Below are 65000 nucleotides of genomic sequence, written 5' to 3'. Positions count from 1 at the left end.
CTCTGTAACGTTTACAACGCTTCTAAAAGATTAAAATCACTGGCTACACCCCCACTTGCACTCACTACACAGCCTCTGTAACGTTTACGATGCTTCCAGAAGGCTAAAATCACTGGCTATACACCACAGCATACACTCGCTACACAACCTCTGTAACGTTTACAACGCTTCCACAGGGCTTTAGATCACTGGCTACACCACCACTTACAATCGCTACACAGCCTCTATAACGTTTAAAACGCTTCCAGAAGGCTAAAATCTGGCTACACCACCACTTGCACTCGCTACACAGCCTCTGTAACGTTTACGATGCTTCCAGAAGGCTAAAATCACTGGGTACACCACCACTTGCACTTAATACACAGCCTCTGTAAAGTTTACAACGCTTCCAGAAGGCTAAAATCACTGGGTACACTACCACTTGCACTCACTACATAGCCTCTATAACGTTTACAACGCTTCCAGAAGGCTAAAATCACTGGCTATACACCACAGCATACACTTGCTACACAACCTCTGTAACGTTTACAACGCTTCCACAGGGCTTTAGATCACTGGCTACACCACCACTTACAATCGCTACACAGCCTCTATAACGTTTAAAACGCTTCCAGAAGGCTAAAATCTGGCTACACCACCACTTGCACTCGCTACACAGCCTCTATAACGTTTAAAACGCTTCCAGAAGGCTAAAATCTGGCTACACCACCACTTGCACTCGCTACACAGCCTCTATAACGTTTACAACGCTTCCAGAAGGATAAAATCATTGGTTTACACAGGATCATCACCACTTGCATATGGCCTTAGATATATAGTATTTCAGCGGCTTATATGTAGGTTCCAGAGCTTTCATATATGCTGCCCGAAGGCTGTTTGATGTAACTCTCCAGAAACGGGTGCTCAGTTGATGTAACTCTCCAGAAACGGGTGCTCAGTTGATGTAACTCTCCAGAAACGGGTGCTCAGTTGATGAAACTTTCCAGAAACGGGTGCTCAGTTGATATATAACTCCCCAGAAACGGGCGACATTCATAACTTTACTTTAATAAATATTTCATTTAAGAGCATTAACATGAACATATTCAAACATAATGACAGAGATAATAATATTTTCATAGAAATCGTATTCATTTTCGTATTCAAAACAGACTTTCAAGATGATTGTTGATTCATTCATAAACGAATGATGACTTGATGAATACAAAGTGAATATGTCCCGAACTACAAATTGTATTTACTCTTAGTTTCCGAGGATAAAGATTTCTTTCCTGAAAGGTTAATTATATATTATCTTTTTTTTTTTCAATTTGAACAGGCTCACACGCTGTTTAAATGAAATAGCAGTCTATAAGCTCATCATTTGTTGGAAATTACAATAAACATGTCAATAACTACAAATACTAATAATAGTTATTATAAATTAGTATCTGTTTATAAGTTTGGTATATAATATCATTTTCAAATGGTAAATTTTTAAACCACTCCCCATCAAAGAAATAAGAAAACAACGATTTGTCTGTGGTACTCACATTTTCATTTCATAATTATAGCATTTTTAATACTTCACACTGTAAAAACTTATCTAAGTCTATAATTGTATTAAAAAAAACTTCAGATTATTAACTTGATATCTTTTTTCAACCTCCAGTTTACGTGGAGAATATTTCCTTAACACCAATGCCAAGTCTCCCTTCGCACGAGGTGACCATCAGTAGACAACACTAAGGTCTATGTTATTCTATAGACCTTGGGCAGCGCCTTCAGTAACAGCTTCAGTAAAACAAGTAGCAATTCATAGTCATCGTAAGAAGAAGAAAAAGAAGCTGATTGGTTTATGATATTTATCAAATTATATTAATATATATATACACAGTATATATATATATATATATATATATATATATATATATATATATATATATATATATATATATATATATATATATATATATATATATATATATATATACATATATATATATATATATATATATATACATATATATATATATATATATATATATATATATATAATCTGATCAGATTACATATATATGTATATATATATATATATACGTATATATATGTATATATATAAAGTAAAACAAACAACAAATTACTAACCATCGCAAGCTGATTGGTTTATCATAATTGTATGGATATATTAAAACTTATATTCACTGAATAAATGTTTTCCTTTATCAGTTTATGATAAACTTAAAATGAAATAAATTATGCTTTCGTCCCTGGCGTCTTCTTTCTATCCTTTCAAGTATAACGTTAGTATTTGCATTTTATTTTCATTGATCTATTTAGTTGCTGTGTCTTCTTCTGCTGCTGCTGCTTTCCAGTTGCTATAGCAATAAATTGCTGTGTCTTCTTCTGCTACTGCTTTCCAGTTGCTATAGCAATAAATTGCTGTGTCTTCTCCTTCTGCTACTGCTTTCCAGTTGCTATAGCAATAAATTGCTGTGTCTTCTTCTTCTGCTACTGCTTTCCAGTTGCTATGGCAATAAATTGCTGAGTCTTCTTCTTCTGCTACTGCTTTCCAGTTGCTATGGCAATAAATTGCTGAGTCTTCTTCTTCTGCTACTGCTTTCCAGTTGCTATAGCAATAGATAAAACATAAATGATTATGCCAATGAGATTATGGTAGCCTATTGGAAACGTTCCAGCCTGGCGATATGCTAAACTTGGGTTCGAGTCTGGCACAAGATCGATGGTCTCTTGTAGTGGCTGCAACCTCACTATCCTTGTGAGCTAAGGATGGGGCGTTTGGGGGAGAGCTTATAGGTCTACATGCTGAGTCACCAGTAGCCATTGCCTATCCCTCCCTGGTCCTAGCTTGGGTGGAGAAGGGCTTGGGCGCTGATCATATGGATACATGGCCAGTGTCTAGGGCATTGCCACTGTCCCTTACCTCTGCCATTCATGGACGACCTGTAAACCTATCTGTAGCTGAATGAATTGCGCTAATAGGTTTGAAGTAAGGTTGTTATCATAGCATGGTGTATTTACAAGTAATTGCGCTTCCATTTACTTGTAGTTCTTTGTTTTAATGAATAGCAGCCTAAATTTAGATAATAAATGTGTTATATGACAGCTTAAGTACGCCTATTCTAAATGTTATCACAATAAGTTCAAGTAACATGTATTCTTATAAACATTTATAACTTGAATACAGCACCATGCCATGTCTGTTGATCTTGGGTATTAAAATCCTCAATTATATGCGTTATATATCTAAAAATATCAAGATCTTTCGCACTTTTTTTTTCAGCTGAAGAGGAACTTTGAAAAAAGTGCGAAAGCTCCAGCTATTTTTAAATATACAACGCATATAATTGTGGATTTTGATACACAAAATAAACCTTTATATTAGCCTATAGCCTACAACTTAAATCATTATGCAAATAATGTTCAGTCTGATCTTTATGAAAAGAATGGAAACTCGTTTCCTGTTATACCAAAGGAATATATAGTAATTATTACTATGTTCACTATCATAATGTTCCTTCGAAACATTAAACTTGAAATACAACAAAATACGGTTACAGTCAAGAATTTCCCTCACTAGCTAAGCTCGATATAATAACAGTATTTGTTTGAATATAGACTTTAGTCAGGTGTTATCCAATACCTCACTCAAACCAGCAAACAGAATTAATCAGTCATTCAGGCAAACAGTAATGTTCATCCTACTCCCAATGACGTCCCAAAGACGTATTATCTAATAACAATGATGATTTGATAATCAGAATGTATTCATCTGATAGAATATTTTATATAAAAAAAAACTCTTAGAAGGGGCCGTCTCTATATATTTTAAAAATATATATATAACTCTAATTCTCTAAAAAACAAAAAATCTTCAGGTCTATCCTAGAACTTATGAATGGAATTTTATCGAACTCGGGCTAGTTTTTCGAATAGCATCACATAAATCCTCGGAACTCCCTCATGGCCATGTATTCCAGTCCTACGATTGGCTATAATTTCCTCAGTTGTGATTGGCTGTTGCCTGTGCATGCTATAGTTTTACACACAAGCACACACACGCACGCACATCGTAACCAAAACAGTCAATTATTACTTCGAATAATTTACATTATATTTGAACTGTAGCAAAATATGATTTACAGTCATGTATTGTAGTTCCTTCACTAAATAAGCTTGTTAAATTAACAGTATTTATTTGAATATCGAACATTAGCCACGGGTTACTTCGATACCTCACTCAAACCAGCAAACAGAATCAATCAGTCATTTAGAGAAGCTTTTAAAGTTCATCCTACTCTTTGTGACGTCACAAAGACGTATTTTTTTTTTTCTTAATAAGGATATTATTTGGTAATTAGGGTGTATCCCTTCAATAATTTTTTTTTCATTACAACGTCTTATAAGAGACTGCCTCTATCTATATATTTTATAAAAAAAGATATATCTCTAATTCTTCTTATAAGAATTTCCATGTCCGTCCCCCATAACTAAAGCATTTGAAGCAAATATTAAGAAAAATTGGCATGTTTTCTTGAACAGCAACTCATAAATCCCCGGAACTCTCTCCAAGTGGGATATTCTAGTCCTCTGATTGGCTGTATCTTCTCAGCTGTGATTGGCTGTTGCTTTTGTTTACAAATTCAAGCATACGCATCTAACATCGTAGCCATAACCTAGTTAATTATTTCTTAGAAAATGGCGCATTTATTTAGCTTACGTATCTGAAAAAGATTCACTATTTGTTTTATTACTAAATTAATAATATTTCAAGCTTGTATATAGATGAATTTTAATTTTTAACCTCAATTTATTTACAATAAGTATAGGTATTTTACCTCACCCCAGTTGAATTCATTCATAAAATACAAGGTTGAATGACGTCACATATAACCACCAATCACAGCAAAGGACAAATCGGCCAATGAGACGCCAGATATTTCCCGCTTAGGAAACATAAGGCGAGAGGGTTCCTCTGACTTATGGGCTGCTGTTGACAAACGAATCAAATCCACACGAGATATTTCGCTCAAACGCCCCCTATGTATTCCTTTCTATAATACATACAACAATGATATTTACGATCAGTTTTGAGTTTGTTTCCATTAGATTTGCAGTTTTTAAGTCATCGTTTATTTATTATTTATGACGACATATATTTCCTATACGATTTAGTAAATATTTGTTCAATTACACTTTACTTTAAATGTAACAAAATACGAATCAAAGTTACGTACGTAGGTAGTTAGTCAACTTTGCTTTATAAAATCTTTAAATGTCTACCGTCTCCTGTAGCTAAAATTTGGACAGGTTTTTCCAACAGCAACTCATAAGTCCCTGGAACTCTCGTTTGGCGGGAAATTCCTGTCCTCTGATTGGCTACAACATCCTCAACTGTGATTGGTAGTTATCTTGGCTTACGATAGCCTAACAGACGCACACACGCACATCTATCATCGTAGCCAGAACTAAGTCAAGTATTCCTTCAATTATGACCTATTTATTGAACCTATACGCTTCAACAAGATTTATTATTTATTTATTTTATAATTAATGTTCATTGTAAGCTTATTTCTATGATAGTTGCATTTTTTTAGCAATAATTTATCTGCAATAAGTATAGAGTTTTCACTCCTAAAACCTAAAGACATATGATTGTATGACGTCACAAGCAACCACCAATTGGAGCAGAGGAAGAATTGACCAATGAGAGGCCAGATATTACCCGCTAAAATGCATAAGTCGAGAGGGTTCCTTTAGTTTATGAGTTGCTGTTGGTTAACGAGTAAAATTTACGCGAGGCATTTTTCTAGAACGCTAGCTAAGGTTTTTTTTTTTTTTTATAATAATTAGTTTTAATACTTCTTATAACGATGATATTTAAGTAGCCTTGGCGATTTTCTGACTTCTTATATAATTTAAATATTCAAATTATATCATAAGTCATTATCATTTTGAATATTTTGTGAGATAGTGAAAAATTTTTAAGGTTATATTTATTGATTTTATATAAAAAAAATCTATCTCGTCAGAAGTCGTAAGTAAAATAATACATAGTAAATAGCAATGTATAAGCTATGTATAAGCCTGAATTTCCTATTGGTTTGTTTTATTATTAAAACAAGGCTTAAATACAGAATACAGAAGAAGTGGTCTTAGCAGCAGGAAAAAAAATTACATTCGAAATCTCATCTTCAGAATAAGCTTCTTATTTTCTACTTACTTTCCTTTATAAAATGGAATATACAACTGAACTGTTAAGACATCAAAACAGCATCAGCAAAACTGATTGTTGAATAGGACTACTTGTAAAATTTTAAGGTCTTTAACACTCGATTTCTTAACCTAGCCTAACCTAATGAAGTGCATGTCTCCCTAACGAAAATATTGATTGGGGCATAGGTTGTAAATTAATTTCCTAATATTGAGAAAGTTGCAGGTGGAGATCTACTGTAGACCTACCTGGTGATCAGGGTTGAAAACTTTTCTTGAGAATATTCATCAGACGGTACTGTATTGACATTATCATGCCCCTTTAAATCGGCCACTGCATGCGATCTATTCTGCCCGTATTGCCGTAGTTGCAAGGTAGCGTAGATCGATACCTTTAATGTGCAGTCCACATGGGCAAGCTCTGCTCGGTAAACTTTGTTTCTGTGGGATTAGTCTGTCATTCGTATCTATACAACAGTGCAAATGACATAGGTTGGATAGCTAAGAGACTGGCAGGCAGTAATGACCAACTCAGGATCGAATTGTGGACGACAACATGGATCGTAACACAAGCAGGAATTATAACGCGCTGTACATTGTTGTAGCAAGTAACCATTTGATGATTTCTCTTATTACTTTGTAAAACAAACCAAAATTTAGTTACTCATTGTACAAGTGATATGTTCTAATTAGTAATCTTTTAAGTATAAGTGAACAAACTAGTGACATAGAAAAATCTGGATTGCATATCAATATCATAATATTTTGAAGCAGTTTCCAGCAACATCCAACAGCTCTTCCCGCTTGCTGGTAGAATCACCAACATTCACCGGAGAATCTCAGCGTCCTTGAGCCTTGGGGTGTGTTTTTCCTACTTCATTCTACGGAGATCTTCTCTGATAAGGATCGCAGATCTCTTACAGCTGCGATCCTCACCACAAGTATGTGTTCTGCTCTTCCTGTGACCCCACTGGTCTCTTCGTCTTACATAAAGATAAAGTGACAAGGCATTAAAGGACTTAGCGTAGAAAGTGGGCACAAAGAGCAATACCTAAGAAGTCATGTTGAGACATTCCAATAAATCCTTTCATCAACTATATGAGATTGAACACGAAGGCCTTTTACAAAGTCTAACTGAAAGTGGAACAATATACTGTATTAGGAAAGATGATACTATCATGAGGCAAAGTATTTCTGCTGAAGCTTGACTCCATGTAACAGTAATATTTCTGTCAAAAGAATGTTTTCCTTTTTATATATTTGTGAAAATTTCATAACCATAGTGACTGACGTCTTAGTTTGTTTAGCACACAATTATCCATAAGGGAGAGTCTTGATACTTTGCTAAAAATTAGGGAAGCCCTGTATGACCATTTGCTTGCATTTTCTCCATTTTTGATGTCACACTGAGCAAAGCTCTCTGGTGTGAACGAGGCCTTAGACCTCTTTTAAGTATACTTTAAAAAATGAAATGCAAAAAGTGGATATTATTGAATCCAAGAACCATGCAAATAATAAAGCATATTGAGTAACGTGTAAAACTTTCATAAATATGGATAAAAATAAAACTTGTTCATTACTGTATACCTTTATTTACACTATATACATCAAGTAAAAATAGGGTACAGCATACAAAAACCTCCAACCTTAAAGGAAGATACAGTACTGTACAATCATACAGTTTAAAATTTTACCACTCTGCACACAGACACTTAATACACTCTTAAAGCATTTTCCACAGTAAATCTTTCCCCATTAATATACTGGTTATATATACTGTATATCACACAATTGATTTCAACAAGATCAAAGAAAAATATACCATATGTACTGTATATATATGATATATACTGTATGCACAATTCTCGCTGGTAACTTTTCCGAAAAGAAAAAAAAAAAATAGGCACTTCAGTCATTCCATTCAAGGACTTAAGACTGTATAATGCAAACTGAAGCAGACTCTGAACGTGTTTACAGTATAAGATATAAAAAGAGCAAAAAAAATGTGACCGTAGGTAAGACTGAAGGAGCCTGAATGGTCGTCACGACACGACATACGTATGGGAGAGATTGGATAAGTTGAAAAAGACAAAATATAGAGTACAGAGGATGAGACTGATGTAGACAATGTATACTAAAGGAGCTTCAACGCACCATGAGGGAAAATGAAGCAAACAGAGACTGCCATCATTTAAGACAGAAGAACAATCAGTGCCTAACGAAGGGCAGGATTTAGCAGACTAGATGCGTGACAAAAAAAAAAAATTCAGAGTTACTTTCAGCATACTGAAAGGACCTGAAGTGTTTCTTAAAAGTAAAAATTACCAAATAATTCAAAATTTTGCATTCAAATGTCTGACCCAGTATCTTAGAACTTCGAATAAACCTACTTAACGTAAGCAATCTGTAACTCTTTGATATTTAGATATTTACGTAAATCATATGCTGGAAATGAAGGTGGTACAAAGAAATAATTCATTCAACATTTAAGTGAACAATTAAAATGTCAATATTTAAGATGTTGTTCTACACTATAAAGCATAAAAATGATTAGAACTTCAAGAACAGCAACGAAACAATTATAAAAAAAATAAACTACGACTGAACAATTCTACAAAAGCTGATCAAAAAGCTCAGAACTCTCAAAACTACTTAATCACATTCAATCTTTTTCAGTTGCTGTAGTTATCGGATGAGCACCTGTGCCTAACTGCTACAACAAAAAACAAAAACAAAAATAAGCAATATTAAGACTAGTCCTACATGTATACCCCTTCAAGAATGAAACTGGCGTTATCTAAAAATACAGCTGCTTGAATACTGAACCAGTATTACTGTACTGTACTTTTCTGAGTTTTAAAGGAAGAAAGACTGCAAAATCAATGACTGCGATAGCTCCAATGTGGGTGACCCATTCACAATAAAAAATAAGGGTGAAAATGAAATAAATTTGTAGTGGGAATAATAATAATCAAAGAATAAGGACTGTTGTTGATTAGGGGTAATGGGGTAGATGTACTTTCAGGTGGGATTTTATGCACCCTGAGAAAAACATGAGATTCTAATATGACAAAAGTATTCTGAAGTATATAAAATCCAAAAATATTTAATTTAGCAGGATATCAATTCTACAGGGGGATTAAACCTTAACTTTGGCCTGTTTAAACTCATGAATAATGCCCAATGAATCAATGAATTACGCAAAAGAATACTATTGAATAACTATAAAAGGGCATGTATAAACGCTACGATAAAATTATGAGTGTCAGACCATTCCCAAAAAATATAACGCACTTTTTGTATTCCTTAAGAAATCTACTAATGGCTAAACAAAATATACAGAGTAATAAAAACATAAAAAGACCTTAATATCCTTAAATATCTGCAGAAAAATGGTGTTACAAGAAAATAAAGAATTTAATAAAGAGGTAAATCAACTTATGGGAAAACTGATAATTGAAAAAAATGATTTATCTCCCAAATACTGAATAATATATATGAGAGAGAGAGAGAGAGAGAGAGAGAGAGAGAGAGAGAGAGAGAGAGAGAGAGAGAGAGAGAGATTTTTTTACAATAAAAAAAAATCTGTGTACCTGAAATTTACGTAAAGAGTAAAAAAAAAAAAAAGTTCACAATCAATTATCCTTTAAGGAAAAAATAGCCAACACCATTTACTCCTACAAACCATAATTCTAATAGCATCCAGTAAACATTAATTACAGCTCAGCTGCCACAAGGATGCAATTCTGCGCTGCGAAATACAGGCAGTTGCAAAACAAATAAATTAACTATGCTTGGGGATTACCACAAAAAACATTCATAAACTTTTACGTTATTTGAGCATCAAACTAACAGCTATATTATACAAAACAAAATAAGGGACTTATGCTATACTGTAACAATGGGGCGTTAATCTGCCAAAACATACATTAGTTTAATCTATAAAATGTTGTGAAAAACAATAAAACCTTTATTCCAAATTTCCAAACAGCACCAAAATCTACCAAAGTATAAATTTGTAGGCTTTCATATTCCATTTGTCATCTGGGATAAAAAAAGGCCAAGGAAGACCACAAGGCCAACTCATGTATTATGAACATTTCCTGGCAAGATGGACTTGCAGAAAATGCTTATATCAAAGCACAAAGTTTCAATTTGATTTCAACTTCACTTGTAATCATCCTGAAAATTTTGAGGTACACTAATCAATGACATACAAGACAAACCACAAGTCATATTAACCTTTGATACGAGGGCATAACCTTGTAAACAACAAACTGGTCATTTCTAAAATGCATATCCTAGTGACGAAGAATAGTTAAATTTCGGACAAAAATATCTTAGGTCGTCTATAAATGTTTGTGCCTTATATATTTAAATGTTCATTATCAGATATAAAAATCATCACTAAGACTATTAACCTAAGAAAAAAAAAAAATCTTTGGTTTAATTTGTATATCAAAACTAAATTTTTAAAGAAATTTTTACTATGTAAAACAATGCATGGTCAATTTTTCAGACACCAATCACAAGAGCTTAAGCTTGTACAGTGGTAAGACGCTGGCTGGCCTTGCATTAGCATGAACCGCAGATTGAGTCTCGTCTCTGGCTGTGAGTTTCAACTGTTTGCTGGGGAGGTTACCGCTGTGGTTGGGCACCATGATAGGGGGGTTGGACTTGACTGCCTGACATTTTAAGTCATTAAAATCAGTAAGACCTTCATTAGTTACTTTGTATATACTTTTTTAAATATATCCACTGTAATACCAAGGGTCCCTCCCCAAATATTAAAGAGACCTGCCACCTCTCAGTAAAAATGATAAACCTGTACATACATATATGTCCGCAGATGAAAAGTATATTTAATATCAGCAGCATCAGCTAGTTTTGATTTACCTTGAAACTAAGCAGAAATTTACAATGCTAATTCACATAAAACAACAATCATTGGTAATTATAAGTAAAAGAAAAAGGAGCAGGTTACTTTTACAAAGTCTGCATAATATTTTCAATAAAATAACAATCATCAATGAATGAAAAATTAAAACAACTTATTTCCAAATGCCTTTCAAGAGTACCGTTATGAAGTAATATAATTATATACCATATTAATGAAATGCTAAAAAAACAAAATCCTCCTCTTACAACTTGGACCGTGAGAAGAGTTTCAGATATAAAAATGACAAGGAAGAGTTTCAGATATAAAAATGACAAGGAAACTAACAGAAAAATTTCCTTCCACATGAACTTCTTTACTGGTCACACTTCATTGGCTTCTCAGCATCATGTCAGATTTTCAAAAGATTTTTTAAACAAATCCTATAAAACGAGTGTAAAAAAATTAAGATGACTTTGAAAATGCAATGAAATGGGAGCGTCAATTTCTACAAGTACTGTACTGTACCTTTCAATGAAAGGATAATGGAAAAAAGATCAATGATAGGAAATATACAAAATGTTTTTAAGTAATGAACATTCGGTTGTAAAAGTTATTTCACCAGTTAATAATTATACATCTGAAAACTAAAGTTCTAAAGAGCTAATGTTGGCTGCAAGATGAAAAAAAATAACAACGAAACAAAAGATTTTTTAAAAATTTTTAGTTTCATTAGCCACTAACCACAAACACTATCACTAGTTTGTAATTAGTCTCAATTTCCCTTACAGTTTTAAAAAATGATTTGATATTTCTTTAACATAAATATAGCATTATTACATTCAATTCACTGTATAAAAGCACAAGCATTAGAAAGGGAAGACTAAAAACATATTTAACCACCACAAAAAGCACAACATGAGGAAGAAAGTCATCTTTCCTTTGAATGAATCCACCAATCAACTTACATAGATTTTTTGTTATCAAACCTTGGAATATCCAAAGAACAGTATTTCTAAATTATTAATGCAAGGCAAATAACAGTAAACAGAACTTACAAGACTTACTTTGATCTGTAACATTTCGCCAATGAAAATCCTTACCATTAAATAGATATTGAGAAATTTACTCATATTTTAGGTACTTCATAAGTTACACCTTTATAAGTATGTGGCCCTATTATTACAGCGTAGTTTAACCAGTCCAAAATAAAATTCTTGAATCTATGCCTTGGATTGAAACACAATTCAGAATTTTGACACGTGCCTGGATGACAGACTAGTTCTTTTAAACCCTGCAGCAGGAGAACATAACCCGAATTACTATACCTAAACAAATAGTTAATTTTCGCAAAACTTTACCCTTTAAACATTTGAACTTTGAATGAATTCCAAGATGTTCAACACCAAAAAGAAAAAATCTAACTCTTCATGATGAAAAATCAAATAAAATTATATCCATTCCACTCTCACAGTCATTTCCATGCCACTATCCTTCTTCATTAAATCTTTAAAATAGACATTTCTGGAAGATTTTAAACGCTAGTTCCTTTCTTTTTATGGGTGACAAAAATGCCTTGATATTGAACCAGTTTCCAATTAAACCAATGCTTACATCAATTTTCACAGCCAAATCATGATATTTCGCAGAGAAGTCTAACATTCGACAATAAATAAAATGAAATTCAGCTTGTAATTTCCTCCACTACCTGGATAAGAATAACACTAACTAAAGAGAGAAACTTCTATCGCACATTTATAGACACAACTTACATACTAAGGGGCTTTTCCTTTAGGGAGATTTGAAAGGTTTAGATTACAGATGACATAAAACTTTCAACAAGTACTGTGTACAGAAATGAATGATATCTAGGACTTTTTATGATCGTGACCTTTACGTGGTAATCTTATGAAGACTGACACTTTAATCTTTATCAATTCGGGCGTAGCTTAGCTGTTAATAATAATAATAATAATAATAATAATAATAATAATAATAATAATAATAATAATAATAGTTTTGTTAAACACAATGGCTGTCTCAGTTGCATCAATCTTGTACTCAGTCTTTTCAAGATCAATGCAATTGAGGCAGCCCTTGTTGTAACAAAACTTGACTTAAAGAGGGCCTACTACCTAAATAATAATAATAATAATAATATCAGAACACACCCACTTATGAGATCTTGTATGCTTCAAGAATAATGATAAATTTAACATTGTTTTGCCAGCATTACTGCAAAAAGTAGTTTAACTTTAAAACTCAAGTACTGTAAACTTTTTTGTAAACTAGAAATCTTAAATTTTATGACTACGATGAATTGAAAATCAGTCCCAGATTCTTCATTTATATAAAAATGCATTAATTTAGACAGTACAGGGTATCGGCATTCCAATAGCAAGGAGATTGTGTAAACTAAAAAAACTATTTCTTATGGAAACCCTATCTCACTTTAATTATTTTAAATAAAATAATCAAAATCTTTAAAATAAATTTAGTATGTAGTGGAATCCTGCATTAATAAAATACCTTTTTTTTTTTTTACTAAAACAACTGAATCATATTCTTATATAATGATGGAAGCCAGGATATTTAATAACAGTATCATTAGTAGAATAAAGAAAAGAGGAAAATCTCTAAGTCACTCTTACTATTAAAAGAACAGAGAGGAAAAACCCAATCAGTTTCATAACAATAATAGAAATACTTGGGATTTATTTCACACAGTAAAGAATGACACAAAATTAAAGTAAACTTATTGACACCTTTCAATAGAAGACCGATTAGCTAGTAGAAATGAAGTGTCGTGCTACTATCCACTCCATATTTAGAACTCCTATAACTTACCATCCCCGTAGGGCAGAACAACAACACCGACTATGTATCAATCTGAAAGACCTGTCGTTACCCAAGACAAATCTACCCTAAAAGAAGGTAACCATTATTCATCAAAAACTAATAGAATTATCTCGTATTGTATGATATTCTAGATGAAAGGAAAGTCATTGTTTTAGGAAAATCTAGCAATCACACACTTGCGACATATCTCTGGCCTCCATTCCTATAATTAACTCGAGATCTTTGCATTCCTTTTAGCTTGAGAAACACCTTTACTCCCTAAAAGTTTAGCAAATTCTGCTGTAAGAATTAAGAGCTGAGGAGTATGTACCATCCTAGCCTCACTACTGCAGTTCCCTACATTATAACAATGCGCCTACTGCACCAAATTTCTTACAGATAAACCTTATATCACATTAAGGCAAAATTGAGCAAAATGAGCACACACTTTATACCCGATAGATGAACAACGCCACACCAATGACAGTCGAAGTAAGAGCTGTGCATTCGGTGACGGTGACATTCATCAACAGCCTAACATTCAAAATGGAATTAACTTCCCAAGAAGCAGTCTACTGTTTTCTGCAAGGCAGTAATTGCCAAATGGCTTAAGATTGGGTGTTCTAAAGTATCTTTTACCTAATTCACCACATGAAGACACAGAACAGCTTGGAAACAAGATGCTTATACAATAAAAAATGTAGAAACCCTATCAAATTAATGTCCAATGACAATATAGCACCCTAACAATATATCACCTTTGACATACTTTTTCAAGTTAAAATTTAATAAAAATTTTCAGTTCCTATCTTAGATAACAATGGAACACGGTATGCAAATCTTAAATACCAATCTACTGAAAAATCGTACCCATATCGTCAATCTATCAGAAAGGCAAAACGTTAATTAGTGGTTTCACATTGGAACTGGCCATAGATTTCCTCTATGTAGCACATATATTAATTTGAGGCCACTATCTTTCAATCAAGGAAAAATTGACACCCTGAAGAATAATGTTAATTTTTGGCCACTTTCTAAGTGCTTCCAAAGACAACCTCAGGTTCAAAATAACACAAGACCCTATTTCCCTACAGCATTGACTGTAAAATTTCGAAGCAGAAGTATGAAAAAAACTGTGAGAATGCACTTCCTAATAATATGTTGTAAACATTCATTATATGCATTCACCCTATCATTAAAGCCTGTTGAGCTGTGAAAGTGTAAAAAGATATTGACCCCCCAAAAAAATTCAATTTCGTAACCTTTAAACTGTAGTTTTCAACAACATGTAATCTTTATGCACAACTAGCTCATCCGAGATAATGACACATCTTCGGGAGAGAGGTAATGGAAGATACACTCCGGAGAAAGCTTGTTCTCGGCAACGAGTGTTGCGACAGTTTCTCGCCAAAAATCAAAAGATATACCAGAACTCTGCAAATAGAAAAACACATCTGAGTATTTATTCAAGTCATAAAACATTAAGGAATCAAGCTAAAAAACACCTACTCTCACAGTGCTGGCCAAACAGGTTTTCTATGTATTGAAGGAATGAAAAAATTACTTGTAATTCTAGTAAAATGTTATTTTTATTAGTAAAATAAATTTTTGAATATACTTACCCGATAATCATGTAGCTGTCAACTCCGTTGCCCGACAGAATTCTATGGAGGGATACGCCAGCTATCACAATACTAGAAGGGGGTGTATTTACCAGCGCCACCTGTGGCCAGGTACTCAAGTACTTCTTGTTGACACCTCCTCAATTATTCCTCGGTCCACTGGTTCTCTATGGGGAGGAAGGGAGGGTCGATTAAATCATGATTATCAGGTTAAGTATATTCAAAAATTTATTTTACTAATAAAAATAACATTTTTCAATATTAAACTTACCCGATAATCATGTAGCTGATTCACACCCAGGGGGGTGGGTGAAAAACCAGTGTACAAGACTAAAGGATAGCTAAGTATCCCGTATTTCATATAATCAGTTATCCACAATAACAATGAAATAATAAGTACCTGGTAAGGAAGTCGACTTGAACCGTTACTCTGCCTTTAATAAGATCGTCTTCCTTACTGAGCGCAGCGTTCCTCTTGGGAGGCTGAATCAACTCAAAGGTGCTAAAGTATACAGGGCTGCAACCCATACTAAAGGACCTCATCACAACCTTTAACCTCGGCGCTTCTCAAGAAAGAATTGACCACCCGCCAAATCAACAAGGATGTGGAAGGCTTCTTAGCCGACCGTACAACCCATAAAAAGTATTCAAGAGAAAGGTTAAAAGGTTATGGGATTATGGGAATGTAGTGGCTGAGCCCTCGCCTACTACTGCATTCGTTGCTACGAATGGTCCCAGGGTGTAGCAGTACTCGTAAAGAGACTGGACATCTTTGAGATAGAATGATGCGAACACTGACTTGCTTCTCCAATAGGTTGCATCCATAACACTCTGCAGAGAATGGTTCTGTTTGAAGGCCACTGAAGTAGCCACAGCTCCCACTTCATGTGTCCTTACCTTCAGCAAAGCAAGGTCTTCTTCCTTCAGATGAGAATGTGTTTCTCTAATCAGAAGCCTGAATAGTAAGAAACTGAGTTCTTAGAACTTGGAAAAGAAGGTTTCTTGATAGCACACTATAAGGCTTCTGATTGTCCTTGTAAAGGTTAAGACCTTTTTAGATAGTACCTAAGAGCTCTAACTGGGCAAAGTACTCTCTTCAGATCATTCCCCACCAAGTTGGACAGGCTTGGGATCTCAAACGACTTAGGCCAAGGACGTGAAGGAAGCTCGTTTAGCAAAAACCGAGCTGCAAGGAACATGTAGCCGTTTCAGATGTGAAAACAATGATCCTGCTGAAGGCGTGGATCTCACTTACTCTTTTAGCTGTTGTCAAGCACACGAGGAAAAGAGTTTTTAATGTGAGGTCCTAAAAAGAGGCTGATTGGAGAGGTTCAAATCTTGATGACATAAGGAACCTTAGGACCACGTCTAGATTCCAGCCTGGAGTGGACAACCGACGTTCCTTTCAGGTCTCAAAAGACCTAGGGAGGTCCTGTAGATCTTTGTTGGTGGAAAGATCCAAGCCTCTGTGGCGGAAAACCGCTGCCAACATACTTCTGTAACCCTTGATCGTAGGAGCTGAAAGGGATCTTACTTTCCTTAGATATAACAGGAAGTCAGCAATCTGGGTTACAGTGGTACTGGTTGAGGAAACTGCATTGGTCTTGTACCAGCTACGGAAGACTTCCCCTTGAGACTGATAGATTCTGAGAGTGGATGTTCTCCTTGCTTTGGCAATCGCTCTGGCTGCCTCCTTCGAAAAGCCCCTAGCTCTTGAGAGTCTTTCGAAAGTCTGAAGGCAGTCAGACGAAGAGCGTGGAGGATTGGGTGTACCTTCTTTACGTGAGGTAGACTTAGAAGGTTCACTCCTAGAGGAAGAGTCCTGGGAATGTCGACCAGCCATTGCAGTACCTCTAAGAACCATTCTCTCACGGACCAGAGCGGAGCCAACCAACGTCAGCCGTGTCCCTTTGTGAGAGGAGAACTTCTGAAGTACCCTGTTGACAATCTTGAACGGCGGGAATGCATACAGGTCGAGATGGAACCAATCCAGCAGAAAAGCATCCACGTGAACTGCTGCTGGGTCTGGAATCGGAGAACAATACAACAGGAGTCTCTAGGTTATCGAGGTAGTGAACAGATCTATGGTTGGCTGACCCCACAGGGCCCAAAGTCTGTTGCAAACATTCTTGAGAAGGGTCCACTCTGTGGGGATGACCTGACCCTTCCGTCTGAGGAGATCTGCCATGACATTCATACCGCCCTGAATGAACCTCGTTACCAGTTAGCTTTCGATCTTAAGACCAGATGAGTAGGTCCCTTGCGATCTAGAACAACTTCCACGAAAGAGTCCCTCCCTGCTTGAAGATGTAAGCCAGGGCTGTGGTGTTGTCAGAGTCCACCTCCACCACTTTGTTAAGCTGGAGGGACTTGAAGTTTATCAAGGCCAGAATAACCGCCAACAACTTCTTGCAAATGATGTGAAGTGTCCTTTGCTCCTGATTCCATGTTCCCGAGCATTCTTGTCCGTCCAAAGTCGCACCCCAGCCCGTGTCTGATGCGTCCGAGAGGAGACGGCGGTCGTGTTTCTGAACAGCCAAAGGTAGACTTCCTTGAGAAGAAAGCTGTTCTTACACCACGCGAGAGAAGACCTCCTCTCTTCGGAAACAGGAACTGAGACCGTCTCTAGCGTCATGTCCTTTATCCAGTGAGCAGCTAGATGATACTGAAGGGGGGGGAGGTGGAGTCTCCCTAACACGATGAACAGGGCCAGCGATGAAAGTGTCCCTGTTAGACTCATCCACTACCTGACTGAGCATCGGTTCCTTCTCAGCATGCTCTGGATGCATCCTAGGGCTTGGAAGATCCTTGGGGCCGACGGAAAAGTCCGAAAAGCTCGACTCTGCAGATCCATACCCAAGGAGACAATGGTCTGGGATGGAACGAGCTGAGACTCCTCAAAATTGACCAGGAGGCCCAGTTCCTTGGTCAGATCCATAGTCCATTTGAAAATCTCCAGACAGCGACGACTTGTGGGAGCTCTTAAAAGCCAGTCGTCTGACGGAGCCGGACACAAGATCATGATACTGCTGCACAGTCTGTGAACTGTCAATCATGGGCAAGCGAGGAAGTACAGTGACAACCCGAATCTGTCTAGACTGTCTGGGTCGTACAGACAACTCCTTATCGGGTTGCTGAGGTTGCCGCACTGCGTCACAACAAGTCACTTCTGTTGGTTGTTGAACGTCTTCCCCGTGACACATTGACTCCGTAAACAAAAAATCCTCTAACAAGGACTAAGCTTGGACTGCATGTCATGCAACACAGCTCAAGGTCTATGGGAGCAGGTGTGGTAACAGACGGGATTAGCGACTGAAGTGGAACCATTACCTTCCCTGGAAGCATGTTATGCTTAAATAAAAGTCCATAAGAGGTTATGCAGCTAAAGGCTCCCTCCAAATGACAGAGTCCTCAAGGGAATATCAGAAGGAGGGAGAAAAGAACTTTCTCATCTACAGGGACCATATCCTAGAAAAGCTAAGTTCTCTCAGTGAGGGTTCACTGGTGCAAAAGCAGCAGACTAGAAGGCAACGTTATGAAACTGCTTGACAGTCTAGTGAGTTGGCAACAACCAAAGATGTGTGACTGAGAAGCATGCGGTAAGGTATGCAGAGCATGATGTATGCAGAGTATGCTGTATGCAGAGCATGCTGTATGTAGAGCATGTTGTATGCAGAGCATGCTGAATGCAGAGCATGCTGTATGCAGAGCATGTTGTATGCAGAGCATGCTGAATGCAGAGCATGCTGTATGCAGAGCATGTTGTATGCAGAGCATGCTGTATGCAGAGCATGCTGTATGCAGAGCATGTAGTAAGCAGAGCCTGCTGTAAGCAGAGCCTGCTGTAAGGAAAGCAGAGCGTGTGCATGGCGTTTAACATTTCTCAGAAATTCCATGACCAGTGCTAGAGTGCTTTATGCATGCTTGCATGGGGTTTTAATATCAACATAATATTTACCTTACATTCATAACTCATGATTCATATTTTTGCCATATTTTGCGATCTTGTTAAAAATATATTGCAAGGAATACAAATATATTTTTATAAGTAATACAAATAACCTCCATTATCATATGGTTTGAAAATGGAGGTAAGGTATGCTGAACAGCAGAGTCAGAACGAGCTGGAACAACAATAGTTGTGGTTTCCTCTTCAAGACTCTGTTGAGGGAACACCTGAGGCTCAGTCTGCAAAGGCTGAATAAAAGACAAGCAGAAGGAAGGCGCATGGGTGGAGGAGGCTGACTCCTAGCATGAGTGGTTGAACCCAAGGGTTGCGCTTGCTGAGCGGTTGGCGGAAGCGGAGTAGCAAGATCCAGTTCCTGTGGTGTGAGCGGAGCGCGATGAGGAAGAGGCTGCGCAGAACAAGGTAAATGTCTCGCAAGCTGAGGCTCCTGAGGCGCAAGGCTAAGGTGTTGTGGTGCTTGCCTTGTGGAGGGTTGAGCTCGCTGCAGCGAGAGCTGAGGAGACTGACTCATGGACGGGAGAGGTTGTTGTACCTCAACCGAGTGTTGCATCACTGGTGGAGCAGCAAGTGGAGGCGGAGGAAGAGAGGTATAATCCTCCTGATCCCATTGTAAAGGTTGCCTTAAGGAAGGCGGAGGCTGAACACCACTGGGAACAGCAAACTCAGCACGTGGCTCAACATCGTACGCCTGGCAGGTGGTACTGCGATCAGGCGGAGCGAGCGTAGGCGGAGGGAGTGTAGGCGGAAGCGGAGGCGCAACACTCTCAGCCCGACACCTGTGCTTGCATGGACTGTAGTAGAGTCCACAACATCGTACGCCTGGCAGGTGGTACTGCGATCAGGCGGAGAGAGCGTAGGCGGAGGGAGTGTAGGCGGAGGCGGAGGCGCAACACTCTCAGCCCGACACTCACGCATCAAGACCGAAAGTTGTGACTGCATGGACTGCAATAGAGTCAACTTGGGGTCGGCAGACACTAAGGTCTGCTGAGGTAAAGCCTTAACAGCAGAGATCTGTTGCGGCAGAACCTTACTCCTCTTAGGCGGAGTGCATTCAACTGATGACTGAGGAGAGTCAGAGCTAACCCAATGACTGCATCCGGGTTGAACTTTAACTTCGTACGTCTGGCATAGGTCTGGACTTTACGTTTAAGAGGTCTTGAGACCTGAGACCAGCGTTACTCTGCCTTTATTTTCTCCCCTAAATCTCTTCTGCAGACGAGCAAAATAAGGGCTCAATCGTCTGCGGGTGGGAGTGACGGTCTCGGTAAGACACGCCCACAACCACCGAGGATACTTCTGTGCGCCGATCAAGGCCTGCTGAACCCTTATGCCCTTCGACATTGCTTCTCCCCTGGGCTTGGGAGCTTGCAAGAGGTCCCGGACTGGGAGGACGACTGGCGCGCACAGAAGTACCCTCACGCACAACACTGACATACTTTGCGCTAATCACTTATCACTTTGATTTCTGTTTGCACTTATTTCACTGAACTCGAAACTTTAAGTGGTTTGTACCTGAAACACGCAATTCTATCCTTTCTCAAAAGTTAGTAATTGCGAAAACAGAATTACAATGTAACAGAAAAATCTAATGAAAGATAATTCAGTGGCTGGAAAGAGACTAAACACTAGAACACTCTAGAAACGTTTAGTTTCTTCCCCTAAAGAGACTAGGGAGAAGAGCAAAAACGATAACGACGTTACTCGTACGCCTGGCAGGCTTGAATGAAACGTTTATCCTCCTCTTTCTCCCTCCGTCTCTATCTCTCTCTCTCTCTCTCTCTCTCTCTTGACTTAGCACCTGAGAGAAGAGCCCAATCATATATATCGTTAAAACATATTATTGTTAAAGGAAAAAACTGAAATATTTCCCAAAATGAAAAGTTCCTTTATTAGGATCAAAACCATTAAGTTAAGAAAGAATGAACAAAACGCTAGACACGGTTACTCTTACTGCAACGTGAAACCGTGAACATTCTTTCTCTATCGTAACGATAGAGTGCAAGTTGAACGTTCTGAACGTCAACAACTGCAGAGACAAAACAAAACGTTAGTTCAACTTTGAAAACAGTACGAGACTATCAAAGAAATTCTTTCAAACTCTGTGGCGGAAATAGCATAATATGTTAACAGGTAAAACCGAAATGACGGGCTCAATGTTAATTAACTTCGGTACCAAGAAAAGACCGCCTACTATTAGGAAGGTCGAATATAAACAAATATAAAAATTAATTTTAATAAGTTTATAATAAAAGGAAGTTAATCGAAGAGGCCTATAAGAGGCGGAGAGATATAAAATAAATCAATAACTTTTGTTAAGCAAAATTAAGAAAGAGAGTCTATACTCTCTTAGACACCAACACTTCCGTCTAAGGGAAGGGTCGGCCATTGAAAGGTGAACGAGAGTTCATACTCTCTTCGTCACCATAATTAAACAAATTAATTCCAAAAGCTAACTAAGCTAATATAGAAGTTTCCAGTAAAGCGACAGCCGAAATCAAAGAGAAATACTTCACCAAAGTCGTGAAAATACTCCAAGAACATAAGCGTATCCCAGAACGTCTTGTCGGAAGCACGACAGAGGAATAATTGAGGAGGTGTCAACAAGAAGTACTTGAGTACCTGGCCACAGGTGGCGCTGGTAAATACACCCCCTTCTAGTATTGTGATAGCTGGCGTATCCCTCCATAGAATTCTGTCGGGCAACGGAGTTGACAGCTACATGATTATCGGGTAAGTTTAATATTGAAAATTATAGATTTCTAATACATTTATAAAAGTAGACAATTTTAAAAATTCTGACAAAATTACATTTTAAACATTCCAACAAAATTGAATTGTAAACACACTGGCAAAATTGTAATCTGGTGAAACAAATTTAAGCTTTATGATTACCAAAATCAATTTTTTTTCCATAATAAATCAATCACTAAAAAATATAACCCAAATTTAGGCAGATATGAGTAATGAGTTTGTAGTACATTATGTTGAGAGATTTGCATCCAAATACTTATCATTTACTATTAATTGAAATCTTGTCACTCGCAGAAAATGTTTGATTGGAAACAAAATGCTTCATACTTCATGTTGAAATTCATTGTTCACCCAAGTAACAAATACAACAATACAATCGACACTACGTCGTTTTACCCAACATTACGCGGTTTCTGCGATGTAAAATAATGACAGAGTTCTGTAATTGTACTTTACATGGAAGCTTATCAATGTTAGCATCTGGCTTTTATATAATAATAAGTTAGAAGTACTTTTTCATTTTCAATATGTGGATAGAGAACACACATGACTTTATATGAAGAAAATAGGATTTATGCAGAAAATTGCCTTACGTCAGGTCTCTTGGAACCAATTAACAACGCAGGGTGAGGTAATACTGTAGTAAGTCGTAAAAAAACCTGTATACAAAACAATTCTGAAAAATTTGAGAACAGTTTAACACCGGCATTTCTTCTTTAAAGGTTTTTCAAGGTTGTTCATGAATGGCAGAGGCAAGGGACAGTGACATTGCCCTATCGAGCAGGATAATGCCCTAGAGACTGACCACATATATCAGCGTCCAAGCCCACTCTCCACCCAAGCTAGGATCAAAGGGGGGCCAGGCAATGGCTGCTGATGACTCAGCAGATAGACCTATAGGCACCCCGAACCCCCCATCCTTAGTTAACAAGGATGCTGAGGTTGCAGAGACCAAAGAAACTAATGAGTTTGAGAGGGACTTGAACCCCAGCCTGGGATGTTACCACATCGGCCACCACCACATACCCTGTTCAATTCTTTGATGTTATCCTTTGCAGTTACTTCCTACTGATGCACATGTCTAATCTATTTTGCCTGGAATAAACGGAAAAATAATGAAAAACACTTACTCTCTGCAATGTATTACAGTCCTTGTCCTTATTATGGAGATAATGAGTCTGCCAAAACAGCAGCAATGACCTAAGGTTTGGAAGCAAATGAGGCTCAAGGTGGCTGCGGAGACCATCCAAGTACAGAGGCAACTCGGAGTGTCGATGGGCGAGCATTAGAATAACAAGTGACGTATTAAGGCAGCTTACATTTTCCTGTTGAAACATAATAAAGAGTCAATGCATAATACTATAATGGGGCATGAGAATACACACACTTGGAACAAATTAATGTCATGTAATTATGAATTACGCTAGTTCAATGGTTTTATCTCTGGAAAGTCATTTGTAATCTCGAGAATTAAAATATACAACCACTAAATTAGGCTAATAAAAAATACTGAACGTATACTCACTTGGGTTAATGAATCAACACTTATGGTTTTCGTCAATTGGACCAGGAAATCCAACCGTTGTTTGAATGATGAAACATGCTTAAGTGTTCTTGATTTTGTGGCAAATTCCACGGCCTTGCCTTCACGAGTGAAGAGATCATTGGACAAAACCAGAGATCTAACGAGCATATTGCTGTCAACCAGGTTTTTAGTGACCAATCTAAACAACTTCTTTTCCTGAAATAAATTTTGCTCCAATAAAATCAGATACAGAGAAACAGTAGCATGAATATTTCTTCGAGGGCTCAAAAGTTGAAAATTTTAATTTTGCTTTCAGGATTAGTATAAATTAGTTGAACGACACCAATGATTCACCTTTCAAGATTTATTGGGCTCACGAGGTTAAAATTGGACAGTTAGTCAAGTGGAGAACAACTGGAATAGCTAAAAACTAAAAGGCAGAAAGAAATGAAGCTGGGTCCAACGCAGCTAAGAAGTTTTAATAACATTTCAAGTATGCCAAGCAAGCCACACTGTGATACCTACCTAAGTGGCGACATATACATTGAAACCAAAATGGGAAATCCTTACGAGCAGCTTCCGTAAACTCCCAAGTGATTTTTTCAGAATAAGGAATCTCAATTTGATAGTAAACCTTATCTAGTATTTTCAATCTTCTATGTGAGAACCAAAGCAGCGTTAACAAGAATTTCCTTGCAGGACATTTCCCTTACAATAAACAGAGAATAGTATATACTATAGTCCATTTCTTTTAGCGATGCAGATTTGCACCGACTCGCAGCGGTGCCCTTTTAGCTCGGAAAAGTTTCCTGATCGCTGATTGGTTGGACGAGATAATTCTAACCAATCAGCGATCAGGAAACTTTTCCGAGCTAAAAGGGCACGGCTGCGAGTCGGTGCAAATCTGCCTCGATAAAAGAAATGGACTATAAATCTTTTACTACCATATATAACTACTAAGACCAATTTACTGTTGGTATTTAAGTAAACAAACAATATGGATAAAAAACAATTATAATGAAGATTCCTTTCCAAAAACAAAAAAAAAACCATCTCCCTATATATGCCCACCCATGGAGTGGTTTTTGCTTGAAGCTTGATAGCCAAGTTTAAGTAAAATATGAAAAGCATTTACATGAATTACTCCTTTTCTCCAAGGGTGTCTGAGCAACATGAGGTAACAATTTAACCATTCAAAAAAAAATATCCTGGTACCATCCTCTTTCTTTATTCTATTAAATGCATAAGGTAATCAACAACAATGTTCTTTTAAAAACAGCTTAAACGTTTGCTCAGCTTTTATAAACACTATACTGCTCTTTTTTGTTACATTTATAATTTGATATGGCACTGCATCATGTAAAATGCATATAAAAAAAGGCATACCACAATATGCACTAGATATAAAAGAATTAATACCACTCTCAAAGTGGGGACATGGATATACTATACAGTAACCTTTTACAAAAAAAACTTACATTATGAGACCCAGCCAATTAATGATTGGTGAGTCTATACCTATACGAGTCTATACCTATAATGTAATCTATACCTTTTTACACATGACATATCACTAACAAAACATGATTAATGATAATACTAGAGGTGCTATTTAATTTTGACTAAATATTACATGGAATTGCTTTTAGCCATGGACTCTAATTGAAGGCCTTTCTTGATTACTGTATCCAATTTTGTGGCTTATCAGAAAGCCAGACCTCTAAAGACTTCAAGTTGAATGGGTATTTTATGTCTGGCAGTGCATGCTCCCTTACCCAACTACACTCTAGAGAAAATATACAACAAAAACAAGGAGGACTTTTAATTATAAGCAACACTAGTTCTAAACATAAAACAGGCGAAGATTACAACCACAAAAAAAGGAAAAAAGAATTGGAAAACCAAGTATTATATAGGCCTCTAAAAAGTAATCGAGCCTTAAAATAAAAAACTAACTGAAAAACAGAATATTTCTAGTCTAAATAGCACTAGATCTCTTTCAGACTCTCTCTTGGTTTAATATTCACTATTCATATAAGAATAATTCCCCCTGACATCCCCCTTTAGGCTGGTATAAAGCTTCAAAATAATAAATCTTTTATTTTTTCAATGAATGACTGCCAATATAGAATTTCTTTAATTTATACTTTAACCTAAATCTTGCTTATTGTGTGAACACAAATTTAGAGAAAAAATAAAAAATCAGAACTCCCATCCATATACCAAGGCACTTCCCCCAATTTTGGGGGGTAGCTGACATCAAACAAATGAAAGAAAGGGGACCTTTCCTCTCTATGCTCCTCCCAGCCTGAAGAGGGACTCAACCGAGTTCAGCTGCTACTGTTAGGGTGCCACAGCCCACCGTCCCCCATTATCCACCACAGATAAAGCTTCATAACACTGAATCCTCTACTGCTGCTATAGCATTTGTTATATTATCTTAAACCAACCCTATTTTCATTAAGAAATCATAAAAAACTTTCCTCTAACGAAATACATATTTAAAATATATAACCATTTACGTATAGTATATGAAAGCAAAAATTTTAAAGATAAGGACTTACCCTAGCTTCTGTGGATATTATGCAGTCTAATCTTCGATAGGCCTCTACATTGAATTTAAGCAGCTCTCCCAGCAAGTCAAATGTTGACTGAAGTACTTCCTTTTGACTTGGCCCAACTTCACAAAGTAGGAGTGAATTGGCTAAATGCTGTAGAATGAAAGACGCTTTTAACATAAAACACACGCCCCCGAAAAAAGGATCCTTTCTTATATTTGTTCCAGATGGATATTATGACACAACATATCAAAAGTAGAAGATAACTATAGAAGATCCTCAACTTACAAACATAAATCCAACTGAAAATAACAATGTAAGATAAAGAAATACTGTAATAAAGGGATTTTGAGGAAGGAAAAATCTATTTCTGGGCGAGGGACCTGTGTCGCCCAGTGAAATGCTCCTTATAGCACCATTTCTAAGGTATAAATACTGCTAAAAATACCAGAGAAAAAGTTGCATGGAATGCCAAGAATAAACCCAACTCGCTCACTCTAATAGTGTCGATATAGTAACTGGGGCGTGTTAGAACCACAACCAGAGGTCCCTTACCAATCAGTCCTCTCCTTCCTCAATATCCCCCGATACTACGAGGTGCCGTTATCATCTAATACAGTAAGCAACACAACATTTGTAATTACCTGATATCTATTTCATATGAAACTTTTGTAGCTAGAAATCAAAGGATTTAGATTCAGGTTAGGCTTTCCCTGGGCCAAAATTTAACAAAATTGGACTTGCAAACAGCTTCTTGAAACCAATTAAGTTTGTAAGTGGAGGACCTTCTATATATATAAAAACTCTTCTCAGCCACTATCAGGTCCACAATCTTAGTCCTGATTTTCTAGTAGTGTATCATCATCAACTTTGCTCCTCTGATTCTTTGTAAACCCCTTGTTAAATCTTAATTGGGGATATAACTTGTAACTTCTTGTTCAGTAAACATAGTTTCTGAATGTCCTTATCCTCTATATACACTACACTATCTTAATGATCATTAATCCTTTAATTGATGGCACAAAATATATACAGTACATATCCAGTTCCCTTTTCATCATCTACAATAATTACTCACAACCATATTGCATACCTTTAAAAGACCTCGTCGGAGAAGAAATATTTGATCAGCATAAGGGTTAGCACTTCTCAGGTAACTCTCAATTGCCCGCGAAAACCAAAATCTGTTAAAACACAAAAGTATAAGCACAAGCATCGTGACTTATTTACATCCCTAATCCTCCAATAGGACAATAAATGTTCATAATTATATACTGGATGATCAGAAAAAAAGATATGCCAGCAGAAATCCATAAAACCTCATGAATAAAAAGTATGTTTGTAAATATTTGGTGACAGCTAACATACTCTTTCAATTTTATGACATTTCTTGAATGGAAGCCTTCGATTATGATGGCTTTTACCCTTCTATTAAGCTTATTCAACCCGAAAAGAAAAGAATCAAACCAACAGTAAGAATCACCAAGTGTACCATCAAGCTAGACAACTAGCCCAAGATAGAAAAGCCATATTGGGAGAGAGGCTTTAGCAATCATTTGTTCAATTTAAAGTGTTCCTTTCCCAGTAGAAATGCTTACCATAACTGATGTAGTTTCTACCTTTACCATGTGGGCATAGTGACTAAACAATAACAAAAGATACCAGTTTCAGTGAGGCAAAGGTAAAACTTTCTTGGTGTTGTGTGATGTGAGGTAAGAGGGTATGTCAGGAATATGCCAAACTAATCGGTATGCAAGTAGGTTAAGGAGACGTAAACAGCAAGGGATCAAACGTCATAATGTCTCGCCAGTCCTTGAAGGATCCTAGAACTTTATAGTGGTAGTATCTCAATGGGAAATTGATGCCCTGACCAACTTACTAACAGTGGGAAGGTTTACCTGCATTCTATTCCGTGACTAGAACACTTAGAAGAGAGCAGACCTCCGCCGCGGTAGCTCATTTCTCGACCATGTGCTCGACCTTAACATGGATTAATTGGCGTGGATTTTCACACACTCAAATAAGAACCAAGTTTGAAGTCTCTGTGACAACGATGTCCAAATATATGGCTGATTACGTGAATTGAACATTTTGCTTCACCTTGACCTTGCAAAATTTAATCGTTTACAGCTTCTCCCATAACAGTTAATCCCTGCAAGTTTCATTACTCTACGATTAAAATTGTGGTCAGGATGCTGTTCACAAACAAACATACAAACAGGAAGTAAAACATAACCTCTTTCCAACTTCGTTGGCAAAGGAGATTACATTTTTAGTTAATGCATTTTGCATACACCATATTGATTAATACTTTAAATAATGAATGCAACTATCAAACCTGCAGAATGGGTTTAATATATATCAATTCATTACACCTATTAGGATTGTAATCATATCCAGCACAATCTGTTCTTGAAAAGGAAGATATTTCTTACTTAATAACTATAAGAAATGTAAAAATGATAATATTGGAATATTAATAATAATGTTTAGTATTTTCCTACACACCTAATATTCATAATGCTTCTCACTCCAAGACTGGTTTTATACCAACGTACAATACAACATGATAAAAATTTTCTTGTTTTCTTTCTGTACGATTGGGCCTCAACTACAATACAGTATAAAGATAAATCTGGAAGTTATGGCAATAACCTTGGCTTGGGTACAGTGCAGCCCCTTCGTTTTCTTGTCGATCTTGCATTAAAGTAATATTGATGTGAAGGGCTAAACCTTCCAGAATAGGTGGTTTACGGGATTAAGGTTAGCTATAATAAGAGATGTCTTCTGAATTTGTTAGTAATTCAAGAGCATTATTGCAGGGGGATCATGTCCTCACTCCGTCTCTTGAAGAATGTTTTGTTCAGGGGAAAATCTAGAGAAGACTTTAGTTAGTAGAGTTTTGTTGGAAGGATAATAATGCCTCTAGCTATCATTACAAGTTTTTGAGGTTTCCTAGTAATGAGCTTCATAAGATTTTCATATACAGTATTTTTCTTTGTTTGTCGAGTCTTAGACGACACTCGGTGATAATAGCCTAACCTGCCTTGTTTCAAATTCCAAGCTAACTAGTACTGTAATGTTTTGCCAAGCACTTCTAGAGCACCATTCAGGAAGGGTCCTCATGGTGCATAGTGCTGATGGACCTCATCACCTCTTATCATAATTACTTCTAGTTCTTTTAATGCAAAAGCGTCCCATTCTTCTCTTTATGTCTAACAGAATTTGAGATAGAAGACACCATGATACTACACTGGATCATAACGTAAGATTTATCTATTCTTATCTTTGAAGTGCTTTCATTACTGCTTAAGTTTTGACAGAATCAAAAGCCTTCTCATTGTATATAAATACCATACATATTGCTCTGCTCGCTGAAGTAGGTGCTCATGGTCAACCACTTTATATCTGTATTAATGGCATGAAATATCGTAAGAATCCTGTAAAACAGGAGAGTTCCATACTGCATACCCTATATCACAAATCATAAAAACGCAGTGATGATTTAAAGGAATGCTATGTATTTAGCAACAAATTTGAGCCAAGAATGAGTGCGTTTGACAGTCATAAAAATTACTTACCGATACCCTACATACCTCGAAACCTTTATATTAAAAAAACTTTATCTGCGACACTTTTCAGTAAGAAAATTATAACAATTATTAAAAACAGAGACAAAACATATACAACCTGAAAGTAGATCCTGTGGTTTCTCTCTTGAGAGCATCAACTATCTTGGAGAGGAGGCCTTTAGACCCGGAACACATCTGATTCATGGGAAACTCAATGGGCATTTGAGGAGAGGTATTAGTAGTGAGCAGCATGTCACTGAAGGAAGTCGACGACTGACAGCTACTGGTGCATTCTTGAACTGTGGGTGTCTGATTTGTTGGCGTTCTGCTTCCCTGAGAGCCGCTCCCGCTACTCGAGTCGTGAGTGGTTGATGTGCTGGTCGTGGTTGTACTTTCATGGAGAAGCACCTTAGCTGCACTTATGCTGCAAACCTCCCTGTACTCTGTTGGGGTTAGCATCAAATACTGTGGAAGAAAGAGTAAATGCCATTAAAAATTAGTTGAAAAATTTTCTTAACGTTTATTTTTCATAGCAAGCAGGTTATGGATAGCCTTGGGATATCAACCCTTTTACCCCCAATGGACGTAATGGTACGTTTCACAAAACTCATCCCTTTACCCCCATGGACGTACTGGTACGTCCTTGCAAAAAACTGTTTTTTACATTTTTTGCATATTTTTGATAACTTTATGAGAAACTTCAGGCATTTTCCAAAATAATGAGACCAACCTGACCTCTCTATGATGAAAATTAAGGCTGTTGGAGCAATTTATAAAAAAATAAATATTGCAAAATGTGCTTAAAAAAAACGCCTGGGGGTTAAGGGTTGGAAAGTTCCAAATAGCGTTGGAGGTAAAAGGGTTAAGTAAGGCATAGCAGTCAATGGATTTGTACCACTTGTGTTTCATACAATGCAATGCTATTGCTTGTTTACATTTACTGCAGATATCTTAGATGATCAAGAAAATTTGAATAAATTACCACTCAGGATGAACATTCAAATATTGACATATGCCTAATGATTTACAAAAATACTTTCTAATACGTACCCTGTATTCAGATTGGTCACAAAAACTATGTACTAATCTGAGGAACTGGATTTTCAGTGCCACTTCGGGACTGCATTCACAAGAACTTAAGTGACCAGGAACTCTGACCCGCTCTTGGTACCTGTAAGCAAATCCAAAAATTTAATGCTTTGTCTTGTTACTTTTATTTGTGCAGGGATTTTCACATTAAAAGACAATGAGAACAGGAATTATTGTACAGAAAATTTAAAAGAAAAGTCTTTGAAAAATAATATTACAACCACCAAATTCAAAAAGTAAAACTAAGGGTATACTCATAGTAATCAAAACTATTAAATTTCTATACCTATTATAAAACTTGGCAAAACAACATCAACTTACGTCTCACACTTCCAGATGAACAGGTCAAAGAGTTGTGACAATCTAGGAATTAATCTGAGCTGTGCCAACTGAGCTTGAACTTCCTTTCTGTGTTTGCCAAGTAAAAGAAGACCTAACACATAAACAGTCTCTACCCTTTGTAACATAGGCCCCGCAAGAGATTCAATCTGATTCAGGACTGTGTGGGGGAGTATTCTTTCAACGGCATCTGGAAAATTTTTTTTTTCCTTGAAATAAATCATAAAATATATTTTCCATGCATTGAAATACTTCAATAAAAAGCATTGTTTTCATGAACTGTCATTGAGAAAAAAAGGGTTTCCTTAAAATGGCATCAATAAAGAATATGTTGTATGTGTGAAGATTGCTTTAGCTTAAAATATACATTAAAAATACTTATTTTGATAGCGAATATCAGACAAGCATGCTGACAAAATTTCACATATAATCATCCCAAACTAATTATTAGAGAATTCCTGCAACATTATGTTGTACAAAAATTAAAAGTTACAACTCTGCATCAGCCCATTTTCCTAAGAAAAACTGAATTTGGTGAACTGTGATGCTAAATAATGGAAGAGTTTTAAGGTGGAGGGACAAGAATTACTCATTCAAATGCCAGACATCTCTCATAATATTTGCATCATTATGTACTATAATATTCAAATCCAATGTGACGTGGACTAAATATATGATTAACCACAAGTAATAGATGTGGATACTGCCAGCTATGATAACGGAGCAAGCAGTGAGAAACATACCTGCCGATGACTCTATTAATGTGGGATCCAGCTGACTAATAACATCGGACATAGATTCTTCTATTAATCTCATCCAGTGATCAACTTCCATCGTTCGACCTTCATAGCGAGGTTCATCTGAAAAAGACGAATGAATGAACTCCCAAACTGTCTTCAGTTCTGGAATACACTATTACCACGATCATATATCTAATAAATGCTTTCTATTTAACTTCAGCCAAATGTATTGTACATTGAATCGACAATAACTGATGAAACGGGAAGAAGAAACTGATAAGGTTAATCTCTGAAAGAGAAGAAGCCCCATTTGCAACTACAGCAACTAAATCAATATTCAACTTATTTCAGTGTTCATAGGAAACAATGAAAAGATGACCTTAACGCAAATTCTAGTATAATAAAATCAATATTCAAGAAAAAATGCGGCTAACATACATTAATAAATACACAGTCATATATTGCACTAAATTTAGCTTTACAATACTTGCAACTTTCATTTCTAGTCTTTGGTATTGACTGAAGAACTTATTGGTAAGAGGACGATATCGGATACAAGGAAAAACTTTTTAAAAGATAAAAAAATACAGAGCAAATAATAACAACAATGGTCAGTGTAAGGCAAATATAAATTAAACTATATACAAGTTTGCCTACAGCATAATTACAGAAAATAAATTATAAAGAATAACCCTTCTACCCCCAAGGCTACTTTGAACTTTCTAACCCTTAACCCTCAGGCGTTTTTTTTTTTTTTCAAGCACGTTTTTGCAATATTTTTTTTTTAGATTGCGCTGACAGCTTTAATTTTTGTCATAGAGAGGTCAGGTTGGTCTCATTATTTTGGAAAACGCCTGAAGTTTCTCATAAAGTTATCAAAAAATATGCAAAAAAAAAAATGCAAATAGCAGTTTTTTGCAAGGACCTACCAGTACGTCCATGGGGGTTAAGGGATGAGTTTTGTGAAACGTACCAGTACGTCCATTGGGGGTAGAAGGGTTAAGTAACTATTACAAGATTTGTCAACAGATACAAAGAAAAAACTGTTACAAGATTCAATAACAACAACAAAACTTGTAGTCTACAAAATGAATTGAAAAATACTTACAAGGCAGTTTAGTAGCAAAGTTCACCAGCCTTGGCAAAAATTCAGAAATTCCAAGAACAAATTCCTGATTAATATCTCGCAATGGTGATAAACTTTTGATGTTACTTCGCAGTTTGCTCTGCTCATATACTGAAAAATAAAATGGAGCATATATTATAAATAAAATGACAATTGTAAATATGTAATATACTGTATAAATAACATCACAACAAAAAAGATAGTTGATGTAGGTTAAGAAATTAAAAAGGAATCCAGCTTAACCCCCAAGGAGACGAAATGCGATGTAAAGGCATCGGTGAATGATGAATAACTCATAACTTGATGAAAGTCAGTATAATTTAGTACACTAACTGAACAACCAAATAAACCTTTAAAAATAATTTTGTTTCTCCAATACAACCAATACCTCTTTACTAGTGCTTTTGCCATTGGTCATAGATGGCAGAATAAGAGGAAAGTTATTTGTAAAATACATTTTAGCCATACAGATTACTTTCAACTGTAGGGGGCAACTATCTAATCAGTTCCAGAAGGTCCTCAAGTTACAAACATTCGGAGATACAAACAAAAATTCAACTGAAAATAACAAACATAAGATAAAGAAATACTTTAATAAAGGGATTTTGACGAAGGAAAAATCTATTTCTGGGCCCAACCTGTGTCGCCCAGTGAAATTCTCCTTATAGCACCATTTCTAAGGTATAAATACTGTTAAATATACCAGAGAAAAAAGTTGCATGGAATGCCAGGAATAAACCCAGCTCGCTCACCCTTATAGGGTGTCGGTATAGTAACTGGGGCGTATGAAACCACTACCAAAGGTCCCTTACCAATTAATCTTCTCCTTCCTCAATATCCCCCATATGAAACCCGACTATTTGTTGACTTTTGTAACTGGAAATCATAGGTATGGGATTCAGGTTAGGCTTTCTTGGAAGCAATTAAGTTTGTAAGTTGAGGACCTTCTGAATTAGACTATTAACACAAAACACTAAGGGAATGTAGTAATATTACTAACCAGGTTACTGTACAACCCTAACTTGAAAAGTTAAACGCAAGGGAAGCGTGTCCGAAAGACTCAGACCTCCTATTTTTTCCCATTTGTATTGGGTAACCACGGTTTCCTTCTTTTGAAGGACATGCTTTGGCTTTGGCCTAGACTGTAGTCCCGATCGGCTGCCCTGGTTGACATCGCTTAAGACCCTGGTAGCGTATGTTCGTGTGTTGTACCAGTCACCAACGTCCTCCCTCCCAGCAGCGAGGAGTCCCGGCGCGGTTAGGTCGATAGTTCAAGACGTGCGAGGTGTCTCTTATGTTTTTAGAAGGTGTTAGAGTGGCTTTGTGTGTGTATTAGTCTGTAACACCAATTTTCTTTAATTGGGTAAAACATAAGAGAAAGGTACAGTAAATCGAAGTTTTACAGCCCAGTAAAATAGCAAAATTAATGCTTGAAAATTGATTGCAAAAAGCTACTAAGCAAAAACCAAAGGCAAGGCCCTATAAATACCAATTATGTAGCTGCTATGGGGATGTAGCACAGAACTTATATTAATGTTATCATAATGACCATTATCATTAGAAAGCACACTACAGCAAAATGCTATAAACCCCAGGTCCCCAATAGTGAAAACAGCCAAGTACAGAAAGGAACGGAGAAATAATAAACCGAGAACTAAAATATAAAAACGTCAAGATCAAGCTAAATAAACAAGTAATAAATTATGAACTACTAAACAGGACTCATGAAATGGCAATCGTTAGAATAATGGCATATCTTACATTAAGTGGTAGAAGATAAAGAATGGTCAGAACTATGAAAAATCTTAATACAGCAAACACAAGAAGCAATTGAACACAGATTAATATTCACATCAGGAATAAGCAATTTGATAAGATCTTACGCCTTGATTCAGTAATCCAAGATCTAGTCAGACGAGATAAAAATTTCAGAATTAAAAATAAAAAATAATTCTAAAGATAGAAAGGTCTGCATAGATCAGGAAAGACTTAAAACTCAAAATAAGATTACTGTATATCTGAAGAAGAGAGACTAGGGGAGTTTTTCAAAAAGTAAATTTGCATTAAAAATGACACCTAGATTTCATGTAGATAAAAGGTTCTCTTGAAATCAAAAACCTAAAGTATATGCCCATTTGTAGATGCACGCACAAATGAGACACAGCATCATTGAATTCAGATAAACATTTCCAAGTTTAACCAACAAGTGGAGTCTTTAATGGTACGTGCTTACTGTTCTCAGTATGGGCAGCAGCCTTAAAAAGGATTTTGCTACAAGGCCCCAAAGAGACTGAAAAGACAAAAGGACCTGTGGCTTGAAAAACCATCAGGAGTTCCCATTCACTGCCAGATTGTCTATAGTCCATTTCTTTTAGCGATGCATATTTGCACCGACTCGCGGAGGTGCCCTTTTAGCTCGGAAAAGTTTCCGGATCGCTGATTGGTTGGACAAGATAATTCTAACCAATCAGCGATCCGGAAACTTTTCCGAGCTAAAAGGGCACCGCCGCGAGTCGGTGCAAATATGCATCGCTAAAAGAAATGGACTATAGTTACTTCACTAAAGGCGTAAGTCTGTTGAAGGGAATGAAAACAGGAAATGTTTTAGTTTTAGGGGTAAATGTTGATAAAAATCTAGCTTCCAGAAGAAATAGTATGAACTCAGAGGAGGGTCATAGAAATAGTGTGACTGGTAAATATCATTAAGGAGCTTTGCTTACCTATTTCTGTCATTGTCACCGGACATTTATCCTCTGCCTAAACGGTAAGTTCTAAAATGTTTACATATTTGGAGACATCTAAATAAATTAAAACACCTAGGCAGAGGGTGTTCAAAATACCATGGTACACTTTTCAAAATTATAAAAACTACTCTCAGATCATTTTAAATATTACATACAATCATACCACTACTTACACAAAGTCTTGTTCTCATACACATCTAAGTCAGAGATTGTAACAGCCAATATACTGCAGAAATTGGCTAAAAACTCTCCGTCTAGCTTCCCTATAAGCCGATCCAGACCAGCTGGAAGAAAAAAGAAAAAATGGTATTAAATTCTACAGAAAAGTTTTCAGAGAAAAAAATTACGTCTCATATACACTGTTTGTGCATCTGTGCAAATCTTTGACATTCTAATCCTTAGAAACAACATGAATAAGATTCAAAGTTTCTAATAAATTAGCAAATAACTTTATCAAGATTTAGCAATTCTGGTTCACACAGATGCACTACTGAACTAGATTAAAGATACTACCATTTATAATAACTAGAGGGGCACTCAGTAGAGCCCAGACCTCCACCGCTGCACCTCATTTCTCGACCTTGACCTAACATGTATTAATTGGTGTGGATTTTAACACGTTCAAATATGAACCAAGTTTGAAGTCTGTGACAATAATGTCCAGACTTATGGCTCATTACGTGAATTGGACATTTTGCTTGACCGTCACCTTGACCTTTGATCTTGCCATTCCAAAAATTTAATCATTTCCAGCTTTTTGCATAAAAGTTAATCCCTGCCAGTTTTATTATTCTACAATTAAAATTGTGGCCCAAAAACTGCTCACAAACACTAAGAGGGGTGAAAACATAACCTCCTTTCAATTTCATTGGCGGAGGTAAAAACAAATAAATAAAGGGACATTTTAGTAAAGGTATTTCATGGAAGAAAACTATTATAATAATTCCCACGATACCTCGAGATCAAATGTGAACTACGATTGCAATCGGCTCGGGCCCTACGACTGCTATTGCTGACGTCAGAAATGAACCAATGTAACCATCATAATAAAAAAAAATTCATTTGCCAGACATGATGCAAAGAATCCATATATAGAGACATGTTAAAACTTACGAATTGTGTTGAGCTGCAATGTAGATTTTCTCAAAATAAGTAGATGTTCAATTAATGTAACAGCTTTGGTGTAGGTTTCTGACCTCCCCATCATTGCAAATAAAATCTGCAACACTTCATCGCTTTCACTTAACTGACTCCCAATTGCATTGTCCTGAAAATTGCAAAGAGAGAATTACAAGACATACTATGCATAGCCCTATGATTCTACCTTTAAATTATAGATATTAAGTTTAAACTGATCAATAACTTTAATTACCTAAGCCCAAGGGCTCCAACAGGGAAAAATAGCCAAAATGAGGAAAAGAAATAAGGAAATAAATGATGAGAAATAATGAACAATTAAAATAAAATATCTTAAAAAGAGTAACATCAAAAGATATATTTAATGTATAAACTATATAAAGACTTATGTCAGCCTGTTCAGCATAAAAACATTTGCTGCTAGTTTAAACTCTTGAAGTTATTCTGTTTCCACCTGATTAGGTATCAAAAGGCAACCGTAAGAATTAGTCAACTAATCTCCACACTGATCATGGATAAATTTTTACGACATAAGACAATAATATTCCAGGATATACTTGTAAAATGCTGTAAATGGACACTTTAATCAGCTTCCTAACAGTACAATATTACAAAACTATCAATACATTAATAATAATCAGCAGGCTGCTTCTAAATTCTCTGCTTTACGAAACAACACAGTCAATGATTCTCTGCATTTCCTAACTGGAATGCGGGATTAACAATTAACTAACGAGATTGATTGATTGATTGATTTCAAGTTTTCTGGCATCCAGGCTAACAAGAGATCTACTGATGATGGTCTAAATGACTAAGAGATATAACCATTTTGATTTGTTCAAGTTTATATTCTAAATAGCATCCTACTTTTCCAACTAGGGTTGTAGATTAGCTAGTAATAATAATAATAATAATAATAATAATAATAATAATAATAATAATAATAATAATAATAATAATAGTAGTAATAATAATAAACGGATTTTGAGCGAAGCGAAAAATCTATTTTTGGGTGAGATGGCCATGTTGTCCTGATGGAAGTTCCTAAAGGGTAGCTTCCTTGGGTATATATAACTACGGCGATATTCCCAGAGAATTTACCTTAAGGTACCCAGAATTCTAACTCCTGGAGCGAATATCCCTAATAAAAGAACCAGGGATATCGCGAAATATCAGAGGACGTATTCTTGACACGCCACATAGCAATCTGCACCCCGAACAGAGTTAACACTTCAAAGGGGTCAATTGGCAAGAAAACGAAAACGAGAAAGAAAGGAGAGCCGCTCGTAAGGTATCTCTCCTCTCCCGTTTCGTAAGCGTGCATTGCGCCGCTCACGGCGCCATCTGTATTCCTTGTAGCGATACATGAGGTGCTACAGATACTGTATGTAGGGAGGGGACCTACAGCCCTTTAGAAGAAAGGGAAGGGCGGGTCCATCAGGACGACATGGCTATCTCACCCAAAAATAGATTTTTCGCTTCGCTCAAAATCCGTTTTTTGGGCTCAAGCCATGTCGTCCTGATGGAAGTATACCAGAGCATTACTGTATCTGTGGATTCTCAAAACGTGCTGTACTCCCCGAAGGTATTTCCCGGCCAACTAGACCTAGAGACCTAAGATGTTACCGTCATACATCTTTTCAACTAACCATAAACCATGTTAGTGCTTCCTGCCCCCTACAGGGAAGAGTCATACTAGACTCTGGAAAAGTCTCGAAGAGTACATATACCTATGTATGAATAACAGACAAGCCAATATAGTGGTCTCACCCTATATCATGTAAAGCATAGTTTGTAAAGAACCACTGAGTCAATATGAAATATCGACCAGTTCCCCGTTCAATACTGGATTGGACAAAGGTTTATATCCGAGTAGGAGGAAAACTTGCATATCCGCCACCGTCCCCTTAGGGCATGGAGTCCTCCCGCCAAGGGAAAGCATAAACCAATGCAAAGAATGCTTGCATAAAGGAACAATCTATTAAAATTATCCCAGATAAATATACATAGAAACGTAATGCTCAATTATTTCAAATAAATTGACACAGGTGAAGGAGACGCAAGGTTCACAAGAACTAGTTTATTGACAAACAATAAATAAAACAAGTTAAACAACAATTATATGTATATAAGGAGGATAACCAAAAAATAAGCATAAGCATGATAGTAAACAGAAAACTTGTTTATCTGAAAGAAAAACATTAGCGCCACTTTTAACATACCAAGGTATCAAAATCATAAAAGTCTGTATTACTAATCAGTTACATTAGCATTGGAAACGCTTGGCACACATGTCTGCACTTATGCTAGCTTCACCTTTGAATGTGGAACAGTCAATGTGGGCAACCCAGTGCCCTAACACTTAGTTTGTAGAACAGTTCGTAACTACACACTCACCCCGGAATTAATCGTCCCAATTAAATCCACTGTTCCTCGCAGAGTTAAACAGCATGGTTAATGATACTACCCACTGCTACCACAGACCTCTTTAGTTGCTCCACTTGCTTCGCATAGTGACGAAAGAACACTCTGGAAGACTTCCAGCCAGTGTATGAACGAAGATGTTCGAAATCCATACAATTAAAGAAATTTAAAGATGAGGCAACTTTCCTCGGATCGTGACCTGCGGGTGTACTGTCTGGATCCGCTCTGCGAATAAAATAGGTGATTTTCGCCCTAAGTTGTTTCAGTGATAAATTTGAGCCTGATGTTTCTCCCCTGAATAGTTAACCACCCCTGAAGTCTGAAGTTCTACAAAGATAGACCTTTAGGCATTCCACTGGACATAGAGATGCATCTTCTTTCAGAGGGCAGATTCTCCAGGGACCCCACCTGTTGGTGGGTAACTCGTTCTTGGCGAGAAACATAGGATCCGGAAACAGGTTCAGTTCTCCCCCATCCAAGAACTGAACACGACCCTCCTCTCTCGAGAGGGCTACAATTTCACTAACCCTGGCCCCCGACGCGAGTGCAAACAGGAAAATAACTTTTTGGGTCAAATCCTTTAAAGCACACTCCTCATTGTTCAACAGCGAAGCGAAATGAAGAACTTTAGATAAAGACCATGAAATGGCCTTTGGAGGTGCTGATGGTCTGAGCCTAGCACAGGCTTTCGGAATTTTATTAAAATATCATTAGAGAGGTCGACCTGGAAGGCATATAAAATGGGTCTTGTCAAAGCAGATTTACACGTTGATATTGTGTTGGCTGCTAACCCTTGACCATGGAGGTGGATGAAGAAAGATAAGCAGAAGTCCGTCAAGATCTTTTGCGGATTCTTCGCCTTGACAAAGGCCACCCATTTCCTCCACGATGACTCATATTGCCTTCTAGTAGATTTGCACTTATATTCCTCTAGGAAGTCTATACTGTCTTTCGACATCCCGAAACGTTTTCTTACCGCTAGGGAGAGAAAATCATGAGCTGCAGGTTCCGGGTTTTCTGTGATGAAGCGCAGACAGTCGACTTCGGCACTCGCTGGGTCAGAACTGGATCTGGTAACGGTAGACACTTCAGCCGTAGTTCCAATGCCAGAGGGACCCACACGCTGTTCGGCCACTTGTGAGCCACTATTGCCGCTACTCCCTTGAAAGATCTCAGTTTGTTGAGGACCCTCAATAGAAGGTTGTGAGGAGGGAACAGGTAAATCCTGGACCATCTGTTCCAGTCGAGGGACATCGCGTCCACTGCTTCCGCCAAGGGATCCTCGTACGGGGACACGTAAAGGGGTAACTTCTTGTTGTCTTTCGTCGCAAAGAGGTCTATCTGCAGTTCTGGGACTTGACTCAAGATGAAGGAGAATGATCCTGCATCTAGGGACCATTCCGACTCTATCGGTGTGAACCTGGATAGAGCGTCCGCTGTCACATTGCGGACTCCTTGAAGGTGAACTGCCGACAGGTACCACTTCTTCTTTTCCGCCAGTCGTAAGGAGTACTGCCATAGCTTCCAGAAAGTTTATGTGAAATGTCTTGAATAAATTGGACCAAGTTCCTTGGGCCTTCTTCCGATGAGAATGACCTCCCCACCCCTCCTTCGAGGCGTCTGTGTGAATAGTCAACGAGGGGGGAGGTGGCTGAAGAAGAACAGACTTCTTTAGTTGCCTGACTCGGGACCAAGGCCTGAGAAGCGTACGTAGACGAAGCGGAACTGGTCTTATCAGATCTCTTCGCGCGTTTGATGCATAACTTCTCCACACTCCGGTTGCATCCTTTAGCTGTGCTCGTAGCACCGGGTCTGTTACTGAAGCAAACTGGAGAGAACCCAGCACTCTCTCCTGTTCGCGTCTTGATATCCTTTCGGAATCCAGAAGTCTCTTGACAGAACCAGCTATCTCCTTCCTCTTCTTCGCCGGGATGGAGAGTTGATGTGACACTAGGTCCCAGTGGATTCCCAACCACTGGAACTTTTGAGATGGAGAAAGTCGAGACTTTTTTCTGGTGATCTTGAAGCCTAGATACTCTAGGAACTGGATCACCTGTAGGGAAGCTTGCAAACATTCTGTCTTGGATGCTGCCCACACCAGCCAGTCGTCCAGGTAGGCTACCACCTGGATTCCCTTTAGGCGTAATTGTTTGAGTGCTACGCTCGCAAGCTTCGTGAAGATCCTTGGGGCTATGTTTAGCCCGAATGGCATGGCTCTGAAGGCGTAGAGTCTTCGATGTAGCTTGAACCCTAGGTAGGGGGAGAGTTGACGATTGATTGGAACGTGCCAATAGGCGTCTGACAAATCTATGGAGACGGTAAATGCCCTCTTGGGCAGTAAGGTCCTTATGTGTTGCAATGTTAGCATCTTGAACTTGCAGTTCACTATGAACTTGTTGAGTGGCGACAAGTCCAGAATGACTCTGAGTTTTTCTGAGTCCTTCTTGGGAACACAAAACAGCCTCCCTTGGAATTTGATGGACTTTACCCTTCGGATTACTCTTTTCTCCAACAGTTCTTGAATGTACTCCTCCAGAACGGGGGTGGAGTGTTGGAAAAATCGAGGGCACGGGGGTGGAGTGCTGTACCAGCTCCAACCCAGTCCATTCTTGAGTAGGCTGTGGGCCCAGGGATCGAAGGTCCACCGATCCCGAAAATTCTGAAGTCTCCCTCCTACCGGTATCATCTCACTTTGACTGCTGTTGCCCTGAGGCCTTGCCTCCTTGACCGCGACCACCCCTGAATCCCCTCCCCCTTGAGGGGCGTCTAGACGAACCTCTGGCTGCTCCTCTAGGCTTCGCTCGAAAGGTAGTTGACTGCCCTTCGAACGCTGGGTTAAATGCCGGAGACTGCATCGACACGGCTTGGGGTACCCACTGTTACGTGGTCGGGGTTTGTGCCACCATCTGGGGCACTGTAGGCATAGGAAATTGCTGTTGTTGCTGCTGTCTGAATGGCTTGGCTGGCCGAGAGGGTAGCCTAGTCTTCTTAGTCTTCCTCTTTGGTTGGGGACCCTCATCCGAGGAAAACTTTCTCTTGAGGGATAGGCCCCACTTCTGGAGAAGGTTTCTATTCTCCGTGGCGGCCTTATCTACAACCTCCTTGACCGCTTCACTAGGGAAGAGGTTTGCCCCAAATGTTGGAGGAGATTAGCTTCCTTGGCTCGTGCCTCACCGCAGCCGAGGCGAATACGAACTCCCTACAAGCCCTCCTAGCTTTGACGAAGCTATAAAGGTCCTTCGTCACTGTGACTAGGTGTGTCTTAGCCACTACCATGAACATCTCATGGACCTTGGGGTCACTTGCCATTGACTCCAGAGTCGTTTGATGAGACATCGAGGCAGCAAGTCTTTCTTTTGTCTCAAGCTCCCTTCGCAAAAGAAAGTCGGACAGCTTGGGGAGGTTCTCACCGAACTGACGTCCGGCAATATCCGCCTCCAACTTCCCGACTGAGAAGGTAAGATGGACGTCCTTCCAGTCCTTGTGGTCCATGGGTAGGGCCAAAGACAGAGGTTTACACTCCTCCAAGGAGGGGCATGGCTTACCTGCCTCGACTGCTTTCAGCACAGCCGCAAACCCTTTCTGCATAAAGGGAAAGGCTCTAGAAGGAAAGGACACAAAGGAAGGGTGCTTCTTACTCAAAGCAGGTACCTTGGAGTTTGAGAAGCCCCTCTCTTTCATCGAGCTTGACAATAAAGCTTGAGCCTTAGCGTGGTCCAAAACTATGACCTCCTTCGGCTCTGTTTCTTCCTTTGAGGCTGGTTCCTTCCTTAGACGGACATAACAGTCCGGATACGACTCCTTGCTGGGCCAGAATTCCACCTCCTCAAGGGGGACTGAGCCCAACTTCTCCGAAATGACGATTTTTCCCGTCGTCATAGGCATGTGCTCAGCATACTTCCAAGGGTTAACATCTGAGCACAAGGGAAGGTCTTTCACGCTGAGCTTCTTCTGGGGCCCACGTGATGCTGCAAGTCTCCGCATCTCCAGCTCCATTGCAGCCGCCTTCTCATTATTCTCCCTCTGCATCTGTTGGATCATTCCAACGATGGAGGAAAGGGTCTTTCCCAGCTCATCTGGGAGAGAGGACGATGTTGAGGGAATAGGTTCAGGGGCCTAAACCGGAGTAGCCGACACCTCGTCGACCTCTTCCTCTTCATTGTCTGGAGCCTGCTCTTCATCCTGGTCTTCTGCCAGAAGGTCATCTTCCAGACGCTCGGACACCTCCGACATCCTATCGTCCAATTGGATGTCCTGCAGGGCGTCCGCGACTTCAGAATCCACAGGGATCTGAACCACTGGTATCTCCACTTGAGGCTGGGGAATCACTGCATCAGCTGACGCCCTGGGGAAAAGGTAAGCCCTCATCTTCTCACTTGGAAGATAGGGCCCAGAAGTGTTCTTCTGAAAGCCCCTTACCCAGGTACGAAGCTTCTCCCTTTCTGCGTCCCTTGACTCCGCCGTCTTAGGGGAATCAAAAGCCTCAGTAATCAGGTTTGTGCACACGGTACATACCTGCGGGTCCCAATGCCGGAGATCACCTTTGGAGACTGCGCATGCTGCGTGCCTCCTACACAAATCATGTCCGCAGAAGTTCTTGCTGCGGACGTTGCAGAAAACGCTTCCACACTTCGGATGGTCCTCCTGTAAAGAGAAGAAAATTCCATGAGTATCAAGTGAACTACGAATCACTGGATATACATAGCTTAGCACAACTAAACTAGAAAGGAAAGACACACACTTGTATTTCCCGCACAGTCAATTGCTGCAACCTTCCAGATAATAAAATCGTATGGTTAATCTATTCTAGAGCAACCAATGAATAATTTCCAGAGGAAACAGGTGTAGCTCACACCCAAAAATGATTTTAAAATGCTGGATAGTAGACAAGAAAGAACTCACTTTCTTTATCTGTAAGGTTACACCAAAGGGTTGTGCGAGACAACAGAAAAGTGTTAGAAAAACTTAGTGTTGTAACAAATACTATACTATAGTTTTCTCCCTACAGTATATACTATACTGAAAAATACTGGCTACAGTATAGAAGGTAATGTGCCGGCCGGCACACACCTTAACTAGTTCCAAAGTATACTACTTATGAACTATAAGGTGGAAGAACGCTGGTTCAAATGCATGTGCCGGCCGGCAACTACACAAGATAGCACCCGGCTACCGGCCACTAATCGTAGCGGCCAGCAGACAACGGTGTGATATATAGCCGGCCGGCAAAGGTATACAACCAATGCCGGCCGGCAGCAAAAGAACCAGAGAACTCCGGCAGCCGGGCTAGGGTACAACACTAGAAGAAAAACAGAATGGATGCCGGGATAAGAGACTGTACTACCTCATAACCCGGCAACCCGAAAGAGTGCACATAAGGAAGGGGAGAATATAACTTCAGGCTTCCTGACCAATGCCATCTGGCTCTACAGACAAACATGGATGAGAGACCAAGGGAGGTCCGGTCAGCACTCAAGCAGAAGACCCTTGCCGCCCGGCAAGGGACTGAGTCAACCCCACATCCTAACCTATGCTAGGTACAGATGTAGAATGACGGACAGGAATGCAATGGCTAGGCCATCACAAAGGAAAGAGGGGGAAAGGGAGAAGAGGGTCCTGCCAACCTTGCTCTAATAATGAATCACCCGCAGCCAAGAAAACTCATCTTAGCCTAGGGGGGATCCGAGGAGGGAGGCCAGCAAAACTTGCCAACTCCCTCGGAACCAAAGCAAGGAAGGCGTTGTTATTCACAGAAAAGAGGATCTCATCCTCCACACCGAGAACAACAACACTGGACTAGTCTGCAAGATCACAAGAAGAAGGAATCATCTCGTACAGAAACCTTCAAAAGTGAGCTAAGGAGGCTAAGCCTCCTATGTCTGTTGTCAGTCTAGCAAGGGAATCTCAACCACAAGCTAGACATAAACATACTCAGACTAAGAACTCTGATGTCCTGCCCCCTCCCTGAAGCCAGACTTACTGGAAACAGGAAGGAACAGAAACACCCTAATATAGTTGTATCTAAAGTCAAATCAGATAAACCATTAGGGTTAAGCCTAAGGCTTAAACAGAGGGAAAGGGATTGCACACCTTCTCCGAAGAGAAGAGAGCAACCGGGGAGTGTGAGAAAGTATACTAAGGCCCCATAGACAACTAGCCTAGGCGCAAAGAGAATCGATTACCTAATCACCGAAACTCACTCGTATACTATCTTGGAAGAAAATCAACAATCTTAAATGTATAAAACTGCCTAAAGCTTCAATAAAATTTTAAAACACTCGGAAATCTGAATATCATGCCGGAAAGTACTAGGGCCAAACGACTAGGCTACAAGGTCTAGCGTAGGCCAGAATCGGCAAATCCTTCGCCAAAACAAAAATACTAAAAGCATCATATAAAGAAATCCTATGTAACGCTGAACAGCTAAAATTATTAAAGCGAAACAGCCGGGAACGTCGCTCTGGCTAACGAAATAACTCATACCTAGCGAGCGACAGCGTCCAGGACGCTTCCGGTAGGCAACAGCTCTTGTAACAACGATATCACTATCAAATCACTTTTAAAATTACCAAGAGCTTACATTTATACATAAAAGAAATAATACTCAACTTATCAGAAGCAGAAGAAGTTGGAGAAAGCATTATAAGTTGAAATAATCCAAGAATTGCGAGAAACACGGAAAAAACACCGAGTTATTGAGCTACGCAAAAAGGAATACAGATGGCGCCGTGAGCGGCGCACAGAAACGGGAGAGGAGAGATACCTTACGAGCGGCTCTCCTTTCTTTCTCGTTTTCGTTTTCTTGCCAATTGACCCCTTCGAATTGTTAACTCTGTTCAGGGTGCAGATTGCTATGTGGCGTGTCAAGAATACGTCCTCTGATATTTCGCGATATCCCTGGTTCTTTTATTAGGGATATTCGCTCCAGGAGTTAGAATTCTGGGTACCTTAAGGTAAATTCTCTGGGAATATTGCTGTAGTTATATATACCCAAGGAAGCTACCCTTTAGGAACTTCCATCAGGACGACATGGCTTGAGCCCAAAAATAATATTATTATTCGGACACGAGAACAATACTCTCTGGAGTAAAGTATATGATATTAACATTTTTGTCAGCATTGTTAGTCTTATCATAATGACTAGATTTCTGACATCGGACCCTACAAGAAGAAAAAGAAAAAATCAAAATCTATATCATTATATTAGCTTGCAAAAAACCGATCTAAAGTACGGTAGAAATGAGGAAAGCACTTTCCTTACATGAGAAGTGAGCCTGTTAAGAACGTTCAACGTAATGGCGTGCAAATTGCCGATTGTAGTCACGTGATCACAGTTGTCACTTTTGCAGCATCGTTCTCCGGAGTCGGGGATCATGAGCAGCGATACTAATGTCTGGAAAATTTGAAACTTTTTAGCATTTGTCTCTTTCACACTAAAAATTTTCATTGTTTTTGAAAGGAAACTGTACAGTAATAAAAAATATATGGAAAATTTGATGGCAAACTAATACACCAATTTACGATATCACTTGCACCTCTGAATAATTCTTGTTAAAATTATAAAAACACAGTTTATGGTAGAATACATTTAAAACCTTGAATTTCATGAAGAATACACAAAAAATAGTGAATGTGACTGCCTTTTACAGCAATCTCAGACTCGCAACTAAGGCAACATTTACAATATACAAATTAAAGTATACCTTTATCCCATCGTGTCTATTGATGACGCATATCACATCATTCAATGAAACATTTTCACCCAAAAAGTCCTCTTGCCCAACAGTGAGTGTTGTCTGTATAGTCTGAAATATCAAGATAAAATATTAACCAACAGCATCAAATTGTTAGAATTAATCAACTGTTATCAAGTTATACTCTTACCAAGCTAAAGAGTACTGTTACAAAGTTCAAAATTCCTTATTAACCCCTTTACCCCCAATGGACGTACTGGTACGTTTCACAAAACTCATCCCTTTACCCCCATGGACGTACTGGTATGTCCTTGCAAAAAACTGCTATTTACATTTTTATTTGCATATTTTTGATAACTTTATGAGAAACTTCAGGCATTTTCCAAAAGAATGAGACCAACCTGACCTCTCTATGACAAAAATTAAGGCTGTTAGAGCAATTTAAAAATAAAAAAACACCTGGGGGTTAAGGGTTGGAAAGTTCCAAATAGCCTGGGGGTAAAAGGGCTAATAGGAGAATTGCTCCCTTAGTCTAATCAATCATGGCCATCTCAGGGGTCGCTTATGACGATCCTTTTGAAAAAATCAAGACAGACCTTTGACCTTTACATGTATCAATTGGCATGGATTTTCATATTCAATTATGAAACAAGTTCGTCCAAACTAATGGCTGATTCCGTGAATTTGACATTTTGCTTTACCGTGACCTTGACCTTTCGAAATTTAATCATTTCCAGCTTTTTACATAACAGTCAATCCCTGCAAGTTTCATTACTCTACGATGAAAATTGTGGCCAGCTGTTCACAAACAAACACACAAACAGGGACAAAAACAACCTCCTTCCAACTTCATTGGCAGAGGTACTAACTTGAAAAACACCACATTGACAAGGGTTATGGTATTAACTGAAATCGCAGTAACAATTGAACTTCATGAAGAAGTTCCAGTAAAATATATGACGACACAGAATACTTACTTTCATTTGTGCCATGATAAGAGGCATGTTGAGCTCTGTCAAATGTATGGCCCTTTCAAGGATCCGCAGAGCTTTGAGAATTTCACCATGGGGAATAAATGTGAGTCCCTCCTCAGGAACCTGCAATATTCAAAATAATTTCTTACAAATATTCTTCAATTTTCATCATAACAAACATTATTCTTATCCCAGGAACTAAAGATTTGAAATAAATAGAAATTTCCTACTTTATAACGGCCTTAAAAAGTAATTCATTAAATGTCTTGAGAAATTTATGAAATTTTAAAGTGGGAACAGCAAAAATATAAACACAGGAAAAACATGAAAGCAAAACAACTAAATTGTATGGCAAACATTACCAAGCAAATTACCTATTACACCGGTAACCAAGAATTTAATACATAGAACATATACAGCACTGGGCACAAAAATTTGAAAAACTATTTAAATATATCTGTTTCCTAATTTCAATTCCTGGTTTGTGATACAAGAGGGTGGACGGCATCAAAAATCATATGTTGCATATCACCAAGTGACATCTTATGCACATACATATTTAGTTTACTTAATAAGAGCAGCTGGAAAGCATTTCATCCTGGTGCTAATAAACAAAATATAGTAATGTATATAGTACCAGTACTGACAATGGGAGAATTGGGCCAGAAGTGAAAATATAGCCAAAAAGTAATAGTATACAAAGAAAATAACAACGATGGAAGAAAGAATACGGAACTCATTTTCGTCATCTGTCATGACACAAATATCTTCTAGATTTAAGAAGGGTCATTTCAAGGTGGTGATGGAGGAAATGCATGACACGATAAAAAAATTATTGTGTCGAAATCTGATAAATGAGAATTTTCATGTGTCAATATCCGATAAATGATAAAATCAGAGATAATTTGTATTTTTTCTAACGATACATACCTTTAGCTATTTATTAAGGGTATTACTTTTGGCAAAGCCGAAAGGATGAGCCATTATAATTTAGCGAGGGTTAACTACCCATCCCGCTAGTTCACTACTCCTTCCACTCACACACCTGTGAATAAGCTCACTTAGCTTAGAGGTAGGATTTCAATGGGGATAGGGTTGGCGGGTGAGTTTGTATAAATAGCTAAAGGTTTGTTTAGTTAGGAAAAAATACAAATTATCTAATCATTTGTCATTTGTTCCGTAACTGGAATACAAACCTACGCTATTTACTAGGGGTGACTCATCCATTAGGAGGGTGGACGTCCCTGCCAATCTGGCTTTTGGCTTTACCCGGGGGCTCCTTATTTTGAGTATGTTTGTACCAAATATAAGGAGTCCCTAACTCCTCGCTAAACCTTGCTACGCAAGGTCTGCGGCCTACACAAGCTGCGTGTTGAGATAAGCAGTGTGACTATCAAGGTAAAAGTTATTCAGTCTTTGTAGGAAAAACTGCTATAATCAAGACTTTCCCAATACCACCTCGCCAGGGTATGGGGATGCAACAGTACTGACACACTACTAGGGACACACTGGAGCATGGTTTACCTGCGGTGGTTTGAGGTCAGCTTGTGCAGAGAATCAGGCAGCTGCTTTCCCCAACAGAGGGGAGGATGAAGAAAATAACAGCAAGTCATACCTTTTCATTCACGCAGCGTAGAACCAGGTAACAGTGCCCTCAACCTTTTGCTACTTGTCCGATAATGAGCTTGAGGTATTAGACCAGCTGTTGTGCAGCCACTACAGGGCCGATAGGAAATGTATCAAGTCTCCTGTGGGTCACGTTTCCACACCCAACCCTGTAAAACCTGCGTCACAAAAGAGTTTCTTTTGAAGGCCAGGGACCTAGCTACGCCCCTGACATTGTAGGCTCTGGGACGACGAGACGGAGGACGACCTGGATTCAGAGCATGGTCTATAATTCTGCAAATCCAAGCAGAAATGACATTCTTAGTGATACTCCTCTTGTTCCTCTGTGCTGACGAACAATGAAGGCACTTGGAGGCGGGCTGTTGCTGTTCTTTTGAGGTAGAGTCTATAATCCTCACTGGACAGAGTAAGAGATGGTCTGGGTCGTCTGCTATAGCGCGGAGACTCGTTATCCGGAAGGAGTCAAATCTAGGATCCACCACCCCTGGATTCTGAGTCTTGGAAACAAACTCAGGGAGGAAGATGTGCGCTACCTCTTCCCATCCCCTTGAATGGGCGACGTCATATGAGAAACTAAGTAGTTCGCCGACTCGTCTGGCCGAAGCAAGAGCGAGCAGGAACACCATATTCCAAGTCAGGTAGCGATTTGTTGCCTGGCGTAATGGTTCGTAGGGGGTCTCTTTAGAGACCGGAGGACTCAAACCACGTTCCATGGGGGAGTTCTCACTTCCGACAGGACATGTAAGTTTGTAACTCCGTATGAGTAAGGAAAGTTCTAGCGATGAGGAAATATCAGTTCCATTCAGTCTGAGAGCAAAGCTCAAGGCTGAGCAATAGCCTTTTACCATTGAAACTGAAAGATGCAGTTCTTCCCGCAATAACCCTTAAAACTCCACTATCACTGAAATAGTGGCATCGAGTGGAGAGATACCCCTTCCACGATACCAACCACAGAAGACATTCAACTTTGCCTGATGGACTACTGCTGATGATTTCCTTAGGTATCCAGACACCCTGTTCGCACTTTGTTGCAAAAATCCTCCCTGAGTGAGGAGATGTTGGATAGTCTCCAAGCGATCGGAGGCTGGCGTAATGGTTCATAGGGGAAGCCCTTGAGGGACTTGAGGGCCCGAACTACGTTCCAAGGGGGAGGTCTTAGCTCTGCCTGGGGACAAGTAAGCTCATAACTACGTATGAGCAAAGAAAGTTCCAACAAGGAGGAAATGTCGACTCCTTTCAGTCTAAAAGCGAGATTCAAGGCTGAGCGGTAGCCTTTGACTGCTGAGACCGAGAAACTCCGCTATAGTTGGAACAGAGGCATCGAGGGGAGAGATACCCCTTCCACAACACAAACCACAGAAAACTGACCACTTTGCCTGGTAGACTGCCTCTGTAGATCTCCTGAGGTGTCCAGCCATTCTTTTCGCAACCGGTTGCGAAAAGCCTCTCTGCGTGAGGAGGTGCTGGATAGTCTACAGACGTGAAGTCGAAGCGAAGCTACGGCTTTGTAGAACATGTTGGCAGTTGGTTGTTTGAGGAGGTCGTGTTGTGGGGGGAGCTCTCTCGGGATCTCCGTGAGGAGATGCAGAAGGTCTGGGAACCATTCTGCGTGATGCCATAGCGGAGCTATGAGGGTCATTTGCAAGTTGTTGCTTGCTCGTACCTGGTTGAGGACTTTTCTCATCAGACAGAACGGGGGAAACGTGTAAGCGTCCAGGTTTATCTACCGTTGTTGGAAAGCATCTTGCCAAAGAGCTTGGGGGTTCGTGACTGGGGAGCAGTACAACAGGAGCCAGAAATTCAGGGCCGTTGCGAACAGATCCACAGTTGGAGAGCCCCACAAAGTCAAGACTTTGTAGGCTATCAGAGGATTCAAAGACTACTCGGTGCCAACTATGAGTCGCTCTGCTCAGCTTGTCCGCTAGCACATTCCGCTTGCCCGGAATGAAGCGAGCTGATAAGAGTCACAGAGTCGTCTTCTGCACATCTGAGTATCTCTACTGCTAGATGGCACAGCAGCTGCGAAAAGGTACCGCTCTGTTTGCTCAGATAAGCTACTACCGTGGTGTTGTCGCTCATCAACACCACGGAGTGCCCCGCCAGGACCTGGTGGAACTCGTTGAGGGCCAGAAAGGCTGCCCTCATCTCTTAAGAGATTTATGTGCTGGTACCTTTCTGATTCGGACTGGCCGGAGATGTAATGGTGCAGCACGTGAGCCTACCACCCTTCTTTTGATGCATCCGAAAAGAGCATCAATTCCGAGGGAGAGACGAGAAGATCGACCCCTTTGCAGAGGTTTGGCCCCGCCAACCACCACCTGAGGTCCGACTGTTCCTCTAGTGACCTAGTCCTATGCGGACTAGGTGATCCCAGGAATCGGTGTGCTGGTTCCACTGGGATTTCAGTCGCCACTGGAGGGATCTCATCCTGAGGCAACTGTTGGGGACCAGTCGGGTCAGGGAAGAGAGGTGGCCGAGAAGGCGAAGCCAATACTGCGCCGGGAGCTCTTCCTGACTGAGGAAGACCTGTGCTATCGCCCTCAGTCTCTGAATCCTTTCCTCTGATGGGAACGCTTTGTGCCTTAGGGTGTTTAATCGCATGCCTAGGTATACCAGTTCTTGAGAGGGAAGCAGATGAGACTTCTCGAGGTTTACCACGATCCTCAGATCCTGGCAAAACCTTAGAAGCTTGTCTCGGTGGCGGAGAAGGGCCGCTTCCGAGTCTGCCAGAATCATCCAGTCGTCCAAGAATTTTAGGAGACGGATGCCGACTCTGTGGGCCCAATATGACACTAGGGCGAATACTCTCATGAAGACCTGAAGTGCTGTGGAGACCGAAACACAGTACCTTGAACTGGTAATGCTTCCGATTGAACATGAATCTTAGATACTTCCTGGAAGACGGATGAATTGGGATCTGGAAGTATGCGTCCTTTAGATCTAGAGTGCACATGAAATCCTGTGGTCTTATCGCTTGTCTGACAGTGTCGGCTGTCTCCATCCTGAACGGTTTCTGTTTGAAAAACCTGTTCTGGGCTGAGAGGTCGATGACTGGTCTCCAGCCTCCAGGCGCCTTTTTTACAAGAGTGTCGACTGTAAAAGCCTGGGGACCCGTCGAGGACCTCCTGGAGAGCGCCCTTCTCCAACATGGTCTGGACTTCTGCCCTGAGGGCAAACTCCCGTGCGGATCCCTTCGCACAGGATTTCAATGGATTCGGCACTCGAGTCAGTAGAGGGAGAGAGAGCGTGAACGGGATGCGATACCCTGAACGAATCACCTTGACCATCCAGGGTTCGGCCCCGTGGTGAAGCCACCTCTGCCAGCGGCTCTGCAGGCATCCCCCACAGGTGGGGAAATGGGAGGATTGCCGGGCCTATTGGGATCGGTCTCGGCCGTATCCCCTTTCCCATTCCTCCATGAAAGGACTTCTTGTTGCGAAAGGCCTGCTTTGCACCCTTTAGACCCTGTTGTTTTGGGTCTCTAACCCTTTTCGGTTGCTGTTTTTACTGTAATTTCTACTGTGGCTGAGAGGGATAAGGCCTGGCTGTTAAGGCCTTTTGGATGAGGGAGTCCTGGCTGGACTTCCTCCACCTCTCTGCCACTCGTTCGATATCCTCGGGGTGGAACAAGGAATTGCCCTTGAAAGGTGCCTTTCTCAGTCTCGCTACTTCGGCCTGAGGGAGATGTCTATGGAACTTTCCTATGACGGCGTCCCTCCTCTTCAGAACAGTGTTGGCCCAAAGGTTCACTACCTGGTGGGAGAGAAACTCGATGGCCTGAGTGCCAGACAATAGGAAGGTCTCCAAAGACTTCCTGGAAGACTCCCAAGACAGGTCTTTAGACTGGATCAGTTGTCCTAAGGATCCCAACCAGAAGTCAAGCCACGAAGTAGCCTGCATGGCATACTTCGCCACCTTTTCCTGGTTAAGGAATTCGGAGGCCGAAAAGGAGACTGGAAGTCCCGTGAGTTTCTCGAAGGGTGTCTTCAAGAGTGCCTCTATGGAGTGATCGAGAGGCAGCGTTGGAAGAGATTCCCCAAGGATCTCGTTGTACCTCCTCTGAAACACATACGGAGGAGGTAGGAGCTTGGAGGATGAGTTGGAGCGGAGAGAGGTGGTGAACCCAGTCGCCTAGGACACTGCATTCTGTCTACCATTCTTGAACCCCTTTGACCAGGGCAAAGCTGCACTGGTCCTATGAGGTTTCCGAGTGCCGTAGAACTGGTCAAGGACCGTCTCCTTTCCATCTACTGTATAGGGGCTGCTATGGACCTGGCAGTTCATTGATGGAACGGATGCAGGTTAGGACCTGCCAGAAGGCATGTTCCGACTCTTTCCTCTCATCCTCCGTGAGCTTAGGGTTAGCGGCTGCTGGCAGAGCGTCGTCCTCCAGATTGCTCTGCCCTTCCACTTCCGAACTCTCATCCATAGGAGCCCGGAGTGGGTCGTGGTCGTCCACGGGATAGACCGGGGATAGGGAGACTGCCGAGGAGGTGTTCGCTTCCGGTTGCCTAGGAGGAAGTGCAAAAGGAAGCCTGGCCGAGGATTTAGGTATGGTGAATAAATCCTTTGGCTCCCTGTTATAAGGCAGGTGGTCCTCTGTCCATAAGGGACTAGAGGTCTCCGTCGGCTTACGGGTGGGATGTAAGTCCGCTGCCATAGGGAGTGCGTCCCGCCCAGTCGCAGGTCGTGCCTCCTTAGACACTATCTCGACTGGTAAGGGACAGAAGGAGTCCCTGTAGCAAGTCACCCTATCCTCATTAGGGGGCGAAGGACAAATCCTTTTCCCTTTCCCCTTGGGGCTGGCCCGTGGCGTCTTGAACTGCAGGGGGCTCCCCTGAGGTTCTTGCCTATTCTCCTCCCAAGGTCTTTTGCGAGGGGATGACCATTTCCCTTTGCCAGATGGGCCCGCATGCGCGGAATCCTTAGAACTCCTCCTAGGATCAGAGGGAGGAGAGACCCCAGGGACGAGAGGAGGCGACAAAGGGATCCTAGGAGTGTCACCCAAGGACTGGGAGCGGGGAGTAACTCCTGTAATGGCTTGGCGCATTACATTGAATAAGGTGCGAAGCCATGGGGGGGTCACGGATTCCTGGGTTTAGGAACCTTCTCAACCCTTTTGCCAGAGGGAGGCTTCCCGGTAGGCAGGATTGGATCTGGGCGTAGTCTCATGGGCGACTGTTGTCTCTGTGAAAGCCGATGAGACTTCAGAGACTGATGGGAGTCTCTCTTTGCAGGGAGGTTAACCCCTCCCGCCAAAAAGGGAGACGTTATCTCGTTCGGGGATGCCGAATCGCGGAGGGTTTGGTTCCGCAAGGTTGTTGATTCGCGAGAACCTACTCCTGGTTGGGATGTTCCCGGGAAGGGAGCAACAGAGGATCGTGAATCCCGATTGCGTGCCCTATCATAGTTCGTGAGGCTAGGAACCCCCTCACTGCCTGAGGATTCCACCAAGCGCGCTAGACTGTCTGCGCATGCTAGATTGTTCTCGTGCGCGCGCCTCAACATGGCACTGATTGTGCGCACTTTGTTCGCGTGCGCGCCCTTCAGAATGGCGCTGATTGCGCGCACCTTGTTCGCGTGCATAAGGTTGTTTGTGCGCGACAAGTTGGTCGTGCGCACGAGAGCTCTCAATGTAATGAGAGTACTCACTGCTACGCTTACCCGAAGGTTCACGATAGCCTGTGTTGTGTGAGTGCGAACGATCAACACAATGAGAGTCCGCAAACTCTCAGTCATATAAGAAATGACTGCGATCATGAGAACCCGAAGATTCAGCGTGAACTGTGTTGCGAGACCCCGAAGGGTCAGCGCAACAAGAAACCAAAGTCTCTCAGTCACGAAACACTGAGGTGTTAGCGTGACTAGAGCTACGAGAGCCCAAGGGTTCAGCGTAACTCAGGTTATGAGACCCCGGAGGGTCAACGTAACGAGGAGCCGAGGTTCCTCTGTCACGAGACCCCGAAGGGTCAGCGTGACTGATGGAACGAGAGACCAAGGACTCAACGTTATCATTGTAACGAGAGCCCGAGGATTCAGCGTAACTGAAATCCAAAGGTTTCAAGCTGCGTGAGCCCGAAGGAGCAGCGCGACGGAGTCTTGAAGGACTCCTGCTGTCATAAGAACCCGCAGGATCAACATGACGAGAGCCCGAAGGCTCACGATCACGCCAGCCAAAAGGGTGATCGTCACGAGACCCCGAAGGGTCAACGTGAGGAGAACCAGCAGGTTCAAAAAGACATCTCCTCACAGCACGGGGGAGGGAGCGTCCGGGGTGGAGAGGAGTTATGAACCCCTCCACTCTACGAACCTCCGGAGAGGAACGTTCAGCAGACTCTGCCCGAGGGGGAGACTGATCAAGGTCTACAGATAAATCCTCTGCAGGGGAGCAGAGCTCCCTCGAAGGAGAACGTCGCTTATAACAAGGTACTCGTTCAGCCCCTGGAGGAGAACCATAAACGTAAGGAGATCGCAGATGTACAGAAGCAATCTTCTCTTGCGAACAAGAGATATGTTCCCCGAAGAGGAAGTTTGCCTTGGAGAGAGCCCTGCCACCGCACCTGGAGGGTTAGCTAACTCCACTGCGTCGGAACCAGACTCTTGGTCTGACCGACCGGCAACAGCACCTGTGCCCACAAGAGGACGATCAACCTCCGCAGAGGAAAGAGATGACCGACTTCTCTCTGTTCCCCTTCGGAGGAGTCCGAGAAGGACTCCCTTCGAAAGGGGGCCATAGACGCCCAGCGATGGCCATAAAGATACAAGGTCTGGAAAGGAACAGGCGCTCCCTGGGGGAGGGGAAGGAGCGGACTCCCTAGGGGAGCTGACACCTTTGCCTATCCCACAGGGCTGACCTGGAGCCACAAGCCCTGCACTACTGCTCAGCCATGCCCCGGAAGCGCCTGGTTAAGAATTAGCTTCGGGCAGAGATTTGGGCGTAGAGGAAGAAGCAGCCTGTGATTTCTTCGATGTCGAGGAAGACTCCAAAAGCGAAGATTCGCGCTTAGACTTCTTCTTCTTATGCGCATACTTCTCCCACTGGGAGGCAGACCACTCCCGACATTCGGAACAGGTGTTGTCCCGCAAGCACTGATGTCCCCGCCATGCCGGGCACAAAGGGCGGAGGTCCGTCTCTACGGACGACATGAAAGTACCACAGCAGCAGCCCTCACGACCTGGACATGTCCGCATAGCGGGACAATAACAAACACACTGATACACAAAAGAAAAAGGAAAAGTAAATACAGTAAAGCCAAAAGCAAAAGTGGTTACTCAACCGACAGGTGTGAGTGAACAGGGTAGCCTGTCTACCCCACCCATTTAGCTACCTAGCGGATGGGGGTAGTTATCCCTCACTAATATTGTCTTAACTAGTTTTCAGTGTTGCTGAAAGTAATACCCTATAAATAGCGGAAGGTTTGTATGTGTCGGAACAAATGTCCGTGACTATATACCTAGTGATTGATAAACCATCTATTTCTATTTGGAAAAACTACAGGACGGAGGATTACTATTAGACAAAGTACTTTAATTTCTAGCAAAACAAGAACTTGCTTCAAGAAATGAAAGAGTGCTGGTTATTTTGGCATTATTTTTCTACATGATTGATTTAGTTTTCACAGGCATCCTGACATTCTTCTACATGACTGATGAGTGTTAAACATAATTTGCCTACCAATCGACTGAAATGCAAACACCATTATGTTGTCTAAAGTCCATTGTTTACTTCTGGGAGACTGATGCTGGGTTACTGCACATGCATTATTTGCAGTTTCCCACAGCAGCTAATCTCTTTCTTGTATGACATAATTTCCAAGTATTTATGCAGAAGTCGCCTGATGGACTAAGGCCCTTTTTTTCCTACACCTTCGCTTCGGTTCCAGTTTGATTACAGTCACAAGTCACAATTAGAGCGAAACTCAGTAGAGTCCAGACCTCCGCCTAGGCAGCTTATTTCTCAACCTTGACCTCAACATGTATTAATTGGCCTGGGTTTTCATATACTGTATTCAAATATGAACTAAGTTTGAAGTCTCTGTGACAATGATGTCCAAACTTATGGCTGATTACGTGAAATGGATATTTTGCTTGACCATGACCTTGATCTTCCAAAATTAAATAATTTCTAGATTTTTACATTAATAAATCCCTGCAAGTTTCATTACTCTACGATTAAAATTGTGGCTAGGAAGCTGTTCACAAACACACACTAATTAAAAACTCACAAAATGGGGTGAAAACATAACTTCTATCCAATTTCGTTGGCGGAGGTAATAAGACTTCTCCACAAGGGGAGTTCAATATATTCCAATATTCAATCTATTTTGGAAATTGATTACATTTAAAGCACTGTCTACATACTATACAGCTACTTTTGCTAATCTTAAAGTAAAAAAATATCAACGAAATGACACCCAATTGCTTTATGCAAGACATCCACGTAACCACCCGACAGAACAGAGAGACAAATGTTTATTCGTAAGTGAAGTGAGCTACAGAAGAGCAAAGACTATTAGAGGGATGTGATATTAACTGGACTACAGGAAATTATGATACTTTAATCTCAAGCCAATTATGTGAACATGGTTTTATAACTGGTTATTTAGTTTTTATGCCTTTCTGATCATTACTATTGCAGCAAATCACCTAGTTGCGGTGTTTCGGGGTGTACGTATGATAGCAGCTACCTGCATGTGTGATCACGGCCGACAAAAATACAACAGTGTAAGGGGAGTCAAAAGAGGCCATTAGCACACCCCGCTGGTTAAGTAGGTAAGGACAAGGCCTGTAAGTTAGGTTAGGTGGGGGAAGTTTAGGTTAGGTAGTATACGTGTAGAGGTTTTGCATTAAGAAAGGAGTTTTATGGTAAGATTTCCATTTTCTATGCACGCAGGAGGAACTGGCCGCTGATATACAAAGGCTCCGGTGTTTTCCCATCAAAAAGCCCATTTTTCACTGGGATACAAACAAAATGGTTTTTAAATAGGCGGCAGAGAAACTCATGAACGGGTGGCTTGCCCAAATATCCTTGGTCAGGAATGGATAAAATGCAAAATAATCTGGATAGAAATAAAAGCATTGTATATTTACTGGATGAAACAAACCCTAGTAATAAATAAGTCTTCAGGGGAACATTAGAAAATTTCAGTGAGACTAGAAGAAAAGGCGGGGTTTGTGTATGATAGCAGCCACCTGTATGTATGATGATGATGGCTGACTACGAATACAGCAGCGTAAGGGGTTGCAGGGGGGGGGGGCTAATGTCCTCCCATTAGGCAAGTAGTTAAGGGCACGGATTGTGGGTTAGGTTGGGGGGGGGGGTTAAGGTTAGATGGTGTCCATTTTCCATGTTTGTGGGAGGAACTGGCCGCTGATATACAAAAGCCCCGAATAGGCAATATTGTATTGTACCTCATGTTGAGAATCACCAATCGGCTAAGACAATTTAAATTACAAGGACACGTTGCACAACTTTTACTCTAAAAGTACTTTTCGATAGGCAAGAACATACCACGAGATATGGGCAGCGTCCGTAGTTTTGTAAAATACCCAGGAGCCTTTGTAAACCAGCGGCCTGTTCCTCTCGTGTGGATTAAAAATGGACATCAACTTACCCAATCTTTCCCCCTTAACCTAACCTATAAGCCGTGTATTTAACTACTTACCTAACAGGGGGTTAGCCCCCTGCGGCCCCCCTTACACAGCAGTATTCTAAGTTAGCCGTAATCAAACATATAGGTGGCCGCTATCATACGTACACCCCGACCCATTTCACCGAAACCACAAGAAACTCGCTTTCCTAATGTGGTCCCACTATCCCCATTGCCTTCTGGAGGATAGGTTAGTTACTGTATTATGGGCAACCGATAAACACTGTACTGTAGGCAACCAATAAACACCGTACTGTAGGCATTCGATAAACTGTATTGTAGACAACCGATAAACTGTATTGTAGGCATCAGATAAACTGTACTGTAGGCAACCAATAAACACTGTACTGTAGGCATTCGATAAACTGTACTGTACGCATCCGATAAACTGTATTGTAGGCATCAGATAAACTGTACTGTAGGCAACCAATAAACACCGTACTGTAGGCATTCGATAAACTGTATTGTAGACAACCGATAAACTGTCTTGTAGGCAACCGATAAACTGTACTGTAGACATCCGATAAACTGTACTGTAGACATCCGATAAAATGTCTTGTAGGCAACCGATAAACTTTTAAGTAGGCATCCGATAAACAGTATTGTAGGCATTCGTTAAACTGTATTGTAGACAACCGATAAACTGTACTGTAGGCATCCGATAAACACTGTATTGTATGCAACCGATAAACACCGAAATGTAGGCAACCGATAAACACCGTATTGTAGGCAACCGATAAACACCGTATTGTAGGCAACCGATAAACACCGTATTGTAGGCAACCGATAAACACCGTATTGTAGGCAACCGATACATGCAGTTTGCCATAATCTGACCCCAAGACAAAACGCTCAACGAAAGATTTGTCATAAGTTACGGTTTTATTATAGTTCTGGTCAGGATATTTCCTAATAAAAAAATAACTTAAAGGAAAACTCGAGATTTCTTCGAAAATGACGATTAATTTTGGGGATAACAAATAGTTAGAGATATACCTTGATATATCTGCCGTATGCATCCCCTGTGCATTTTTAATAACTTAAAAAACTATCTAATTAAGTAGAAACAATTAAAAGCGTGGTTTTCTTTATATTAAATTTGCATTATATGATAAACAGAGGCAGATTTGGATCAGGGAAACAATGGAAATTAAATCGACCTATGCAAGTAACTCTGGGCTTCAATGCATTGTTTTAATCAAAACAATAAGAAAAAACATAATTATAAGACATTACTGGCATAATTAGAGTTAGAAAACATAGAGAGAACAAAGCCAGAGAAAGCAAACAGGTGCAAAATAAACTCGGGACCTTACACGGAAGCAAATATATAAACAAGCAAAACACAAACAAAACACTTAAATAAACTCACCATATATATAGCATTCGTATCATGTCCGCTCAATTCCTTCTTGTAGAAACGATACCGAGACAGGTTTTGATATCTCTTCTTGATTAGATATCTCGAAGACATCGCGAATTATAATAAATATTCACTGCTACCACTCTTCTGCCATTTACTAAGCCTCCCCAACAGCTGATAGGAGGATAGACAACTGAGCTTCGGGATGCGCAACCGCCAGGAATCACTGGGAACATTTTTTTTTAAGCTCGTATAAAATGGAACATTTTATCAAGGCTATTTTTTCTTATAATTTTTCTTTTTTTTTAATGTAATGATAGTGATTATTACTGTGATTATTATTTAAATGGTAAATGAGATTACTTGATTTCTCTTTATGGTCAAATCGGGAATCACTCGTAGCATTTTATGCTCGTATAAAAATGAAACATTTGCCAGACTTGTTTTCTTTAATTATCCTTTTAATTCAATGATTGATTATGATTGACTATTTTTTCTTATAATTTTTCTTTTTATTAATGTAATGATAGTGATTATTACTGTGATTATTATTTAAATGGTAAATGAGATTACTTGATTTCTCTTTATGGTCAAATCGGGAATCACTCGTAGCATTTTATGCTCGTATAGAAATGAAACATTTGCCAGACTTGTTTTCTTTAATTATCCTTTTAATTCAATGATTAATTATGATTGAGATTATTATTTGTATAGTAAACGAGAGTCCTAATTGTTTTGACTTTATGGTCAAACTAGGAAACACTGGTAGCATTTTTAAATTGGTATAAAATGAAACATTTGTCAGACTTGTTTCTTCTTTAAATATCCTTTTAATTCAATAAGTAATTAAAATTTGGATGCTAAACGAGATTCCTTATATATAAAATTGGCGGGAGTAAATGCAAGATTTTCAAGTTTAGCAAAGACATTGCACTCAAGAAAATAAAAGATTTGCAATTGTTATTTCTTAAAAATTTCCTCTCATAAAACGTTAAATATATAAGAGTTCTTATACAATTATACAAATAATTTAATGCAGAGAAATAAAACATTTAACATTTGCAAGCGTTGATATCATTATATAAATTATTTGATACGCTGAGGAGATTTATATGGCAAGATTTTCGATTTTCTCCTTTTAATTTTGTATAGAATTGTCCAAGTAGTGGTAGGCCTATTTTCCAATTAAGACAATAAATGAGAAGGTTGATTTTTATTTTGTAAATAGTTTTGATCAATAAGGAACAGTAAACTATCAAAATTGAAATATGAACAACTCTTTATTATAAGCTTAGTTACATCATCGAAACATTCCGTTTTATCATTTGAAGTCAAATAAAAACCTATAATTATTTGCTTTAAACACTCACATTACATAATAATAGAATATATGAAACCTTATCGGAGACTCGATGTTACATAAACTTATTAAAAACGTGAGAATAGTCTTTCTCAGTAACCTGCTATACGAGTAGGCCTAGGCTACATGTATCACAATCTTCCTTCTGCAGCTAATTCCATCTTTTAGTCCCATTTCATTTATACAACATTCTTTATTCTATCTTATTTCTGTTCCTCTTACTTTTTTGAAGTTTTTTTGTGTATGCGGTATATGGAAAATCTAATTCAATGTTGCCACTGTTCTTAAAATATTTAATCTTGACTGTTTATTACCTCTTTTATAGTTTATTTATTTCCTAGTTTCCTTTCCTCACTGGGCTATTTTTCCCTGTTGGAGCCCTTGGGCTTATGGCATCTTTCTTTTCCAACTAGGGTTATAGCTTAGCTTGAAATAATAATAATAATAATAATAATAATAATAATACTAATAATAATAATAATAATAATAATAATAATAATAATAATAATAATAATAATAATAATAATAATGTTTAAATTTCTCACTTTTTAAAACTTTTTTTTTACTCTCCTATCCCATGTGATTTATTTCAAGATATTCCACCATAATACCTTCAGCAGAAAAAGGTGACAGCTTTCTCCTATTCAACATCTTTTGTAAAGCTCCTGCTACCTTACTTATTCACTCCCCTATTCCTTCCTTCAATAATAATGTCATTTAGGCATATGTTTACCAAATATCTCTACACTATTCCTAATGAGATCCAAATTTTAGGTTTATCAAGGGCAGTGGTTTAAAAGCACGAAACCTGGTTCTGTTTTTTAGGATGACCTTGAGAGAGAGAGAGAGAGAGAGAGAGAGAGAGAGAGAGAGAGAGAGAGAGAGAGAGAGAGAGAGAGAGAGAGAGGATGACCTTGAGAGAGAGAGAGAGAGAGAGAGAGAGAGAGAGAGAGAGAGAGAGAGAGAGAGAGAGATAGGGTGGTAAAACACCTCAAAGCCAAACTTCACAGCCCCCAACCGCAGAAGGGACAGACCATAAAATGTACGGTCAGTTTAAGGTCGCTATCACTAATCCCGGAGATTACTGGGGCAAGACAACCTCTTCTTAATCACCTTTAGTCCACTTAATCCGTCAGCAAACAATGACCTTGTTGTTGTTGTTGTTGTTGTTGTTATGATTGGATTTATGTAGTATCTTGGTATTTTGGACTTCTGTTAAATTGGCTATAGGCCTACAAATTATCAGTGGAAGGGTTCAAACCGCTGTTGTTGTTATACTTGTTTGTCTGTAGTATCTTGGAATTTTAGACTTCTCTTAGGTTGGCTATAGGCCTACAAATTATCAGTGGAAGGGTTCAAACTGTTGTTATTGTTGTTGTTATACTTGTTTTTCTGTAGTATCTTGGCATTTTAGACTTATCTTAGGTTAGCTATAGGTCCACAAATTATCAGTAGAAGGGTTCAAACCGTTGTTGTTGTTGTTGTTGTTTTGATTGGATTTCTGTACTATATTGGTATTTTGGACTTCTGTTAAGTTGGCTATAGGCCCACAAAATATCAGTGGAAGGGTTCAAACCATTGTTGTTGTTGTTGTTATGTTTGGATTTCTGTAGTATCTTGGTATTTTGGACTTCTGTTAAGTTGGCTATAGGCCTACAGATTATCAGTGGAAGGGTTCAAACCGCTGTTGTTGTTATACTTGTTTTTCTGTAGTATCTTGGAATTTTAGACTTCTCTTAGGTTGGCTATAGGCCCACAAATTATTAGTGGAAGGATTCAAACCTTTGTTGTTGTTGTTGTTGTTGTTGTTGTTATAATACTTGTTTTTCTGTAGTATCTTTGCATTATGGACTTTTCTTAGGTTGGCTATAGGCCTACATATTATCAGTGGAAGGGTTCGTCTTAATTCTAATTGAATATCCTTGTTAACTATTCATTGCGTAAATTGACGATTAAATAATTTTGGAAGAGTCGTAATTATTTACTTCCAAGTTAAACTTATTAATTACTCAAATACTAAATGAGATCTATTATTATTATTATTATTATTATTATTATTATTATTATTAGCTAAGCTAAACCGGAAGCAGGAAGCTATAAGCTTATGGGCTCCATCAGGGAAAGATAATCCAGTTAGGAAAGAAAACAATTAAATAAGTAAACTATAAGAGAGGTAATGAACAATTAAAATAAAATTTTCTAAGATCATTAGCAACATTAAAACAGATCTATCATATATAAGGTATAAAAGCTTCACAAAAACAAGAGGAAGAAAAGCAAGACAGAAATAGCGTGCCCCGAGTGTACCCTCAAGCAAAAGAATCAAAAGACAGTAGAAGACCATGGTACATCGGTTATGGCACTACCCAAGACTAGAGAACAATGGTTTGAGTTTGGAGTGTCCTAGAAGAGTTGCTGACTATCTGAAGAGTCTCTTCTACCATTACCTAGAGGAAAGTGGCCACTGAACAATTACATTGCTAAAGTTAACCCCTTGGGCAAAGAAGAATTGTTTGGTAGTCTCAGTGTTGTCAGGTGTACGAGGACAGAGGAGAATGAGGAAAGAAGAAGCCAGACTATTCAATCTATTTGTAAGCAAAGAAAAAATGAGTCGTAACCTGAGAGAGGGACCCAATGTAGTACTTTCTGACAAGTCAAAGTATTTTATAACTCTCTAGCGGTTGTATCTCAACGGGTGGGTGGAAAATAATAAGAGAGAAGGAAGAGATGTTGGGGTGGAGGAAGGAAAGAGAAGACTATAAAATATCAAGAAATAATTGAATAATAAGAGAAAACTTGAAGAAAGAAAGGG

General features: G+C 39.5%; 2 protein-coding genes across 2 annotated transcripts in view; one reads left to right on the top strand and one right to left on the bottom strand.

Moving 5' to 3' along the window:
• The window catches only part of LOC137641422 (pancreatic triacylglycerol lipase-like), an 8492-nt gene extending 6644 nt beyond the window's left edge, over window positions 1-1848 (top strand). Inside the window, 1 exon segment of the mRNA XM_068373952.1 lies at window positions 1652-1848. Within this exon segment, the coding sequence (XP_068230053.1) occupies window positions 1652-1718 (67 nt within the window). The 3' untranslated portion in view covers window positions 1719-1848.
• Window positions 1849-9789: 7941 nt separating this feature from the next.
• Window positions 9790-61030, bottom strand: LOC137641421 (short transient receptor potential channel 4-associated protein-like). Its single transcript, XM_068373951.1, has 16 exons — window positions 60838-61030; window positions 48193-48312; window positions 47225-47326; window positions 46783-46914; window positions 37074-37227; window positions 36134-36244; window positions 33199-33327; window positions 32094-32210; window positions 31333-31540; window positions 30973-31093; window positions 30041-30387; window positions 27444-27534; window positions 26357-26503; window positions 23793-24008; window positions 23398-23592; window positions 9790-15361 (listed from the first exon to the last, which is right to left on the bottom strand). The coding sequence occupies exons 1-16, from the start codon at window positions 60937-60939 to the stop codon at window positions 15233-15235; spliced, it is 2421 nt and encodes an 806-aa protein (XP_068230052.1). The 5' UTR covers window positions 60940-61030; the 3' UTR covers window positions 9790-15232.
• Between the last annotated feature and the right edge of the window lie 3970 nt (window positions 61031-65000).

This window comes from Palaemon carinicauda, chromosome 5, assembly GCF_036898095.1.
Source record: "Palaemon carinicauda isolate YSFRI2023 chromosome 5, ASM3689809v2, whole genome shotgun sequence".
NCBI lineage: Eukaryota > Metazoa > Arthropoda > Malacostraca > Decapoda > Palaemonidae > Palaemon > Palaemon carinicauda.
The sequence above is the reverse complement of the archived record's forward strand: the minus strand, read 5'-3'. Positions and strand labels throughout refer to the sequence as shown.

Coding starts and splice junctions, on each gene's coding strand:
- LOC137641421 (XM_068373951.1), bottom strand. CDS start 60,939: ATGTCTTCGAGATATCTAATCAAGAAGAGATATCAAAACCTGTCTCGG. Junction 31,541..32,093: donor ATTAATAGAGTCATCGGCAG/GTATGTTTCTCA, acceptor AAAATTTTCCAG/ATGCCGTTGAAAGAATACTC. Junction 31,094..31,332: donor TTCATCTGGAAGTGTGAGAC/GTAAGTTGATGT, acceptor ATTTGCTTACAG/GTACCAAGAGCGGGTCAGAG.